At 43.6% G+C, this 72,089-nt stretch overlaps 11 non-coding genes across 11 annotated transcripts; 5 read left to right on the plus strand and 6 right to left on the minus strand.

Moving 5' to 3' along the window:
* Positions 1–6,122: 6,122 nt before the first annotated feature.
* trnap-ugg (transfer RNA proline (anticodon UGG)) lies at positions 6,123–6,212 on the minus strand. Its single transcript is given in 2 exon segments — positions 6,123–6,158; positions 6,177–6,212. It is a non-coding gene; the product is annotated as a tRNA-Pro (tRNA).
* Positions 6,213–11,727: 5,515 nt separating this feature from the next.
* trnak-cuu (transfer RNA lysine (anticodon CUU)) lies at positions 11,728–11,800 on the minus strand. The gene has a single exon. It is a non-coding gene; the product is annotated as a tRNA-Lys (tRNA).
* Positions 11,801–15,431: 3,631 nt separating this feature from the next.
* On the plus strand, positions 15,432–15,504 carry trnat-ugu (transfer RNA threonine (anticodon UGU)). Its single transcript has one exon. It is a non-coding gene; the product is annotated as a tRNA-Thr (tRNA).
* A 12,288-nt stretch (positions 15,505–27,792) lies between these two features.
* On the minus strand, positions 27,793–27,864 carry trnac-gca (transfer RNA cysteine (anticodon GCA)). Its single transcript has one exon. It is a non-coding gene; the product is annotated as a tRNA-Cys (tRNA).
* A 2,761-nt stretch (positions 27,865–30,625) lies between these two features.
* trnak-cuu (transfer RNA lysine (anticodon CUU)) lies at positions 30,626–30,698 on the minus strand. Its single transcript has one exon. It is a non-coding gene; the product is annotated as a tRNA-Lys (tRNA).
* Positions 30,699–34,615: 3,917 nt separating this feature from the next.
* Positions 34,616–34,688, plus strand: trnat-ugu (transfer RNA threonine (anticodon UGU)). The gene has a single exon. It is a non-coding gene; the product is annotated as a tRNA-Thr (tRNA).
* Positions 34,689–41,075: 6,387 nt separating this feature from the next.
* On the plus strand, positions 41,076–41,149 carry trnan-guu (transfer RNA asparagine (anticodon GUU)). Its single transcript has one exon. It is a non-coding gene; the product is annotated as a tRNA-Asn (tRNA).
* Positions 41,150–52,770: 11,621 nt separating this feature from the next.
* trnal-uag (transfer RNA leucine (anticodon UAG)) lies at positions 52,771–52,852 on the plus strand. Its single transcript has one exon. It is a non-coding gene; the product is annotated as a tRNA-Leu (tRNA).
* A 7,952-nt stretch (positions 52,853–60,804) lies between these two features.
* Positions 60,805–60,877, plus strand: trnav-aac (transfer RNA valine (anticodon AAC)). The gene has a single exon. It is a non-coding gene; the product is annotated as a tRNA-Val (tRNA).
* Positions 60,878–68,577: 7,700 nt separating this feature from the next.
* trnar-acg (transfer RNA arginine (anticodon ACG)) lies at positions 68,578–68,650 on the minus strand. The gene has a single exon. It is a non-coding gene; the product is annotated as a tRNA-Arg (tRNA).
* A 3,274-nt stretch (positions 68,651–71,924) lies between these two features.
* trnap-agg (transfer RNA proline (anticodon AGG)) lies at positions 71,925–72,014 on the minus strand. The gene is given in 2 exon segments: positions 71,925–71,960; positions 71,979–72,014. It is a non-coding gene; the product is annotated as a tRNA-Pro (tRNA).
* Positions 72,015–72,089: the final 75 nt, after the last annotated feature.

Below are 72,089 nucleotides of genomic sequence, written 5' to 3' on the forward strand. Positions count from 1 at the left end.
AGGAAATGGCAGATGGAGTTCAATCCTGATAAATGCGAAGTGATGCATTTTGGTGGGAATAATGTAGGGAGGAGCTACACGATAAATGGAAGAACCATAAAGGGTGTAGAGACGCAGAGGGACCTGGGTGTGCAAGTCCACAGATCTTTGAAGGTGACGTCACAGGTGGAGAAGGTGGTGAAGAAGGCATATGGCATGCTTGCCTTTATAGGACGGGGCATAGAGTATAAAAGTTGGGGTCTGATGTTGCAGATGTATAGAACGTTGGTTCGGCCGCATTTGGAATACTGCGTCCAGTTCTGGTCGCCACACTACCAGAAGGACGTGGAGGCTTTGGAGAGAGTACAGAGGAGGTTTACCAGGATGTTGCCTGGTATGGAGGGGCTTGGTTATGAGGAGAGATTGGGGAAACTGGGGTTGTTCTCCTTGGAAAGACGGAGGATGAGGGGAGACTTAATAGAGGTGTATAAAATTATGAAAGGCATAGATAGGGTGAACGGTGGGAAGCTTTTCCCCGGGTCGGTGGTGACGTTCACGAGGGGTCATAGGTTCAAGGTGAAGGGGGGGAGGTTTAACACAGATATCAGAAGGACATATTTCACACAGAGGGTCGTGGGGGCCTGGAATGTGTTGCCGGGCAAGGTGGTGGAGGCGGACACACTGGGAACGTTTAAGACTTATCTAGACAGCTATATGAACGGAGTGGGAATGGAGGGATACAAAAGAGTGATCTAGTTTGGACCAGGGAGCGGCGCGGGCTAATTGTTCCTGGTTTCTCGTTTCAAGGCTTCATTCTACGATCATCTTGCTGGTGCCAGTACAGAGTGAGACTGCGGATAGTTGGGAACCTGTCTCGGGGGCAGGGGATTCATATGGTGTTCATGGAAGTGGAAATGACTAGGGTTGGGAAGCATTTTCCGATCGGGGCCATTGTGATCTCCTGGACTCGTTTCGATCGCCTCAGGGGGTCGGAGAGGAATTTCCCAGATTTTTTTTTCCCCATATTGGCCCTGGGGTTTTTCACTCTGGGTTTTCGCCTCTCCCTGGAGATCACATGGTCTGGAATGGGGGGGTGGGGGTAAGTTAATAGGTTGTAATGAACAAAGCATCGTAGCTGTGAGGGACAGCTCGGTGGATAGGATATTGGTATGTAGATAGGCTGGAAAATTGGGTGGGGATCCTGGATTCAGGATTCAATCCTGGACCGGGGAGCGGCGCGGGCTTGGAGGGCCGAAGGGCCTGTTCCTGTGCTGTATTGTTCTTTGTTCTTTGTTGTTCTTTGTTAGCTGGTTACTGCGAAGTCAGTGCTTCTTGATACCATGTTTGTTGACCCCTTCTATCACATTCCTGATGACCGAGAGCAGACTGGTGGTAATTGTCTTGATTTGATTTGCAGTTTGCCAGGTAGATAACAGTGATGCAGTTGTACTGAAACTGCTTGACTCGGAGCGCGGCAAGTTCAGGAGCACAACGCTTTAGTAAAATTGCTGGAAGATTGCCAGTGCCGGGAGCTCTCGTTGTTTCCAATGTATCCACAAACATCTTTGTCTTGCAATCAACGCTGCAGTGGAAGTGATTGTCGCATAGTGGGCGCCGCGGTGGCTTCGCAGCGCCAGGGACCCGGCTTCAATTCCAACCTTTGGTAATTGTGAGGCGTTTGCACGTTCTCCCCGTGTGTGCCTGAGTTTCCTGCCGGTGTTCCAGTTTCCTCCCACAGTGTCCAGGTGTGCATGTTAGGTGGATTGGCCACGTATTTGCTGTAATTGCTTATAAATGATAAATTGACTGTGTGAATATCTGGCAAAGTTTAGACAATGACATGAAATGAGACAATGGGAAAATAGATGTTTATGGTCTAATTGCAAATCTCTCTTATGAGCTTTTCTAGTGGTCAGGATTAGGCGCCGTGCCCGGGATTGATTCCCAGTCACGGGGTGAACATTTTTTTGTTTAACTCTTCATTAAATCAAATTAGGCCTCACATTGTCTGTGAAGGGAGAAACAAGGGTTAATCTTCAAACTGGATGAATTGTATCAGACGTGGAAAAGTCAGAGGTGTAACAACAAGTATAAGCTCAGAAGAAGAATTTATCGGCAGGCACACGGCAAACATTGATCGTTTGAAGTAACTGGCACATGTCAAATTCTGCCCATTTATCGCCACATATTCTAACTCCCTGCTCTCCCGCTCAAGCATATCTATTTCCATCTGAAAATGCAGTCTGTTCCACTGATTATTATACATTTATTGCAAGCTAATTGCAAAGGATTGGCTCCATAGAGCACTGGTCTCGTAAACCAGAGGTTGCGAGTTCAATCCTCGCTGGAGCCTTATGTTCAACTTTAGTTTATAGCCGCAAGTTACACGTGGTAGTTTAAACACTTGGTCAACTGCGGCCTTGATGTCAAGGCCTATCACTCTCAGCTCACCTCGGGAATTCAGCTCCATTGTCCATGTTTGAACAAAAGGTTAAATGAGGACAGCAGCTGAGTCACCCTGGCCAAACTCAAACTGGGCTTTGCTGAGGAGGTCTGTTGATGACCCTGCCATCGCTTGACAGATGATGGAGAGTCGTCGAATTTGGCGATAATTGGCTAGTTGGATTTCCCGTGCCTTTTTTTGTGCAGGAAATACCTGGGCAATTTTCCACATTGTTGCGAAGATGCCAGTGTTGTAATTGTCCGAGAAGAACTTGGCTGGGGGAGCGGTAAGTTCTACAGCACAAGTACTATTGCCGGAATGTTATCAGGGCCCATTGCCTTTCCAGTGTCCAGTGCCTCCAACCGTTTTTTGGTATCAAATTGAGTGAATCGAATTGGCTGGAGACTAGCATTTGAGATGCTGGGGACCACTGGAGGAGGCCGAGATGGATCATCCAGTCGACACTCCTGGCTGGAGATTGCTTCGAATTCTTCAGGTTTATCTTTTGCAATGAGGTGCTGGGCTGCACCATCAGTGAGGATGAGGATATTTGTGGATTTTCTTCCTCCAGTGAGTTGTTTAATTGTCCACCACTATTCACGACTGGATGTGGAAGGACTGAAGAGGTTAGATCTGATCTGTTGGTTGTGGGATCGCTTACCTCTGTCTATCACTTGTTGTTTTTGCCATTTGGCATGTACAGAGTCCTGTTTGGTAGTTTCTCCAGGTTGACACCTCACATTTTGGTATGCCTGGTGCTACTCCTGCGCGTCCCCCCCCCCCCCCACACACACACACACACATCCCCCCCCCCCCCCCCGCCCCAACACCCTTGCACTCTCCATTGAACCAGAGTTGGTTCCCTGACTTGATGGTAATGGTTAAGTGGGGTATATTCTGGGCCATGAGATTGCAGATAGTGCTGGAGTACAGTTCCCCTGCTGTTGGTGGCCCACAACGCTCCATGCATGCCTAGTCTTGAGTTGCGAGATCGGTACGAAGTCTGTCCCATTAAACACGGTGATAGTGCCACATAACAGAATGGAGGCTATTCTCAATGCAAAGGCGGGACTTCATCTCCACACGGATTATGCAGTGATCACTCTTGCTGATACCGTCGTGGACGGTTGCATCTGCAGCCGGCAGATTGGTAAGGATGAGGTCAAGTATGTTATTTCCTCTTGTTGGTTCCTTCACCAGCTGCTGTAGATCAAGTCTAACAGTGACATATTTTAGGACCCGACCAGCTCGATCAGTATTGCAGCTACTGAGCCATTCTCGGTGGTGGACATTGAAATCCCCCATCCAGAGTACATTCTGCGCCCTTGCCACCCTCAGTGCTTCCTTCAAGTGTATTTCAACATGGAGGATCACTGATTCATGAGCCGAAGGAGGACGGTACCTGGTATCCAGTAAGAGGTTTCCTTCCACATGTTTAACCTGAAGCCATGAGACTACAGAGTCGATGTTAAGAATTCCCAGGGCAACTCACTCCCGATTGTATACCACTGCGCTGCCATCTCTGCTAGGTGGCGGCACAGTGGTATACAGTCGCTGGGAGTTCGCTGGGGCATGAAATTGACACTGAGGCGAAATCGTCCCACAATATGCTGAAGTGATCGAATTATATAAAATTTTAAGAGGGATTGATAGAGTAAACGTAGACAAAATGTTTCTTCTTATTGGGCAGTCGAGATCAAGAGGTCACAATTACACAAAAAAACAAAATACGATGAATGCTGGAATCTGTGCAAAAAACAGAAAATGCTTGGAAATCTCAACTGATCTGACAGCATCTGTGGGGAAAGAATAGAACCAACCTACTGTCACATGAATAGGTTGAGAGGCGGTAGATCTAAAACGGAGCTGTTGGGGAACTACTTATTGCTAATGGTCGTCGATTTGTGGAACTCGCTGCTCCATAGAAGGGTGGAGTCTGAATCATTAAAAAGGTTTAAAGAAGGAGACAGATATATTTCCAACACAAAATGAATTAACAGATAAGGGGCAGTGGATTTGAGACCAGGGAAAGATCAGCCATGAACTGATTGAATGCTGGAGCAGGCTCGAAGCGCTGAATTTGCCTTCTGCTGATCTTAATTCCTATGTTCCTAAGTGTAACTTTCAATCTTCAGAACCCACCAACCACATCAATGAGGCAGATGTGCAACCTATCTGCCAAAATACCTGTTTTGGCAGATAAGGCAAAGGAGAATCCAAAGAGCATCGACAAAGACAGAAAGGGCAAAAGGGTAGGAAGGGAGAGAGTAGGGCCTCTTAAGGATCAACAAGATCATCTATGTGCGGATCCACAAGAGATGGGTGGGATCCTAAATGAATATTTCTCATCAGTATTTGCTGTAGAGAAAAGCATGGATGTTCGGGAACTTCAGGAAATAAATTGTGATGTCTTGAGGAGTGTACATATTACAGATAAGGAGGTGCTGGAAGTCTTAACTCGCATCGAGGCGGATAAATCCCAGGACCTGATGAAGTATATTCCAGGACATTGTGGGAGGCTGAGGAGGAAATTGAGGGTCCCCTAGCAGAGATATTCGAATCGTTGATAGTCGCAGGTGAGGTGCCTGAAGAATGGAGGGTGGTAAATGTTGTGCTTGTTTAAAAAGGGCTGCAGGGAAAAGCCTGGGAACTACAGGCTAGTGAGCCTCACATCTGTGATGGGTAAGTTGTTGGAAGGTATTTTAAGAGACAGGATCTACAGGCATTTTGAGACGGAATGACTTATTAGAGATAGTCAACGACTTGCCTGGGCTTGCAAAATCTCACTAACTGTCCTGGCTGGAGACAATACACATCTCTTTAACCTGTGCTTAACCCTCTCTCCACTCACATTGTCTGTACCTTTAAGACCTGATTACCTGTAAAGACTCGCATTCCAACCATTGTTTTGTAAATTGAGTTTGTGTCTATATATGCCTTGTTTGTGAACACAACTCCCACTCACCTGATCAAGGGGCAGTGCTCCGAAAGCTTGTGGCTTGTGCTACCAAATAAACCTGTTGGACTTTAACCTGGTGTTGTGAGACTTCGTACTGTGCTTACCCCAGCGGGCGGTGGTGGGGGTGGGGAGGAGGAGAACTGGGGGGAGCGATGGAAACAATCCCTCAGCATGTACACTATCAAACAGTCTCGCCGTTGCAGACTTGTCAATGGGATCACTTTTTATTAGAGAGAAAGGGATAACCACAATGAATCTCTCCTCCAAGGGCAACTGTCTCATCACAGCAATCAATCCATTGAACCTTCGTTACACAGACAGTGCGAGAATAGAGGGAAAGAAGAACACACTATGGAAAGTGGATAGAGAACAGTGAGAGACTGAAAGAGTGAAAAATAATGAGGTCGTTAAACAGAAACAAAGAGAGACAGATATAGACAGTGCGTGGGGGAGTCAGCCACATCGTCTGAATGAATAACAATGTACACAAAGCCAGCGGCCGGAACCCACAAGCATTGGGTCCTCTGAATTGTTGACTAGGGGTAAAGAGAATGTCCAAAAGAATAGACAACTTTTGAAAACATCTTGAATTGCCTGTGAGTGCATTGTGTTGTTAGATTCCTTGTGTTGTCAGTTTCCCAAACCAAACCACGGGAAAACACATCCTGCCGTGTGCACGACAAAGAAATGAACAAGACTTTGCCATTGAACAAGGCTTTGTCATTGCAAACAACAACAATGGGGCTCGTCCGGGATTTGAACCCGGGACCTCTCGCAGTCTTGCATATCATAACACCCAAAGTGAGAATCATACCCCTAGACCAACGAGCCGCTGCTGTGGGAGTTGCTCAAATACGGATATTATATTGTCATACAAATCTGATCAGACAGCTGTACTGAAAGCTGGAAGCGCTGGAAAAACTCAGCAAGTCAGGCAGCAAGTGCGCACAGGGAAAGGACTCTCTTCTCACACCTTCATAACCTTTCATTTTACCCTTTAAGCTGGGAAAGTTTGGAAATGTAGGAAGTTTTAAACAAGTGAAATCCAGGAGCTAGGAAACATAACAACAGGACCGGGTACAATTCAAGAGAGATAAATGAACAACTTGTTGACAGTCCATGGTCTGAGCGTGAGGAAAGCAGAGTATCATAGAATGTTTGCACCGCAGAATGAGACCATGCACAAAATCTTTGAAGAAGTCGCGTGTCCTGTGGATAATATGGAGCCGGTGGGTGTACTGTCCAGCGATTTCACAGGAGCTGCAGTGATGAGGTTGGTGGATTTGGGAAATTGAGAGGAACACATGAGCAGCTTGTCTGACTATTTCATCTCATTGCCGCTTTCATGCTGCAGCGAAAAGTAATCCTTGTTGCCATTGGATGAAGGACTATCTTATGTTCCACCTGAACAGAACATTTTGAAAGCGAGACTTGCCTCTGGTGGAGATAGATCTGAGATGAAAATAATGAAATATAAAACGAAGTAAATTAGATTAAACATCCAACGTATTAGAAATATTGGGTCATCCAAACTATTAGAAATATTGGGTTGACAGTAAGTGGCATGAATTGATGCTGTGATCGCAGATATAGAACTGGAACCCACCATCACACCGAGTGAATCCGCTGTCTGTTTAAATGTTGATCAAAGAAAAATTTTAATCACCTTGCACAATGGAACGTACGGTAACTCAGTCAATAAGCACCCTCCACTCACAAATAACAGAAAGGATCAATTTCACCTCACAACTTTAAACTTCTTGCTATGTTCCGTACATTTACCATGAAGATTTATAAAGTAAGTGAATAGAGTTTGTGATGGTAAAAAAAATGTCCACGCCCATGAGGTACGTAAGCATAGTGACGGACACAGAGGAACAAACATAACCATAGACCACGCGAGACAGAGGACTAAAGAGCGACAAAACGGAGGTTAGACATTAAGGGAATATAGCTTAGGGGTCGGGCATTTGACTGCAAGTCAAGACGCTTCTGCATTCAAATCGGATGCCTCCTTCCGCGCTTAATAGATTTTGTTTTCAATCTAAACTGCCCTTCATTGGCTGGAAAGCGCTTTGTGACGTCCACTGGTCGGGAGAGGTTCTATATCAATGCAAACATTTCATGACCTTCAATCCCAGTCCTCTGTTACTGAGCCCAATCAGTGGGAACAATCTGTCCCTCCCTGCACTATCAAACGGCCCTTTTCCCATGTTTGGAGAAGGGATTGACTATTACACCACAACAACACTGTGGGGTAAAATAGTAAAACATACATGTTTAGATTTGTAAACGATGCCAACATTTGGTCTTTCTGTGTCAGGTTTGGTGAAAATTAAATTGGCATCGAATTTGCAGCCAACACTTTAACACTATGATTTAAGATGCCACGTGGGCTACAGATGTGTCAGTCTCTGTGGCGCAATTGACCAGCGCGTTCAGCTGTTAATTGAAAAGTTGGTGGTTCGAAAACATCCAAGGATGGCGCTTCCAATTTTTTTTCTCTCCATCTACTTTCATTGTCTCTCGGTTTTTGAGTGTCACTGAGTCCTTGGGCAACACTAAAAATACTTATCGTGTGTTAGCCGACGTTAGTTTATTGAACATTTATCTCTCACATATTATTTGTAACAATTTATATCTTTCAAATGTTATTAAACTCAATAACTGAACTCGAAACTTCAACCCATGTTTGACCTTGAGTTTCCATTTTCCTGCTTTCCAGCCAATGAAAGACAGTTTAGATTGAAAACAAAATCTATTAAGCGCGGAAAGAGGCATCCGATTTGAATGCAGAAACGTCTTGACTTGCAGTCAAATGCCCGACCCCTAAGCTATATTCCCTTAATATCAATGAGCTATACCCCCTCAGGGCATTTTTGCAATCAATGATGAAGTACAAACTAACATTTTGTTTGCTCCAATTCAGCTCATATGCAACAACGATCTAGAATCGGGGAAAATTTAAAAAAATGTTAATTTCAATTGTGTTTCGACCTTATTTTGAATCGGGGAGCCTTTCGTATATGAAATGAACATGTTAACTCCTACAATCCAGAAGCTCTGCTCATGACCAATGTGACCGGCCTAGAATATCAAACAGTGCAGTCTGATTGCAATTTAAATCCTTGCTTTGGAGAATTATAATTCTGTTGTAAACCTTAGCCATGTGGCAGAGTCATTGATCTAACATAAGATTTAGAAAATAGCATTTGTCCCGAATTTTATCTCTTTCTCCATGACTGCAGTTGCAGAATATTATTCAAGCATTGGGGAATTATAAATGCCACATGGCTGTGAGATAATGTGATTCCTTAATATTTAATAACACTTAGAGATGGGACAGCTGCTTTGAAAAGGTATTATCAGTTTTTTTGAAAACAATAATCAGTATACTTCAGGAAGACAGGTGACAAATGGAAGTGTTTCGAATTTGATGCCTGTCCACAGATTCTGCCAAACCTGCTGAGAATTTCCACCATCTTATGCTTGTATTATAAATACAGGTTTTATCAGAATATAAAACACACTGCCAGACGGCAACGATAAATGAAATAGTCCCACAAGCTGTTCACGTGTAAATTTTAATTTCCGAAACCCACCAATCTCATCATTACTGATCCTGTGAAACTTACCTTGTAAAACACGGCAGGCATTCATCTCTCAAAGAACTGAAACGCCTCAAATGTCAACTCTCTGCTCTCAATCTCAGGACTTTGCAATTATAAAAACAGCATTCTGGTGAAAGTTTAACTCAGTCCTCACTCCACTGATCTTTGCCGACTTACTGTGTATTTCCCTCATTGAACACATTTCAGGTTGGGACAGACAAATTCCTGATCTATTGGCAGCGCTTTGCAGCCTATCACTGTCCTTCACTATCTGTGTTTGTTCTTGAACTGTTGCCCATGTGACATTTCCAATTCGGACACAAATATAGATCTAACTCCACTGCTTCTGACAGAGCTGTTTTCGATCAGGAAACAACTCAGGTTTGTTAAATGGATTATCAAAAACTTTAAATCTTAGCATATTGAAGCCGATCAATGACCCTGAAAGCGCCAAATCCTCAGCACTGGACCATGAGGATTTCATTCTCCTGGTTCTCCCATCGACTGAATACAGGGATTCCACAGTGCCAATTATTCACAGTCGCATTCTCCTTCCTGTCTTGTGCACGTTGTTCAGCTTTGAAATTATTCATCTTTTCACATTAGCTTCCAGTGTGATGAAAGCAGAGCAGTGATAAGCTGAAGGATTTCAACAGATTTACCACAATAAGGTTTATAACAAACACTACTCTTTGAATGTGGTGAGCTACAGTGAAATTTTATGCAGTCGAAGGTAACTCACTCATTCTGACAGTTGGTACCAGCAATTGCAATGTAAATATGATGTCGAGATACCGGCGTTGGACTGGGGTGGGCACAATAAGAAGTCTCACAGCATCATGTTAAAATCCAACAGGTTCATTTGCTCCGATAATAAAATCAATTTGCTTTGTTTGATCAGCGCCCCGAAAGCTCCTGACTCCAAATAGACCTGGTGTTGTAAGACTTCCGAATGTAAATATGAATTGTTGTGGGTAATTGACAGGATTGTGGAATGGGGCAGATTTTTCCTTCTTCCTGTTCAACCTGCCACAAGTATCTCTCCCGTTTTCGACCAGGGAGCAATATCCACTCTCCTTAATTCATGTGTTGCACGAGAGCAATGAATCATCATTCCCTAACCGTGAATCGAACCCAAACCATGGCAGTTAAAGCAGCGAATTCTATCGACGAAACCAACACGGAAATTGAGGTGACCTGAGCATTATTGAGCAATTGTGGGCGTGTGTGTGCGTGTGTGATTTGGGAGAAAGGTCACGTGCTCTCGGGTAATCCCTGATGAATGAAGCCTCCGATCTCTTTATCGCTGAGCGTTTTGTGTTCTTGAGAAATCGTCCTCTGGGGCTGATACAATGAGGCCAGGAGAGTAACTCACTGCACCGTCTGCAATGTGATTGCAGTGCGATTTGCTGAAAGCTGTTAATTTTATAAAAATAATCTTTTTGCGAATTGTAAATGAAATGCCCTTCAGTACCCGGTAAGAATTCTCACAACACCAGGTTAAAGTGCAACAGGTTTGTTTGAAATCACGAGCTTTCGGAGCGCAGCTCCTTCATCACTCACGCTGAGGATTCACCACATTTTTCTGTCTTTGAATGAAAGCAATAGATATCTCGTCAGTTCCCCGGTATCCTGAGTGTACGACACTGATTTCAACAGTACACTGCTTTAAATGTTTGTTTTCAATGTGAAATTAAGTAGTTTGATTCCATGTGAAGGATTTAAACTTACACTCTTCCGGGAAGATTGTGACGTAGTGGTAAAATGAGTGGAGTATGAATCCTGTGGCCCAGGCTCAGAGGTCACGATCCCACCGCAGTCTAGAACTGAAACGGAAGTGAAAGCTCGTCTCAGTAATGAAGCTTTGTTTTCCGATTGTCATGAAAACACATCTTGCAGAAGGAAATCTGTCATCCCTCTCCTTTCTGCCCTCCATGGGACTCCAGAGGAAAGGCAATGTGATTGATTTTTAACTGACCTCTGAAATGGCCCAGCAAAATACGCAGTTCAGTGGGAAATAGGGGTGGACAACAAATGCTGGCATTGACAATGAAATATATATTGCATTCGCAGCATTTTAAGAAATGATTAATTCTCATTTTGTTTCATTTCATGTCAAATAGGGTGACATATTCTGCTGTCTCATTATTTAAAACCTCAGCCTTTCAACTGTTCAAACAGGTAAGATTCAGTCAGAGAAAAGTGAACCACTGTGATCCAAAACTAGGTTTTGTAGTTGCTGCGAATCCCACCTCAAAACAGAAAATGTTGGAAGGACGCATCAGCTTTAACAGCTTCTGTGGAGAGGGAAAGAGAGTGAATGATTCAGGTTGCTGACCTTTGACCCTAACTGGAAAAAAGTAGTGATTTAATGGTTTACAAACAAGTACAGAGTCAAGGAAAATAGAGAGGGAGAGGAGGAAAGAACAAACGGTCTTTTGATCGGATGGAAGACTGGAGTGATTGAATTACAATGGAGATGATTATTGTTCCCACTGACACAATCTCGCCGAGCTGGGTTTAAATCTCATAATTAATAAGAACAAAACCTCTCGCTGAGTTCAGCGCTAAACTCCCCGCCTTCCAGTGAGCTGGAGGCAGTTTTCAGTCAGAAACCCACAACTGTGAGATAAACAACGCAGAAAGGAGAAAGACTCAGTTTGAGCGGTGACACTTCTGGAGGAACGGAGATCTGGAATTCACCCAGGAATGAGGCAAAGTTTAAAAATCAATGTCGCCCAACGTGGGGCTAGAACCCACGACCCTGAGATTAAGAGTCTCATGCTCTACCGACTGAGCTAGCCGGGCACATGGAGTAACCGGCTTTCCATAACAAATATGGTTTTTCCATCTGGTGTCTCAGCTTGTTCTGATTTCAAAGTTTACAATGAATCTACTGACATAATCCCCAAAGTTCCTTTCCATTCCTCTCAGTCATTAATAACATTACTCACATGTTGAAATTCTTAGCTTCGCCTCTCCCAAATATTCCAACCTCCTCTAACATCATTCACCTTATTTTTCTTTGTTCTTAATAATTTAGTCAGGAGTGGAGGGAACTCAACATTTGCACTGTCAAACGGTTTCCCCGTTTCAGACTTTTCAGTAAGATCACCTCAGATAATTCTAAACTCCAGAGCGAACAGACTCATCCCACTGATTCTCTCCTTGCAGGAGAAACGCAGAAATCAATCCAGTGAACCTCGGATACACACAGACAGCGAAATAATGGACAGAGCAAGGAGCAAAATATGTCAACGTAATAAAAACATAGTCAGAGAGTCTGAGGGAGATATATAGAGACATGAAAAACAGAAATAGCGAGTGTGGTACACTTCCACAACCCACGAATGAATAACAATAATTACACAGCCAGCTGTCTCAACCAACAAACATGGGGTCCTCGAAACTGGTGAACAGCGATAAAGTGAATGGCCACAAGCATATTAACAATGAAAATATTTCCATTGACATCCAAAGCTGCTCAGACTTCTGCAGTGACAGGTGAAAATGCTGGAAAAACTCAGAAAGCCAGACAGCTTGTGTGCACAGGAGAACAAATCTTATATTTTAGCTCCATAACCTTTCATTGGGAATAACTGGGAATTTTTAGAAATGTAGGAAGTTTTAAACAAGTGTTATCCAGCCGCATAGCAAGAGGGTTTGAGGCCTCTTGCCGGGTGTAAATCAGGAGAGATTAAATGAGGGAAACAATGAATTTTAAAGAAATTACACCACAGAATGGGGCCATTCCTAAGCCCCTTACAGGACTCAGTTGTGGTGTGGATGAAGGGGAACCTGTGGATGTAATGTACGTAGATTACATTGGAGCCACAGTGATGAGTTGGTGGGTTTTGAAAATTGAAATTTGCACTTAGGAACATAGAATTAGGAGCAGAAGTGGGCAAATTCAGCGCTTCGAGCCTGAACCGTCATGCAATCAGTTCATGACTGATCTCTCCCTGGTCTCAAATCCACCTCCCTACCTGTTCCAATATCCCCTCATCCCTTTAATTATCAGGAATATATCTGTCTCTTTCTTGAAATCATTTAATGATTCAGACTCAACCGCGCTATGCGGCAATGCATTCCACAAATTCACGACCCTTAGTGAAAAGCAGTTCCTCCTCATCTCAGTTTTAAATCTACCACCTCTCAACCTATACATTTGACATGGTGTTCCCGATTGCGCATAAGAAAAAAGATTTTACTTTCTTTAATACTATTAAGAATTTTATAAAGCACGATCACTTCAGCATCTTGTGTGAGTATTTCACCTCACTGTCGATTTCATGTCCCAGCAAGCACAATCGGTGTTGTCATTAGCTGAAGCAGTCACTTATGTTCCCTCCAAACTGGACACATTCAGGGATATATGGAAAGTCATTTTGAAACACACAGTTCACCCATGACCCTGGGAGTCCAGTGGGTTGTATTCTGTACTCCCCAGTGTTGTTTGTTTTCAATTCCCGCTCAGGAAATGATTATTTATAGCTCTCGGCAAACTATTAAAAAATAGCCTGATTTACTATCTGATCGAAAGCAGATCTACTAATATCAGCCGAGTGAGTTTTGCAAGTTGACATCACAGCTGGAAATGTCACATGTGCAACAGGTCAAAAACACAGTTGCAAGAAAGACAGTGATCGGCTGGAAAGCGCTGACAACAGAGATGGTGATGTAAGGTAACATTTGGATGGTAAATTGATCAGATTTTGGCGTTCACACTGAATTATTCAACTTGTCCCTCAATCTGCAACGAAAATATTTGGAAAAGGTTCTCTCCAGTTTCGAACAGTCGGAAGTGAAATTAATAACTGTAAGTGGAATGTCTGTTGTATGTTGTCACTGATTGAATGTATCACTAGGCTGGTAACTGAAAGTGCCATTTTGCAACAGAGACTTGCTTGTGGTGAATGTAGTCTGTCCTGGCGCGAAAAATAAAGCAACACATGCAGTGTGTGTAAAGCAAGTTGTAAAACAGGCTACAAGCAGCTGGTCTGGTGGTCAGAGTTTGACACTTTCACTGCTGTTTGGATTGGTGGTCAGGCAATGGAGATTTGTTGCTCTCATCCAAACCGTAAAAACAAATGTCAGTTATTGCCTTGTGGAACAGATAAAACAAAATGTCGCCTCGTGTCCTGAAGTGAAGACTGAGCAAATTCAACAGGAGGTTTTTTTTTGTCATTTCTGGCAGGATATCGGGAACCAGACATGGTTAAGGGCAGTTTAAATGGTGCTGGTCCTTCACTGCAGCTCATTCTGTTTCTGACTGGATGTGATTCCTGTTTGTTACACAGTTCAGGATAAATTGATTCAGTGAAGGAGCAGGCTCAAGCCAACTGATGGACTGTCGCAGCTCCTTTGTTGATAATTTCAATGACGATACCAGTAAAGGACACAGTTGCTGACGTGGTAACGGTGCCGAGTAATCTAAGCCAGTCGCTGAAAATCCAGTTACGATGGAGTTGTTGGTTCGACTGCAGCCACTGCCAGAATGGGCTTGCGTTTTGGTCCCTGCAGCTGAAGTCCAGCATTTCAGATTGAATGCAAAAATTTGTGTTGTGTCGTATTTGCCATGAAGAAAGAGGAGCGACATACCAATGTCAACAGTTGTTGAGGTAAAGGAACGAGTGCGGAAGGAGTGGAGCAAATTATCGTGGATTCTGGAATCGGAAACAAAAAGAGAAAATGCTGGAAAACCTCACCAGCATCTGTAAGGAGTGAAGAAAGCTGGCATTTCGATTCCAGATGACCCTTTGTCAAAGCTGGGAAGAGTGGAGTTGCTCCGATAGAGAATACAAACGGGAACACCGGTTGAATGGTTGTCTGTCGAAATAAACAGCAGGATTGCAAACATTGAGACTGCAGTCCCGGCCCAGGGGATGTATTGGGATTTTCAAACTGAGGTTCAAATCCTGTCATGAGCGCTTCCCGTCATTCCTCATTGTGACTTTTTTTAAATTGAAAGTTATTGGAAATGAAGCAATGGGTGCAGAGATGATCAACTCCTGCAAAATTGTCACTTCAGCGTCACTGAGGGTCCAGTGATCAGCGTCGGCGCCGTGACGCGTTTTGGATTCCCAGTCACGGAGTGAGTACACTTTTGTTCATTTCTTCATTTAATAAAAGCAGCGTCCGTGAAGTGAACAACAAGCTAAATCTTCCAGCTGGATGAACTTGTATCAGAGATGGAAAAATCAGAGATGTAACATTGACGATAAACTCTGAAGAAGAACCACATGACACACACAACATACATGTCAAGTACATACACAATACACATGTCAAATCATGTCACTTTCAACTTCTATCTTTTAACTTCTGGCTCCCCACCTCAGACATTTCCACATTCATCAAAAATCTCCGTCCTCAAACCCGATCCTGGTCCTCGATCCACGGATAATGCTGCACTTTCTGGAAGCTTGGTGCAGCATTTGGTTCCGTAGCACAGTGGTTAGAGCACTGGTCTTGTAAACCAGGGGTCGCGAGTTCAATTCTTGCTGGAGCCTATGGGCGAAGTTCAGCTTATGGAAGCTGTCGGAAAGGGGAAGAAAGTCCCTAAAAATAGAGAGCTTTGATGAGTGGAGGCGCAGATCGGCTGTCGCTTTGGAAAGCGAATAGATATTTCCTTCTTCGTAAAAAAAATAGAAAGAGCAAGACATATTTGAAGAGCTGAAAAAGGTAAGAGTCGATATTGAGCAGAGAAGATATGCGTTTGTACAAGGAATGCAGAAAGCTGGCATGTAGGTGCAGGCAATGATTGGAAGGAAAATTGCATTTTGGTCTTTATTGACGGCAGACTGGAGTCCAAGTATAACGAGGTGTTGCTGAAGTTGCACAGGGTTTTGTTGAGACCACATGTTGAATATTCTGTGCAGATATGATATTCACATTTAATAAAGGATATGTTTACATTGGAAACGGTGCAGATAAGGTTCAGCAGATGATCATCCCTGGGATGAGGGAGTTGTCGTATGATGAGAGGCTGAGTAAATTGGGCTGAAAATCCCTGGAGTTTGGAAGAATGAGAGGCGATTTCATTAAACCTGCACAAGTCTGATTGGGTTTGACAGGGTGGAGACTGAGAGATTTCTTCTGCTTGTCGGGAAATCTAACCCACGGCAGTACAGTCTCAGGAAAATGGGCTGATCATTTCGGCCTAAGATAAGGAGAAATTACTTCACTGAAATGGTTGTGAATCTTTGAAATTCTTTATGCCAGACAGTTATGGAAGCTCCATCATCGAATACATTTAAGGTTGGGATAGACAGGTTTCTGGCCTCTCGGGGAATTCAGGGATATGGGGAGCTGGTGAAAAACTGAGTTGTACCCCAAGATCAGCCATCACGGTACTGAATTTCGGGAACACGCTCGATGGACCGAGTGGTCTACTCCTGCTCCGATTTATTGTGTTCATGTGGATGATCAAGCTAGTAATTCATGTTAAAATAAAAACAGAAAGTGCTGGAAGTTCTCAGCAGGTACTGCAGCAAATGTGAATCGGACAGAGAGTTAAGGTTCTGAGTCTAATATGGCTCTTTTTAAACTAGCAACTGAGTGTGAGTTACAACAATTAGCACAATATCGAGACAGGGAATTGAATTGAATCCAGGCAGTGAAAGCCCTGAATTTAAACTCCTGTATTATTTATGCAGTAAACTTGTTCTGGAAACTTACCTGCCAATTGAAAGTGTGGAGGTTTGAGAGCACCCCGAGCCAAATGGACTCCCGCTATTCCTGTTTCTGCTTATATTCCCGACACAGATTTACTTTGTTCCCTTCTGTAACAGTGAAATATTGTCCAAACTTTGTCAGTCTTGCTGTTATTCAGTAAATTACCATACTGTTATGATACAGAGGCTCATCCCCTTTATCTCACATCGTAATCTGGAAAAAACTATTTGTGACACTGCGAACTGTTTTTTATAAACGTTCAGAGGCTTATTAATGATAAAAATTCCTGTCACTCACTTTGAGTGAATAATCAACAAGCTATTTTATTCAAATAACCAAGAACATTAAGTAAACAAGTAAAACATGTTAATTAAGGTACGGTTCGACTGAAATGCTGTTCAAATAATACCAGGAACATTCATTACCAATACTGTAATAACAGAATTTCAGTCACTCTCAAAGAAATTATACAAACAGCCTCGATGGGATTCAGAAGATTTTGGAGTTCTGCAGTAGTTGTGCGATCTGTAAGGTCTTTCTAACTCCGTATCCTTCGGTTAGATAGTTTTCTTAAGCGAATTTTAATCTGTCAGGGGTGGAGAACTGCTGCAGAAGCAAATGTTTTTTGATTGGCTGCCCTGGCCTCTGGAGATGGTCACCCAAGATATTATCGAGCGATGGCTGTTCCTCTGGCCTTTTTTTACCTGATGTGGAGATGCCGACGTTGGACTGGGGTAAACACACTGAGAGTTTTAACAACACCAGGTTAAAGTCCAACAGGTTTATTTGGTAGCAAATGCCATTAGCTTTCGGAGCGCTGCCCCTTCGTCAGATGGAGTGGATATCTGCTCGCAAACAAGGCACACAGAGACAGAAAATCAAGTTACAGAATACTGATTAGAATGCCAATCCTGACAGCCAACCAGGTCTTAAAGATACAGACAATGTGAGTGGAGGGAGCATTAGGCACAGGTTAAAGAAATGTGTATTGTCTCCAGACAGGAGAGCCAGTGAGATTCTGCAAGTCCAGGAGGCAAGCTGTGGGGGTTACCGAAAGTGTGACATGAATCCAATACCCCGGTTGAGGCCGTCCTCTTGTGTGCGGAATTTGGCTATCCATTTCTGCTCAGCAACTCTGCGCTGTCGTGTGTCGTGAAGGCCGCCTTGGAGAACACTTACCCGGAGATCAGAGGCTGAATGCCCGTGACCGCTGAAGTGCTCCCCCACAGGAAGAGAACAGTCTTGCCTGGTGATTGTCGAGCGGTGTTCATTCATCCGTTGTAGTAGCGTTTGCATGGTTTCCCCAATGTACCATGCCTCGGGACATCCTTTCCTGCAGCTTATCAGGTAGACAACGTTGACCGAGTTGCAAGAGTATGTACCGTGTACCTGGTGGATGGTGTTCTCACGTGCGATGATGGCATCCGTGTCGATGATCCGGCACGTCTTACAGAGGTTGCTGTGGCAGGGTTGTGTGGTGTCATGGTCACTGTTCTCCTGAAGGCTGGGTAGTTTGCTGCGGACAATAGACTGTTTGAGGTTGTGCGGTTATTTGAAGGCAAGAAGTGGGGGTGTGGGGATGGCCGTGGCGAGATGTTCGTCTTCACCAATGACATGTGAAGGCTCCGGAGGAGATGCCGTAGCTTCTCCGCTCCGGGGAAGTACTGGACGACGAACGGTACTCTGTGCACCGTGTCCCATGTTTGTCTTCTGAGGAGGTCGGTGCGGTTTTTCGCTGTGGCGCGTCGGAACTGTCGATCGATGAGTCGAGCGCCATATCCTGTTCTTATGAGGGCATCTTTCAGCGTCTGGAGGTGTCTGTTGCGATCCTCCTCATCAGAGCAGATCCTGTGTGTACGGAGGGCTTGTCCGTATGGGATGGCGGCACGGTAGCACAGTGCTTAGCACTGCTGCTTCACAGCTCCAGCGACCTGGGTTCGATTCCCGGCTTGGGTCACTGTCTGTGTGGAGTTTGCACATTCTCCTCGCGTCTGCGTGGGTTTCCTCCGGGTGCTCCGGTTTCCTCCCACAGTCCAAAGATATGCGGGTTATGTTGATTGGCCATGTTAAAAATTGCCCTTAGTGTCCTGAGATGCATAGGTTAGAGGGATTAGTGGGTAAATATGTAGGGATATGGGGGTAGGGCCTGGGTGGGATTGTGGTCGGTGCAGACTAGATGGGCCGAATGGCCTCTTTCTGTACTGTAGGGTTTCTTTCTATGATTAACGTGTTCAGGGTGGAAGCTGGAGAGTGGAGCATCGTGAGGTTATCCGTGGGCTTGCGGTGCAGTGATTTGCTGAGGTGACCGTCCTTAATGGAGATGCGTGTGTCCAAGAATGCAACCAATTCCGGAGAGTAGTCCATGGTGAGTCTGATGGTCGGATGGAACTTGTTGATGTCATCATATAGTTGTTTCAGTGATTGTTCACCACGAGTCCAAAGGAAGAAAATGTCATCGATGTATCTAGTGTATAGCATCGATTGAAGGCACTGTGCGGTGAAGTCGGCTTGGTCGAACCTGTGCATGAAGAGGTTGGCATATTGAGGTGCGAATTTGGCCCCCACGGCTGTTCGGTGTGTCTGGATGAAGAACTGGTTGTTGAAGGTGAAGACATTGTGGTCCAGGATGAAGCGGATGAGTTGTAAAATTGCATCTGGAAACTGGCAGTTTTCGGCGTTGAGTACTGAGGCCGTTGCAGCAATGCCATCATCGTGGGGGATGCTGGTGTAGAGTGCCGAGACATCCATTGTGACGAGGAGTGCTCCTGGTTCAACTGCTCCATGTGTGTTGAGTTTCTGTAGGAAGACCGCCGTGTCGCGACAAAAGCTGGGGGTTCTTTGTACCATGGGTTTCAGGATGCCCTCGACATAGCCGGAGAGGTTCTCGCACAGGGTCCCATTGCCCGATACGATGGGACGGCCGGGTGTTTTTACCTTGTGTATCTTTGGGAGGCAGTAGTGATCTCCAACGCGGGGAGTACGTGGGATGAGAGCACGGAGGGTGCTCTGAAGGCCCGGATCAAAGGTTTTGATCGGAGTGCTGAGTTGACGGGTGTGTTCTTTAGTCGGATCTGTGGGTAACTGTCTGTAGTGTTCCTCGTTGTTCAGTTGTCGGTACACCTCTTTGCAGTAATCCCTTCTGTTCAGTATGACGATGGCCTCTGAGTGCGGAATTGTCTCCTCAACTCAGTCCTAAATGGTTGACACACCATCCGGATAACGTGAGTCCAGTTCAAGGCACTCCAGATTCCAGCAAAAGGCAGGGGAGGAGTGGGGGTGGGGGGTGGAGGGGGTGTTGCGGGTTTGGGGAGTGGGGGAGAGGGGCGGTGGAAACAATCTCTCAGCATGTACACTGTCAAACAGTCTCGCCTTTCCAGACTTTTCAATGGGATCACTTTTCATTCTTCCATACCCCAGGGAGAACATGGTAACAGCAATGAATCTCTCCTCCAAGGGCAACTGCCTCATCACAACAATCAATCCAGTGAATCTTGGTTACACAAACAGCGCGAGAATAGAGGGAAGTAAGAGCAAAGTATGGAAAGTTGATAGAGGCACAAAGAGAGACTGAGACAGTGAAAGAGACTGACGTCGATACACAGAAACAAAGAGACAGATATAGACAGTGAGTGGGGGAGTCAGCCACATCTAATGCATGAATAACAAGGTAGACAAAGCCAGCGGCCGGAGTCCACAAGCATTGGGTCCTCTGAATCGTTGACTCGGGACAAAGAGAATGTTCAAAAGCATAGTCAACTTTTGAAAACATATCGAATTGCTTGAGAGGCAGTTTCCCAAACCGAACGGTGAGTAAACTCATCCTGCCCTGTCTACGGCAAAGAAATGAGCAAGACTTCGCCATTGCTAACAACAACGGGGCTTGTCTGGGATTTGAACCCAAGGCCTCTCGCAAACTGGCAAATCACAACACCCAAAGCGAGAATCATACCCCTAGACCAACGAGCCACTGCTGCAAGGTGGGCTCAAATACAGATATTATATTGCCATCCGAATCTGATCTGACAACTGCAGTGGAAGTTGGAAGCGCTGGAAAAACTCATGAAGCCAGGCAGCGTGTGCACACAGGGAAAGGAATCTCCTCTTACACCTGCATAACTTTTCTTTTCAACGGGTAAAGGTTGGAAATGTAGGAAGTTTTAAACAAGTGAAATCCAGGAGCTAGAAAGCATAACAACAGGAAAGGGCTCTGATAAGGAACAATTCAGGAGAGATAAATGAACAAGTACTGTGTAGTCCATGGCCTGAGAGTGAGGAAAGCAGAGTATCACAGAATGTTTGCACCGCAGCATGAGACCATTCACAAGATATTTGAAGCAGTCGCGTGTCCTGTGGATAATAGGGAGCCGGTGGGTGTACTGTACAGTGATTACACAGGAGCTGCAGTGATGAGGTTGGTGGATTTTGGAAATTGAGAGGAACACATGAGCAGCTTGTGTGACTACTTCACCTCATTGCCGCTTTTATACGGCAGCGAAAAGTAATCGTTGTTGCCACTGCATGAAGGACTAACTGATGTTCAACCTGAACAGAACACTTTGAAAGAGAGACTTGCCTCTGGTGGAAATAGATCTGAGATGGAAATAATGAAATATAAAATGAAGTAAATTAGATTAAACATCCAACGTATTAGAAATATTGGGACGTCCAAACTATTAGAAATATTGGGTTTACAGTAAGTGACGTGAACTGATGCTGTGATCGCAGACATAGAACTTGGACCACCATCACACCGAGTGAATCCGCTGTCTGTTTAAATGTTGATCAAAGAAAACTTTTAATCATCTTGCACAATGGAACATACGGGAACTCAGTCAAGAAGCACCCTTCACTCACAAATAACAGAAAAGGTCAATTTCATCTCGCAACTTTCAGCCTATGGCCATCTTCTGTACATTTACCAAGAAGATTTATAAAGTAAGTGAATAGAGTTTGTGATGGTTAAAAAAAAACGCGTTCACACCCTTGGTGTACGTAAGCACAGTGACGCACACAGAGGAGCAAACATAAGTATAGACCACGCGAGACAGAGGACTAACGAGCGACAAAACGGGAGCTGAGCAGAAAGGGAATATAGCTTAGGGATAGAGCATTTGACTGCAGGTCACGACGTTTCTGCATTCAAATCGAATGCCTGCTTCCGCGCTTAATTGATTTTTTTTTCAATTAAAACTGCCCTTCATTGACTGGAAAGTGCTTTGTGACGTCCGCAGGTCGGGATAGGTTCTATATAAATGCAATTATTTCATGATCTTCATTCCAAGTCCTCTGTTACTGAGCCCAGTCAGTGGGAACAGTCTGTCCCTCCCTGCTCTTTCAAACGGCCCTTTTCCATGTTAGGAGAAGGGATTAACCATTACACCACAACAACACTGTGGGGTAAAATAATAAAATATACATGTTTAGATTTGTAAACGATGCCATCATTTGGTCCTTCTGTGTCAGGTTTGGTGAAAATTGAATTGGCGTCTAACTTGCAGTCAACACGCTGTCACCCTGATTTAGGATGCCTTGTAGGTTCTAGTTGTGTCAGTCTCTGTGGCGCAATTGTTTGTGCGTTCGAGTGTTAACCGAAAGGTTGATGGTTCGAGACCATCCAGGGGCGGCGTTTTCAGTTTTTTCTCCACTCCATCTGCTTTCATTGTCTCTTGGTTTTTGAGTGTCACTGAGTCCTTGGGCAACATTTAAAAAAAAACTTATCGTGTGTTTCTGCCTCTACTGTTAGCCGACGTTAGTTTATTGAACATTTATCTCTGACATATTATTTGTAACAATTTATATATTTCAAAATTATTAAACTCAATAACTGAACTCGAAACTTTAACCTATGTTTGATCTTGGGTTTCCATTTTCCTGCCCATTCCTCTTCTTTCTCAGATAGATCAGGAATCTGTCTGTCCCAACCTGAAATGTGTTCAATGAGGGAAATCCACAGCAAGTCGGCAAAGATCAGTGGAATGAGGACTGAGTTAAACTTTCACCAGAATGCTGCTTTTATAATTGAAAAGTCCTGAGATTGAGAGCAGAGAGTTCACATTTGAGGCGTTTCAGTTCTTTGAGAGACGAATGCCTGCCGTGTTTTACAAGGTACGTTTTCACAGGATCAGTAATGATGAGGCTGGTGGGTTTTGGAAATTGAAAGTTACACGTGAACAGCTTGTGGGACTATTTCATTTATCATTGCCGTCTTGCCGTTTTATGTTCTGATAAAACCTGTATTTATAATACAAGCATGAGATGGTGGAAATTCTCAGCAGGTTTGGTAGAATCTGTGCACACGCATCAAATTCTAAACACTTCCATGTGTCACCTGTGTTCCTGAAGTATACTGATTATTGTGTTCAAAAAAAGTTGATAAAAACTTTTCAAAGCAGCTGCCCCATCTCTAAGTGTTATTAAATATCAAGGAATCACATTATCTCACAGCCATGTGGCATTTACACTCCCCCAATGCTTGAATAATATTCTGCAACTGCATTCATGGAGAAAGAGATAAAATTCGGGACAAATGTTATTTTCTGAATCTTATGTTAGATCAATGACTCTGCCACATGGCTAAGGTTTGCAACCGAATTATATTTCAATAAAACAAGGATTTAAATTGCAATCAGACTGCACGGTTTGATATTCTCGGCCGGTCACATTGGTCATGAGCAGAGTTTCTGGATTGTCGGAGTTAACATGTTCATTTCATATACGATGAGTTCCCCGATTCAAAATACGGTCGAAACATTATCGAAATTAATATTTTTTTGAATTTTCCCCGATTCTTGATCGCTGTTGCATATGAACTGGATTGGAGCAGACAAAATGTAAATTTGTTCTTTACCATTTATTGAAAAAGAATACCCTCAGCAAAGTCGCCGCTGGCATACTGTTGCTTTTCTGCTTCCACTGTCACACTCACGATGCAGCTGATGCAGGCTAGATGGCTTAGCCATGGCAAATGAGTGATGTTCCGGTTCGACAATGGCAAAAGTGCCGCAGCAAGGTACTCTGGGCTTACATTTTCTGGTTAATGTTTCAGCCATTCATGACTGAGATATGGAGATATTTCTTCACTCCAAGGCTTGTGAATCTTTGGAATTATTTGACTTATTATTGTCACATGTAATAGCATACAATAAAAAGCATTGTTTCTTGCGCGCTGTACAGACAAAGCATACCGTTCATAGAGAAGGAAACGAGAGAGTGCAGAGTGTAGTGTTACAGTCATAGCCGGGATGCTAGAAATTGAATTGAAGCATTGTGAGAGAGTTTAAAAGAGTTAGAATGAAGTTTTAGAAGCATAGAACGAGAGTAAAAGATAGAGTTAGAAGGTATGCTGGGCACAGCTTCCAAGAGTTCGCCTCGCTCGGACGCCATCTTGCATCAATTCTGTAGCGGCACAGAGGTCTGTGAATCTTCAGTTGATGAAGACTTTGAAGGTTGAGGTGGAGAGTTGTTGGAATCTAAGTGAATGAAGGGCTGTTGGTATAAGCTGGGAAATTGGGATTGAGGCTGTGGATCTGCCTTGATTCAGTCATGGAGGAGGCTCAATGGTTCATGTGACCCAATTCTACTCCATTGATGCTGTTCATTGGCAATACCAGATACGGCATCAATAGGTTCTGCTGGTACAATTGATGAGCTCAGGGCAGTAATGATGTGGAGTTTCCGGCGCTGGACTGGGGTAGGCACAGTAAATAATCTCACAGCACCAGGTTAAAGTCCAACAGGTTTATTTGGGTAGCACAAGCTTTCGGAGCACGCCCCTTCATCACGTGAGTCACCTGATTCGGACAGTGCTCCGAAAGTTCGTGCTACCAAATAAACCTGTTGGACTTTAACCTGGTGCTGTGAGAGAACTGACTGGGCAGTGATAGTAGTTGAAGCGTGTGATCGAATCTCATCACCGCTATATGTCCAGTTCCTTAACTTTATGAAATACCTTTGTTATCACACAAATTCCAATGGAACGCAAATGTAAATTATTGTTTGCAATTGATGGGTTTGTGGAACCAGTTTCCTTGAATCATTGCATCGCAATGTTTCTGTGGTGCAGTGGTTGTCACATTCGCCTTACACACGAAAGATCCCTAGTTTGATCGCGGCAGAAATACTTTCATCATAAACAGAAAAGGTTGGAAGGTCGAAAGAGACATGACAGCATCTGTGGAGAGAGGAAAGAGCCAAACTTTCAAGTCTGGATGACCCTTCGTCAGAGCTCCGGACTCGAAACGATGGCTCTATTCTCTCTCGACAGCTGCTGTCAGACCTGCTAAGATTTTCCAGCATTTTTCTATTTTTGTTTCAGGTTCCATCATCCGCAGTATTTTGCCTGCACAAAAAAAAACAAAAGCTTTTAATTTCAGAGGGATTCGACTACTGGAATTATTTGCGCGTTTGTCACTAAACATGAACTGACCGACTGAGTATTCCCAGTATTTTCTGATTGTAAAGTCAGGAATCACTCAGCGAAAGGGGAAAAAAAAGGATTTTTGTGATAGGGCACAAAGCAGGATGGATTACATGACACCATGAATGGTGGAAAAGACAACATCGAGGAAGTGATGGTGGAGCCTGGGTGGTCTAGTGGTTCAGAGTCAATGTTTCCATAGCTCTGGCCCGGAAGTGATGATAAACTGTTAACTAAACAGAGCGCTTTGCTCAGCACGGACTGAATTTCTGGAGATGAAAGTATCTGAACATAAAAGGAAGAAGGCATAATTTGCTTCAGTTGGTCATAAGATGTTAGAATGACTGTGTGACAATGTCAGTAGCGAAAGTGACTTGAAATGAAGCGGTGGAGACAGAGATGGTTATCAAAGAATTTCAAATCTCTGATATTAGCTTCCCTGGCATGCCGTGGTCAGGTTTCATCGCCATGTTCCACGTTGGAGTACCAGGCAAGTAGCGAATAACTTCTTATTTAACTCTTCATTAAACGAAAGCACGCCTCACAGTGTCTGTTAAGGGAGAAACAAGATTAATCTTCAGCTGTATGAATTGTATCAGAGCCGGAAAAATCAGAGATGTAACAATAACAAACTCTGAAGAAGAATGACACGGCAGACATTTATCACAAAAACAACTGACACACATGTCAAATTCTTCCTCTTTCAAGTCTCATCGATTGACGCCTTGTTCTCCACCTCGGATATTTCCACATCCATCAAATATCACCCACCTGAAAATTCAATCTCTTCTTCGCTCCACTGATGATGATACACCAACTCCACGCTGGGCGCAGGAATTGGCTCCATAGCTCAGTGGTTGCATCAGTTGGACAGTTTAAAGTTTATTCATTAGTGCCACAATTAAGCTTACTTTAACACCGCAATGAAGTTTCTGTGACAATTACGTCATCGGCAGAACCGCCACCTTCTCGGGTAAATTGACAGCTAATTTAGCATGGCCAATGTACCTAACCAGCACATCTTTCACTCTGTGGGAATAAGAAGGGGCACCCGCAGGAAACCCACGCAACACGGAGAAAGCATGCAGATTCTGCACAGACGGTAACCAATGCCGGGAATTGAAACCGGGCCCCTGGCGCTGTGAGGCATCAGTGCCACCATGTTGCCCAGAAAGATCTTATCTTGTTCATAAACGGAGAAAGAGCAGACAATGTTTGTGAAGGTGACCTAGTTCATTTTTAATTGATTAGAAATGGGTGTCGCTGCCGGCCAGCATTTATTGCCCATCCTGGTTGCCCTGGGACAGTTAGGATCAAACACTTTGCTGCAGCTCTGGAGTCAGTGTAGGCCAGGCCGGATAAGGGACGGCAGGTTTCCTTCCGTAAAGCACATTACCGAACTCAATGTTTGTTTTTCCGACAATCGACAATGGTTTCATGGTCATCAGTAGATTCTTAATTCCAGATAGTTTTTATTGAAAAACAATTCTACAACGTGCCGTGGCAGGATTCAAAAGCGGGGCCCCATAAAATTGGATGAGTTTCTGGATAAATAATCTCGCGATAATATCACCAGGCCATCGTCTTTCCTAATATAAGCGTTTGTCTTGAGAGATTTGGATGTGTTTGTACAAGGAACGCAGGAAGATAGCATGGTGGTGCAGCAAACAATAGGAAGGGAATAGCATTTTGGTTTTTATTGCCAACAGATTGATGTATAAGAATAAAAACACCAATTTACATTTATACAGGGTTTTGTTGGGAGCAAGTGTGAAATATTCGGTGCAGTTCTGATATCCACAATGCTTGTTATTTTCGAAAAAGGCTACCCTTCCATCGGAGACGGTCCACTGGGTAGGTTCCTGTGATGAGAGAGTTCTCCTGGGATGAGAGGCTGGGTAAATTGGGTTGAAATTCCCTGGAGTTCAGAAGACTGAGAGACAATTTTATTGAACCTACAGAATACTGAGACATTGTTTCCCAGTCTCAGATGAGGACTCATCGGAGAACTGATACACAAACACATCCAGCCAAGACTCTAATTCTTAACTTTAATTGCATATTTGAAATGAATATATATTATACCATGTGATTTGGATGATATGAATATTCATTAAATAAATAATGGTGACAACACTTGACAACAGTCGAGCGGCAACACTTGAGAAATATTTTTATTCTTGCCTCTGTTCACAAGCCGGAACTGCGCGACAATGAATGCTTATGGGGAAAATAAAAGTACAACCACCGCCTCTGGATGGTACTGAGCCACCAACCATTTGCTTAAAGTCGAACGCAATAACGAATTCCGCAATTAAGACGAAGACACACTATATTAGGGTGTCAACGAGTGCTGTTATATATCCAACCCCAATTCTCTTTTTTAAAAACATAGTCGAGAACTACAACATGACCACATCGTTTACAATACTATGCAAACCCCTTTGACTACTTTACCCCCCCCCACAGTGTTGCAGCAATTTAGGGGTTTCCCGCTTCTCCCAACATGGGAAAGGGCCGTTTGATAGAGCAGAAAGGGACAAACTGTTTCTATTGACGATTGTCAGTAACCAAAAATTGGGACTGAAGGTACTTTCTGAAAGACAGAATTGTATTTCTGTGACGCCTTTCCCGGTTGGTGGACGTCACAATGCGCTTTGCAGCCAAAGAAAGACAGTCACAATTGAAACTAAGACAAAGATAAGGAAGGGGGCACTCGGATTTGAACCGAGGGCCGTTTGATCTGCAGTTAAACGCTCTACCACTGAGCTACACCCCCTCAGCTGTGAACTTATGCTCGGGATCCAGCATAGTCTTATTAAGTGGTGGAGGGGGTTCCAGTGGTCAGACTGCATCACGCTTTGTCTCAGAGTTACTGGTTTCTGAGTGAAGTCGGAGAGCTCAGCGTTTAAGTGAGCGAGATGTTTTCTTGTGATTTGGCTGAGATTTGGATCCAGGTCTGGGAGATGTTTGTGTCAATCTAACCGATAAAATCAACTCCATTGTCATGCAGATTTGAACTTGTATCCCCATCTCTATTGGCAGCGCTTTGCAGCCTATCACTGTCCTTCACTATCTGTGTTTGTTCTTGAACTGTTGCCCATGTGACATTTCCAATTCGGACACAAATATAGATCTAACTCCACTGCTTCTGACAGAGCTGTTTTCGACCAGGAAACGACTCAGGTTTGTTAAATGGATTGTAAAAAACTTTAAATCCTGGCATATCGAAGCCGATATATGACCCTGAAAGCGCCAAATCCTAAGCACTGGACCACCAGGATTTCATTCTCCTGGTTCTCCCATAGACTGGATACAGGAATATGCACAGTGCCAATTATTCACAGTCGCATTCTCCTTCCTGTCTTGTGCACGTTGTTCAGCTTTGAAATTATTCATTTTTTTCACATTAGCTTCCAGTGTGATGAAAGCAGAGCAGTGATAAGCGGAAGTTTTTCAACAGATTTACCACAATAAGTTTTATAACAAACATTACTCTTTGAATGTGGTGAGCTACAATGAAATTTAATGCAGTAGAAGGTAAGTCACTCATTCTGACAGTAGGTACCAGCAATTGCAATGTAAATATGATGTCGGGATACCGGCGTTGGACTGGGGTGGGCACAATAAGAAGTCTGACAGCATCATGTTAAAGTCCAACAGGTTCATTTGCTCCGATAATAAAATCAATTTGCTTTGTTTGATCAGCGCCCCAAAAGGTCCTGACTCCAAATAGACCTGGTGTTGTCAGACTTCCCAATGTAAATATGAATTGTTGTGGGTCATTGACAGGATTGTGGAATGGGGCAGATTTTTCCTTCTTCCTGTTCAACCTGCCACAAGTATCTCTCCCGTTTTCGACCAGGAAGCAATATCCACTCTCCTTAATTCATGTGTTGCACGAAAGCAATGAATCATCATTCCCTAACCGCGAATCGAACCCAGACCATGGCAGTTAAAGAAGCGAATTCTATCGACGAAACCAACACGGAAATTGAAGTGACCTGAGCATTATTGAGCAATTCTGGGCGTGTGTGTACGTGTGTGATTTCGGAGAAAGGTCACGTGCTCTCGGGTAATCCCTGATGAATGAAGCCTCCGACCTCTTTATCGCTGAACGTTTTGTGTTCTTGAGAAATCGTCCTCTGGGGCTGATGCAATGAGGCCAGGAGAGTAACTCACTGCACCGACTGCAATGTGATTGCGGTGCGATTTGCTGAAAGCTGTTAATTTTATAAAAATAATCTTTTTGCGAATTGTAAATGAAATGCCCTTCAGGACCCGGTAAGAATTCTCACAACACCAGGTTAAAGTGCAACAGGTTTGTTTGAAATCACGAGCTTTCGGAGCGCAGCTCCTTCATCACTCAGGCTGAGGATTCACCACATTTTTCTGTCTTTGAATGAAAGCAATAGATATCTCGTCAATTCCCCTGTATCCTGAGTGGACAACACTGATTTCCACAGTACACTGCTTTAAATGTTTGTTTTCAATGTGAAATTAGGTGGTTTGATTCCATGTGAAGGATTTAAACTTACACTCTTCCGGGACGATGGTGACATAGTGCTAAAATCAGTGGAGTATGAATCCTGTGGCCCAGTCTCACAGGTCACGATTCCACCGCAGTCTAGAACTGAAACGGAAGTGAAAGCTCGTCTCAGTAATGAAGCTTTGTTTTCTGATTGTCATGAAAACACATCTTGCAGAAGGAAATCTGCCATCCTTCTCCTTTCTGGCCTCCATGGGACTCCAGAGGAAAGGCAATGTGATTGACTCTTAACTGCCCTCTGAAATGGCCCAGCAAAATACTCAGTTCAGAGGGAAATAGGGATTTACAACAAATGCTGGCATTGACAACAAAATATATATTGCATTAGCAGCATTTTAAGAAATGATTAATTCTCATTTTGTTTCATTTCATGTGAAAGGGTGATATATTCCAGTGTCCTATTATTTAAAACCTCAGCCTTTCAGCTGTTCAAACAGGTAAGATTCAGTCAGAGAAAAGTGATCCACTGTGATCCAAAACTAGGAATTGTAGTTGCTGCGAATCCCACCTCAAAACAGAAAATGTTGGAAGGACTCATCGGCTTCAACAGCTTCTGTGGAGAGGGAAAGAGAGTGAATGATTCAGGTTGCTGACCTTTGACCCTAACTGGAAACAAGTAGTGATTGAATGGTTTACAAACAAGTACAGAGTCAAGGAAAATAGAGAGGGAGAGGAGGAAAGAACAAACGGTCTTCTGATAGGATGGAAGGCTGGAGTGATTGAATTACAATGGAGATGATTATTGTTCCCACTGACACAATCTCGCCGATCTGGGTTTAAATCTCATAATAAATAAGAACAAAACCTCTCGCTGAGTTCAGCGCTAAACTCCCCGCCTTCCAGTGAACTGGAGGTAGTTTTCAGTCAGAAACCCACAACTGTGAGAGAAACAACGCAGAAAGGAGAAAGACTCAGTTTGAGCGGTGACACTTCTGGAGGAATGGAGATCTGGAATTCACCCAGGAATGAGGCAAACTTTTAAAGGCAATGTCGCCCAACGTGGGGCTCGAACCCACGACCCTGAGATTAAGAGTCTCATGCTCTACCGACTGAGCTAGCCGGGCACATGGAGTAAGCTGCTTTCCATAACCTAAAATGCATGGAGACAAATACGGTTTTTCCATCTGGTGTCTCAGCTTGTTCTGATTTCAAAGTTTACAATGAATCGACCGACAGAATCCCCAAAGTTCCTATCCATTCCTCTCAATTATTAATTACGTTATTCACATCTTCCAATTCTTAGCCTCACCTCTCCCAAATATTCCAAACTCCTCTTACATCATTCACCTTATTTTTCTTTGTTCTTAATAATTTAGCTCGGGGTGGAGGGAACTCAACATTTACACTGTCAAACTGTTTCCCAGTTTCAGACTTTTCAGTAAGATCACCTCTGATTATTCTAAACTCCAGAGCGAACAGACTCATCCCACTGATTCTCTCCTTGCAGGAGAAACGCAGAAATCAATCCAGTGAACCTCGGTTACACACAGACAGCGAAATAATGGACAGAGCAAGGAACAAAATATGTCAACGTAATAAAAACATAGTCAGTGAGTCTGAGGGAGATATATAGAGACAATGAAAAACAGAAACAGCGAGTCCGGTACACATCCACAACCCACGAATGAATAACAATAATTACACAGCCAGCTGTCTCAACCAACAAACATGGGGTCCTCTAAACTGGTGAACAGAGATAAAGTGAATGGCCACAAGCATATTCACCTTTTAATGTCTTGATTTTCTTGTGTGAGTGTTGTGTTGATAGATTGCCTGCACTGTGTGCTCAGGTTCCCCAACCAAATCCCACGTAAACCAATCCCAACGTTTGCGCTGAAAATACATTCATAAAACCTATAACTTGTCCAATACGAAACAACAGCTGATTGAGGATCGAGCCCGGCATGTGAACCCGAAATTGTTCACACGCCCAGGCCTGAGTCATACCTCTCGCCCAACGAGCCGCTGCTGAATATGTTGTTCAATGAAAATATTTCCATTGACATCCGAAGCTGCTCAGACTTGTGCAGTGAAAGGTGAAAATGCTGGAAAAACTCAGAAAGCCAGACAGCTTGTGTGCACAGGAAAACAAATCTTATATTTTAGCTCCATAACCTTTCATTGGGAATAACTGGGATTTTTTAGAAATGTAGGAAGTTTTAAACAAGTGTTATCCAGCAGCATAACAAGAGGGTTTGAGGCCTCTTGCCGGGTGTAAATCAGAAGAGATTAAATGAGGGAAACAAAGAAATTTAAAGTAATTAAACCACAGAATTGGGCCATTCCTCAGTCCCTTACAGGACTCAGTTGTGTTGTGGATGAAGGGGCACCTGTGGATGTAATCTACGTAGATTACATTGGAGCCACAGTGATGAGTTGCTGGGTTTTGAAAATTGAAAGTTGCACTTAGGAAATAGAATTAGGAGCAGAAGTGGGCAAATTCAGCGCTTTGTGCCTGAACCGTCATGCAATCAGTTCATGACTGATCTCTCCCTGTTCTCAAATCCACCTCCCTCCCCGTTCCAATATCGCCTCATCCCTTTAATTATCAGGAATATATCTGTCTCTTTCTTGAAATCATTTAATGATTCAGACTCAACCGCGCTGTACGGCAATGCATTCCACAAATTCACGACCCTCAGTGAGAAGCAGTTCCTCCTCATCTCAGTTTTAAATCTAACACCTCTCAACCTATACATTTGACATGGTGTTCCCGATTGCGCATAAGAAAAAAGATTTCACTTTCTTCAATCCTATTTAGAATTTTATATACCACGATCACTTCAGCATCTTGTGGGACTATTTGACCTCACTGTCGATTTCATGTCCCAGCAAACACAATCAGTGTTGTCATTAGCTGAAGCAGCCACTTATGTTCCATCCAAACTGGACACATTAAGGGATATATGGTAAGTCATTTTGAAAAACACAGTTCACCTGTGGCCCTGGGAGTCCAGTGGGTTGTATTCAGTACTCCCCAGTGTTGTTTGTTTTCAATTCCCGCTCAGAGAACGATTATTTATAGCTCTCAGCAAACTATTGAAAAATAACCTGATTTACTATCTGATCGAAAGCAGTTCTACTAATAGCAGCCGAGTGAGTTTTGCAAGTCTACATCACAGCTGCAAATGTCACATGTGCAACAGGTCAAGAACAAACACAGTAGCAGAAAGATAGTGATAGGCTGCAAAGCGCTGACAATTGAGATGGTGATGGAAGGTAACATTTGGATGGTAAAAAGGTCAGATTTTGGCGTTCACACTGAATTATTGAACTTTTCCCTCACTCTGCAACGGAAATATTTGGAAAAGGTTCTCTCTCGTTTCAAACAGTCGGAAGTGAAATTAATAACTGTCAGTGGAATGTCTGTTGTATGCTGTCACTGATTCAATGTATCACTGGGGTGGAAACAGAAGGTGCCATATTGCAACAGAGACTTGCTTGTGGTGAATGTAGTCTGGCCTGGCGCGAAAAATAAAGCAACACATGCAGTGTGTGTAAAGCAAGTTGTAAAACAGGCTACAAGCATCTGGTCTGGTGGTCAGAGTTTGACACTTTCACTGCTGTTTCGATTGGTGGTCAGGTACTGGAGATTTGTTGCTTCATTCAAACCGTAAAAACAAATGTCAGTTATTGCCTGGTGGAACATATAAAACACAATCTCGCCTCATGTCCTGAAGTGAAGACTGAGCAAATTCAACAGGATGTTTTTTTTTTGTCATTTCTGGCAGGATATTGGGAACCAGACAAGGTTAAGGGCAGTTTAAATGGTGCTGGTCCTTCACTGCAGCTCATTCTGTTTCTGACTGGATGTGATTCCTGCTTGTTACACAGTTCAGGATCAATTAATTCTGTGAAGGAGCAGGCTCAAGCGAACTGATGGACTGTCGCAGCTCCTTTGCTGCTAATTTCAATAACATACCAGCAAAGGACACAGCTGCTTATGTGGTAGCGTAGCCGAGTAATCTAAGCCAGTGGCTAAAGGTCCAGTCTTTACGGAGCTGTTGGTTCGACTGCAGCCACTGCCAGAATGGGTTTGAGTTTTGGTCCCTGCAGTTGAAGTCCAGCATTTCAGATTGAATGCAAGAGTTTGTGCCGTGTCGTTGTTGACATGAAGAAAGAGGAGCGACAGAGCAATGTAAACAGTTGTTGAGGTAAAGGAACGAGTGTGGAAGGAGTGGAGCAAATTATCGTGGATTCTGGAATCGGAAACAAAAAGAGAAAATGCTGGAAAATCTCACCAGGTCTGGCAGCATCTGTAAGGCGTGAAGAAAGCTGACATTTCGAGTCCAGATGACCCTTTGTCAAAGCTGGGAGGAGTGGAGTTGCTCCGACAGAGAATACAAACGGGAACACCGGTTGAATGGCTGTCTGTCGAAATAAGCAGCAGGATTGCAAACATTGAGACTGCAGTCCCGGCCCAGGGGATGTATTGTGATTTTCTAACTGAGGTTCAAATCCTGTCATGTGCGCTTCCCGTCATTCCTCATTGTGACTTTTTTTTACTGAACGTTATTAGAAATGAAGAAATGGGTGCCGAGATGATCAACTCACTGCAAATTTGTCACATCAGCGTCACTGAGGGTCTCGTGATCAGCGTCGGCGCCGTGACGCGGTTTCGATTCCCAGACACGGAGTGAATACATTTTTGTTCATTTATTCATTTAACAAAAAAAGCGTCCGTGAAGTGAACAACAAGCTAAATCTTCCAGCTGGATGAACTTGTATCAGAGCTGGAAAAATCAGAGATGTAACATTGACGATAAACTCTGAAGAAGAACCACATGACACACACAACATACATGTCAAGTACATACACAATACACATGTCAAATCATGTCACTTTCAACTTCTGTCTTTTAACTTCCGGCTCTCCACCTCAGACATTTCCACATTCATCAAAAATCTCCGTCCTCAAATCCCATCCTGGTCTTCAATCCACGGATAACCCTGCACTTACTGGAAGCTCCTTGCAGCATTTGGCTCCATAGCTCAGTGGTTAGAGCACTGGTCTTGTAAACCAGGGGTCGCGACTTCAATTCTCGCTGGAGCCTATGAGCAAGGTTTAGCTAATAGAAGCTCTCGGAAAGGGGAATAGAGTCTGGGAGACGAAATAGGGAGCTTTGATGAGTGGAGGCGCAGATCGAGTGCAATTTTGGAAAGCGAATAGGTATTTCCTTCTTCGTCAAAAAATAGAAAGAGCAGGGCATATTTGAAGAGCTGAAAAAGGTAAGTGTCGATATTCAGCATGGAATAGATGCGTTTGTACAAGGAATGCATAAAGCTAGCATGAAGGTGCAGGCAATGATTGGAAGGAAAATTGCATTTTGGTCTTTATTGACGGCAGACTGGAGTCCAAGTATAATGAGGTGTTGCTGAAGTTGCACAGGGTTTTGTTGAGACCACATGTTGAATATTCTGTGCAGATATGATATTCACATTTAATAAAAGATGTGTTTGCATTTGAAACGGTGCAGATAAGGTTCAGCAGATGATCCCTGGGACGAGGGAGTTGTCGTATGATGAGAGGCTGAGTAAATTGGGCTGAAAGTCTCTGGAGTTTGGAAGAATGAGAGGCGATTTCATTAAACCTACACAAGACTGATTGGGTTTGACAGGGTGGATGCTGAGAGATTTCTTCTGCTTGTCGGGAAATCTAACCCACGGCAGTACAGTCTCAGGAAAATGGGCTGGTCATTTCGGCCGAAGAAAAGGCGAAATTACTTCACTGAAATGGTTGTGAATCTTTGAAATTCTCTATGCCAGACAGTTATGGAAGCTCCATCATCGAATACATTTAAGGTTGGGATAGACAGGTTTCTGGCCTCTCCGGGAATTCAGGGATATGGGGAGCTGGTGAAAAACTGAGTTGTACCCCAAGATCAGCCATAACGGTACTGAATTTCGGGAACACGCTCGATGGACCGAGTGGCCTACTCCTGCTCCTATTTATTGTGTCCCTGTGTATGATCAAGTCAGTAATTCATGTTAAAATAAAAACAGAAAGTGCTGGATGTTCTCAGCAGGTGTTGCAGCAAATGTGAAGCGGACAGAGAGTTAAGGATCTGAGTCTAATATGGCTCTTTTTGAACTAGTAACTGAGTGTGAGTTACAACAATTAGCACAATATCGAGACAGGGAATTGAATTGAATCCAGGCAGTGAAAGCCCTGAATTTAAACTCCTGTATTATTTCGGCCGTAAACTTGTTTAGGAAACTTACCTGCCAATTGAAAGTGTGGAGGTTTGAGAGCACCCCGAGCCAAATGGACTCCCGCTATTCCTGTTTCTGCTTATATTCCCGACATAGATTTACTTTGTGCCCTTCTGTAACAGTGAAATATTGTCCAAACTTTGCCAGTCTTGCTGTTATTCAGTAAATTACCATACTGTTATGATACAGAGGCTCATCCCCTTTATCTCACATCGTAATCTGGAAAAACTATTTGTGAAACTGCTAACTGTTTTTAATTAACGTTCAGAGGCTTATTAATGATAAAAATGCCTGTCATTCACTTTGAGTGAATAATTAACAAGCTATTTTATTCAAATAACCAATAACTTTATGTAAACAAGTAAAACATGTTAATTAAGGTACGGTTCGACTGAAATGCTGTTCGAATAATACTGGGAACATTCATTACCAAAACTGTAATAACAGAATTTCAGTCACTCTCAAAGAAATTATACAAACAGCCTCGATGGATTCAGAAGATTTTGGAGTTCTTCAGTAATTGTGCGGTGTCTGTAAGATCTTTCTAACTCCGTATCCTTCTGTTAGATAGTTTTCTTAAGCGAATTTTAATCTGTATGGGGTGGAGAACTGCTGTAGAGGCAAATGTTCTTTTGACTGGCTGCCCTGGCCTCTGGAGATGGTCACCCAAGATATTATCGAGCGATGGCTGTTCCTCTGGCCTTTTTTGACCTGATGTGGAGATGCCGGCGTTGGACTGGGGTAAACACACTAAGAGTTTTAACAACACCAGGTTAAAGTCCAACAGGTTTATTTGGTAGCAAATGCCATTAGCTTTCAGAGCGCTGCCCCTTCGTCAGATGGAGTGGATATCTGCTCGCAAACAAGGCACACAGATACAGAAAATCAAGTTACAGGATACTGATTAGAATGCCAATCCTTGCAGCCAGCCAAGTCTCAAAGATACAGACAATGTGAGTGGAGGGAGCATTAGGCACAGGTTAAACAAATGTGTATTGTCTCCAGGCAGGAGAGCCAGTGAGTTTCTGCAAGTCCAGGAGGCAAGCTGTGGGGGTTATCGAAAGTGTGAATCCAATATCCCTGTTGAGGCCGTCCTCATGTGTGCGGAACTTGGCTATCCATTTCTGCTCAGTGACTCTGCGCTGTCGTGTGTCGTGTTGGCCGCCTTGGAGAACGCTTACCCGGAGATCAGAGGCTGAATGCCCGTGACTGCTGAAGTGCTCCCCCACAGGAAGAGAACAGGATTGCCTGGTGATTGTCGAGCGGTGTTCATTCATCCATTGTCGCAGTATCTGCATGGTTTCCCCAATGTACCATGCCTCGGGACAGCCTTTCCTGCAGCGTATCAGGTAGACAACATTGGCCGAGTTGCAAGAGTAGGTACCGTGTAGCTGGTAGATGGTGTTCTCACGTGAGATGATGGCATCCGTGTCGATGATCCGGCACGTCTTGCAGAGGTTGCTGTGGCAGGGTTGTGTGGTGTCATGGTCCCTGTTCTCCAGAAGGCTGGGTAGTTTGCTGCGGACAATAGTCTGTTTTAGGTTGTGTGGTTGTTTGAACGCAAGAAGCGGGGGTGTGGGGATGGCCGTGGCGAGATGTTCGTCTTCATCAATGACATGTTGAAGGCTCCGGAGGAGATGCCGTAGCTTCTCCGCTCCGGGGAAGTACTGGGCGACGAAGGGTACTCTGTCCACCGTATCCCATGTTTGTCTTCTGAGGAGGTCGGTGCGGTTTTTCGCTGTGCCAATTCGGAACTGTCGATCGACGAGCCGAGCGCCATATCCTGTTCTTATGAGGGCATCTTTCAGCGTCTGGAGGTATCTGCTGCGATCCTCCTCATCAGAGCAGATCCTGTGTGTGTGGAGGGCTTGTCCGTATGGGATGGCTTCTTTACCGTGTTTAGCGTGGAAGCTGGAGAAGTGGAGCATTGTGAGGTTATCCGTGGGCTTGCGGTACAGTGAGGTGCTGAGGCGAGCGTCCTTAATGGAGATGCGTGTGTCCAAGAATGCAACCAATTCCGGAGAGTAGTCCATGGTGAGTCTGATGGTGGGATGGAACTTGTTGATGTCATCATATAGTTGTTTCAGTGATTGCTCACCACGAGTCCAAAGGAAGAAAATGTCATCGATGTATCTAGTGTATAACATCGATCGAAGGGCTGTGCGGTGAGGTCGTCTTGGTCGAACCTGTGCATGAAGATGTTGGCATATTGAGGTGCGAATTTGGTCCCCATCGCTGTTCCGTGTGTCTGGATGAAGAACTGGTTGTTAAAGGTGAAGATATTGTGGTCCAGGATGAAGCGGATGAGTTGTAAAATTGCATCTGGAAACTGGCAGTTGTCGGCGTTGAGTACTGAGGCCGTTGCAGCAATGCCATCGTCGTGGGAGATGCTGGTGGTAGAGCGCCGAGACATCCATTGTGACGAGGAGTGCTCCTGGTTCAACTGCTCCATGTGTGTTGAGTTTCTGTAGGAAGTCCGTCGTGTCGCGACAAAAGCTGGGGGTTCTTTGTACAATGGGTTTCAGGGTGCCCTCGACATAGCCGGAGAGGTTCTCGCACAGGGTCCCATTGCCCGATACGATGGGACGGCCGGGTGTGTTTGCCTTGTGTATCTTTGGGAGGCAGTAGTGATCTCCAACGCGGGGAGTACGTGGGGTGAGAGCACGGAGGGTGCTCTGAAGGTCCGGATCAAGGGTTTTGATCGGAGTGCTGAATTGACGGGTGTGTTCTTTGGTCTGATCTGTGGGTAACTGTCTGTAGTGTTCCTCGTTGTTCAGTTGTCGGTACACTTCTTTGCAGTAATCCGTTCTGTTCAGTATGACAATGGCCTCTGAGTGCGGAATTGTCTCCTCAACTCAGTCCTAAATGGTTGACACACCATCCGGATAATGTGAGCCCAGTTCAAAGCACTCCAGACTCCAGCAAGAGGCGGGGGAGGAGTGGGGGTGGGGGTTGGACGGGGTGTTGCGGGGGCCGAGTGGGGGTGGGGCGGCGGGGGGGGGGGTCGGTGGAAACAAGCTCTCAGCATGTACACTGTCAAACAGTCTCGCCGTTCCAGACTTTTCAATGGGATCACATTTCATTATTCCAAACCCCAGGGAGAACAAGGCAACGAATCTCTCCTCCAATGGCAACTGCCTCATCACAACAGTCAATCCAGTGAATCTTGGTTACACAAACAGCGCGAGAATAGAGGGAATTAAGAGCAAAGTATGGAAAGTTGACAGAGGCACAAAGAGAGACTCAGACAGTGAAAGAGACTGATGTCGATACACAGAAACAAAGAGATAGATATAGACAGTGAGTGGGGAAGTCAGCCACATCCAATGAATGAATAACAAAGTAGACAAAGCCAGCGGCCGGAAGCATTGGGTCGTGGAATCGTTGACGAGGGACAAAGAGAATGTTCAACAGCACAGTCAACTTTTGAAAACATCTCGAATTACTTGAGAGGCAGTTTCTCAAACCGAACCGTGAGTAAACTCATCCTGCCTTGTCCACGGCAAAGAAATGAGCAAGACTTCGCCATTGCAAAGAACAAGGGGGCTTGCCTGGGATTTGAACGCAGGGCCTCTCGCAAACTTGCAAATCACAACGCACAAAGCGAGAATCATGCCCCTAGACCAACGAGCCACTGCTGCAAGACCGGCTACAATACAGATATTATATTTCTATATCAATCTGATGTGACAACTGCAGTGCAAGTGGGGAGCGCTGGAAAAACTCAGGAAGCCAGGCAGCATGTGCACACAGGGAAAGGAATCTCCTGTTACACCTGCATAACTTTTCTTTTCAACTGGTAAAGGTTGGAAATGTAGGAAGTTTTAAACAAGTGAAATCCAGGAGCTAGAAAGCATAACAACAGGAAAGGGCTCTGATAAGGTACAATTCAGGAGAGATAAATGAACAAGTACTGTGTAGTCCATGGCCTGAGAGTGAGGAAAGCAGAATATCACAGAATGTTTGCACCGCAGCATGAGACCATTCACAAGATCTTTGAAGCAGTCACGTGTCTTGTGGATAACAGGGAGCTGGTGGGTGTACTGTACAGTGATTACACAGGAGCTGCAGTGATGAGGTTGGTGGATTTTGGAAATTGAGAGGAACACATGAGCAGCTTGTGTGACTATTTCACCTCATTGCCGCTTTTATACGGCAGCGAAAAGTAATCGTTGTTGCCACTGCATGAAGGACGAACTTATGTTCAACCTGAACAGAACACTTTGAAAGAGAGACTTGCCTCTGGTGGAAATAGATCAGAGATGAAAATAATGAAATATAAAATGAAGTAAATTAGATTCAGCATCCAACGTATTAGAAATATTGGGACGTCCAACCTATTAGAAATGTTGGGTTTACAGTAAGTGACATGAACTGATGCTGTGATCGCAGATATAGAACTGGGACCACCATCACACCGAGTGAATCCGCTGTCCGTTTAAATGTTGATCAAAGAAAACTTTTAATCATCTTGCACAATGGAACATACGGGAACTCAGTCAATAAGCACCCTTCACTCACAAATAACAGAAAAGGTCACTTTCATCTCGCAACTTTCAGCCTTTTGCCATCTTCTGTATATTTACCATGAAGATTTATAAAGTAAGTGAATAGAGTTTGTGATGGTTAAAAAAAAAACGCGTTCACACCCTTGGGATACGTAAGCACAGTGACGCACACAGAGGAGCAAACATAAGTTTAGACCACGCGAGACAGAGGACTAACGAGCGACAAAACGGAAGCTTGGCATTAAGGGAATATAGCTCAGGGAATATAGCTGAGGGATAGAGCATTTGACTGCAGGTCACGATGTTTCTGCATTCAAATCGAATGCCTGCTTCCGCGCTTAATACATTTTTTTTCAATTAAAACTGTCCTTCATTGACTGGAAAGTGCTTTGTGACGTCCGCTGGTCGGGATAGGTTCTATATAAATGCAAATATTTCATGATCTTCAATCCTAGTCCTCTGTTACTGAGCCCAGTCAGTGGGAACAGTCTGTCCCTCCCTGCTCTATCAAACGGCCCTTTTCCATGTTAGAAGGGATTAACCATTACACCGCAACAACACTGTGGGGTAAAATAATAAAATATACATGTTTAGATTTGTAAACGATGCCATCATTTGGCCTTTCTGTGTCAGGTTTGGTGAAAATTGAATTGGCGTCTTACTTGCAGCCAACACGCTGTCACCCTGATTTAGGATGCCATGTGAGCTTCAGTTGTGTCAGTCTCTGTGGCGCAATTGGTTAGCGCGTTCGGCTGTTAACCGAAAGGTTGATGGTTCGAGACCATCCAGGGACGTGGCTTTCACTTTTTTTTCCACTCCATCTGCTTTCATTGTCTCTCGGTTTTTGAGTGTCACTGAGTCCTTGGGCAACACAAAAAAAACGTATCGTGTGTTTCTGCCTCTACTGTTAGCCGACGTTAGTTTATTGAACATTTATCTCCAACATATTATTTGTAACAATTTATATATTTCAAATATTATTAAACTCAATCACTGAACTCGAAACTTTAACCCATGTTTGATCTTGGGTTTCCATTTTCCTGCCTATTCCTCTTCTTTCTCAGATAGATCAGGAATTTATCTGTCCAAACCTGAAATGTGTTTAATAAGGGAAATACACAGCAAGTCGGCAAAGATCAGTGGAATGAGGACTGAGTTAAACTTTCACCAGAATGCTGTTTTTATAATTGCAAAGTCCTGAGATTTGAGAGCAGATAGTTCACATGGGAAACGGCTGTTTGATAGAGCAGATAGGGACACACTGTTTCCACTGACGAGGGTCAGTAAGCAAAGGATTGGGATTAAAGATAATTCATGAAAGACCGACTTGTATTTATGTAACGCCTTTCCCAGTTGCTGGACGTCACAAAGCGCTGTGCAGCCAATGAAAAACAGTTCCAATTGAAACAAAAAGCATCAGCTGGACAACGAAGGCGGCATTCGGATTTGAACCAAGGACTTCTATGATCTACAGTCAAATGCTCTACCGCTGAGCTACACCCCCTCAGCTGCCGACTAATTCAAGGGATCCAGCATATTCTTATTAAGTGTGGAGGGGGATCGAGTGGTCAGACTGCATCCCGCTTTGTCTCAGAGTTACTGGTTTCTGAGTGAAGTCGGAGAGCTTAGTGTTTAAGTTAGCGAGATGTTTTCTTGTGATTTGGCTGAGATTTGGATCCAGGTCGAGGAGATATTTGTGTCAACCTAATCGATAAAATCTACCCCATTGTCATACAGATTTGTATCCCCATCTCTATTGGCAGCGCTTTGCAGCCTATCACGGCCTTTCACTATCTGTGTTTATTCTTAAACTGTTGCCCATGTGACATTTCCAATTCAGACACAGAATTATAGATCTAACTGCACTGCTTCTGACAGAGCTGTTTTCGATCAGGAAGCAATTCAGGTTTGTTGAACGGATTATGAAAAACTTTAAATCTTAGCATATCGAAGCCGATCTATGACTCTGAAAGCGCCGAATCCTTACCACTGGAACACCAGAATTTCATCTTCCTGATTCTCCCAGAAACTGAGTACAGGAATATGCACAGTGCCAATTACTCACGGTTGCACTCACCTTCCAATCTTGTGCACGTTGTTCAGCTTTGAAATTGTTCATATTTTCACATTAGCTTCCAGTGTGATGAAAGCGGAGCTGTGATAAGCTGAATCTTTTCAATAGATTTACTGCAATAAGGTTTATAACGAACATTACTCTTTGAATGTGGTGAGCTACAGTGAAATTTAATGCAGCAGAAGATAGCTCACTCATTTTGACAGGGGGTGCCAGCAATTGCAATGTAAATATGATGTCGAGATACGGGCGTTGGACTGGGATGGGCAGAATAAGAAGACTCACAGCATCATGTTAAAGTCCAACTGGTTCAATTGCTCCGATAATAAAATCAATTTGCTTTATTTTATCAGCGCCCCAAAAGCTCTTGATTCCAAATCGATCCGGTGTTGTGAGACTTCTTAATGTAAATATTAATTGTTGTGGGTAATTGACAGGTTTGTGGATTGGGGCAGATTTTTCCTCCCTGCTGTTCAACCTGCCACAAGTATCGCTCCCGTTTTGAATCAGGAAGTAATTCCCACTCTCCTTAATTCATGTGTTGCACGAGAGCAATGAATCATCATTCCCTGACCGGGAATCGGACCCAGACGATGGCATTGAAGGCGGCGAATTCTAACGGCTAGACCAACAAGGAAATTGAGGTGTCCGGAGCATTATTGAGCAAGTGTGCGTGCGTGGGTGGGTGCGTGCATGTGTGCGTGTGGTTGAGGAGAAAGGTCTCGTGCTCTAGGTTAATCGCTGATGAATGAAGCCGTCGACCTCTTTATCGCTGAGCTTTTTGTGTTCTTGAGCAATCGTCCTCTGGAGCTGATGCAATGAGGCCAGGAGAGTAACTCACTGCACCGTCTGCAATGTGATTGCGGTGCGATTTGCTGAAAGCTGTTAATTTTATAAAAATCATCTTTTTGCGAATTGTAAATCAAATGCCCTTCAGTGCCCGGTAAGAATTCTCACCAGCTAAAAGTGCAGCTGGTTTATTTGGAATCTCTAGCTTTCGGAGCGCAGCTCCTTCATCACTCACACTGAGCATTCACCACATTTTTCTGTCTTTGAATGAACGCAATCGATATCTCATCAATTCCCCGGTATCCTGAGTCTCTGACACTGATTTCCACAGTACACTGCTTTAAATCTTTGTTTTCAATGTGAAATTAAGCGGTTTGTTCCATGTGAAGGATTTACACTTATACCCTTCGGGGATGATGGTGACGTAGTGGTAAAATCAGTGGAGTATGAATCCCGTGGCTTAGGCTCACAGGTCTCGATCCCACCACGATCTAGAACTGAAACGGAAGTGAAAGCTAGTCTCAGTAATGAAGCTTGTTTTCTGATTGTCGTGAAAACTCATCTGGACCTTTTGCAGAAGGAAATCTGCCATTCTTCCCCTTTCTGGTATCCATTGGACTCCAAACCCAAGGCAATGTGATTGACTCTTAACTGCCCTCTGAAATGGCCCAGCAAAATACTCAGTTCAGTGGGAAATAGGGATGGACAACAAATGCTGGCATTGACAATGAAATATACATTGCATTAACAGCATTTTATGAAATGATTAATTCTCATTTTGTTTCATTTCATGTCAAATAGGGTGACATATTCTGGTGTCTCATTGTTTAAAACCTCAGCCCTTTAACTGTTCAAACAGGTAAGGTTCAGTCAGAGAAAAGTGATCCACTGTGATCCCAAACAAGTTATTGTAGTTGCTGCAAATCCCACCTCAAAACAGAAAATGTTAGAAGCACACAGCTTCTGTGGAGAGGGAAAGAGAGTGAATGATTCAGGTTGCTGATCTTTGACCCTCACTGGAAGAAATTGGTGATTTAATGGTTTACAAACACGCACAGAATCAAGGAAAATAGAGAGGGAGAGGAGGAAAGAACAGACGGTCTTCTGATAGGATGGAAGGCTGGAGTGATTGAATTACGATGGAGATGATTATTGTTCCCACTGACACAATCTCGCAGATCTGGGTTTGAATCTCACAATAAATGAGAACAAAACCTCTCGCTGAGTTCAGCGCTGAACTCCCGCCTTCCAGTGAACAGGAGGCAGTTTTCGGTCACAAACCCACAACTGTGAGATAAACAACGTAGAAAGGAGAAAGACTCAGTTTGAGCGGTGACACTTCTGGAGGAACGAAGATCGGGAATTCACCCAAGAATGGGGAAAAGTTTAAAACGATGACGCCCAACGTGGGGCTCGAACCCACGGTCCTGTCATTAAGAGTCTTATGCTCTAAGGACTGAGCTCGCCAAGCACATGGATCAGGTTGGTTTCCATTACCTAAAATGTATGGAGACAAAAATTGTTTTTCCAACTGGTGTCGATGCTTTCTCTGATTTCAAAGTTTACAATGAATAGACCTACAGAATCCCCAAGGTTCCTATCCCTTCCTCTCAATCATCAATTACATCATTCACATCTTCCAATGCTCAGCTTCACCTCTCCCAAACATTCCAAAATCCTCTTAAACAATTCACCTTTTTTTTGTTCATAATATACTAGCCAGGGGTGGGGGAACAGCCTCTCAGCATGTACACTGTCAAACTGTTTCCCAGTTTCAGACTTTTCAATAAGATCACCTCTGATTATTCTAAACTCCAGAGCGAACAGACTCATCCCGCTGAATCTCTCCTCCCAGGAGAAACGCAGAAATCAATTCAGTGAACCTCGGATGCACAGAGACAGCGAACGAATGAAGACAGCAAGGATCAAAATCGGTCAACGTAATAAAAACACAGTCAGAGACACTGACAGATTCTGAGGGAGATATATCGAGACAATGAAAAACAGAAATAGCGAGTGAGGTACACATCCACAACCCATGAATGAATAACAATATACACACAGCCAGCTGCCTGAACCAACAAACATGGGGTCCTCTAAACTGGTGACCAGAGATCAAGTGAGTGGCCACAAGTATATTCACCTTTTAATGTCTTGATTTTCTTGTGTGAGTGTTGTGTTGATAGATTGCCTGCACTGTGTGCTCAGGTTCTCCAACCATATCCCACGTAAACCAATCCCACCGCTTGCTCTGCAAATACATTTACAAAACCTTTGAATTGTCCAATACGAAACGACAGCTGAATGAGAGCTCTCGCTTGGCCTTGGAACCCGGGATATCTCGCAAGTTGATGATGTTAACATCCTCAGCCCGAATCATACCCTTCGTCCAACGAGCCGCTGCTGGGGAAGTTGTTCAATGAAAATATTTCCATTGCCATTCAAAGCTGCACCGATTTCTGCAGTGAAAGGTGAAAATGCTGGAAAAACTCAGGAAGTCAGACAGCTTGTGTACATAGGAAAACAAATCTCATATTTTAGCTCCATAATCTTTGATTCCTACGGGGCATGGTAAGAAATGTAGGAAGTTTTAAACAAGTGTTATCCAGCAGCATAACAAGAGGGGAGACCTCTGGCCGGGTGTAAATCAGGAGAGCTTAACTGAGGGAAACAAAGAATTTTAAAGTAATTACACCACAGAATGGGGCCATTCCCAAGTCCTTTACAGGACGCAGTTGTGTTGTGGATGAAGGGGAACCTGTGGATGTAATGTACGAAGATTACATTGGAGCCACAGTGATGAGTTGGTGGGTTTTGAAAATTGAAAGTTACACTTAGGAAATAGAATTAGGAGCAGAACTGGGCAAATTCAGTGCTTCGAGCCTGAACCATCATGCAATCAGTTCATGACTGGTCTCAAATCCACCTCCCTATCTGTTCCAATATCCCCTCATCCCTTTTATTATTAGGAATATATCTGTCTCCTCCTTGAAAACATTTAATGATTCAGACTCCACCGCGCTATGGGGAAATGCATTCCACAAATTCACGACCGTCTGCGAGAAGTAGTTCCTCCTCATCTCAGTTTTAAATCTACCGCCTCTCAACCTATATATTTGACCTGTTGTTCTCCATTGCCCCATTAGAAGAAACATTTCGTCAACGTTCAATCTATCAATTCTTTTTAGAATTTTATATACAACGATCACTTCAGCATGTTGTGGGACTATTTTACCTCACTTTCGATTTCATGTCCCAGCGAACTCATTCGATGTTATCATTAGCTGAAGCAGTCCATGGTCCATCCAAACTGGACATATTAAGAGGTGTATGGTAAGTCAATTTGAAAAACACATTTCACCCGTGACCCTGGATGTCCAGTGGGTTGTGTTCAGCACCACCCCAGTGTTGTTTGGTTTCAATTTCCGCTCAGGAAACGACTATATTTTGCTCTCGGCAAACTATTAAAAATAAAAGCAGATCTCCTAAAATCAACCGAGTGAGGTTTGCATGTCTACATCACAGCTGGAAAGGTCACATTTGCAACAGGTCAAGAACAAATATAGTAGCAGAAAGACAGTGATAGGCCGCAAAGCGCTGACGATAGAGATGGTGATGTAAGCTAACATCTGGATGGTAAATCGGTCAGATTTTAGCGTTCACACTGAATTATTAACTTTTCCCTCCCTCTGCAACGATAATATTTGAAAAGGTTTCTGTCCAGTTTTGAACCGTCGGAAGCGAAGGTAATAACTGTGCGTGGAATGTCTGTTGTCTGTTGTATGGACTGAATATATCACTGTGGTGCAAACAGAAGGTGCCATTTTGCGGTCGAGACTTGCTTGTGGTGAATGTGATCTGGCGCGAAAATTAAAATAACAAAAGCAGCGTGGATAAGGAAAAACTGTAAAACAGGTTGGTCTGATGGTTAGAGTTTGACACTTTCACTGCTGTTCAGATTACAGGTCAGGAAATGAAGATTTGTTGCTCTCATCCAAACCACAAAAACAAATGTCAGGTATTGCCTGGTGGAACATATAAAACACAATCTTTCCTCTTGTCCTGAGGTGAAGACTGAGCCAATTCAACAGGAAGTTTTCATGTCATATCTGGCAGGATATGGGGAACTAGACAAGGCTGAGAGCAGTTGAAATGGTGCCGGTCCTTCACTGCAGCTGATTCTGTTTCTGACTGGATGTGATTTCTGTTTGTTCCACAGTTCAGGATGAATTGATTCAGTGAAGGAGCAGGTTCAAACCGACTGATGGCCTTTCTCAGCCCCTTTGCTGCTACTGAATTTCAGTAACGTTTTCAGTAAAGAGCAGAACGGTTACGGGATAGCGTGGCGGAGCAATTTAAACCGATAGTTTAGGTCCAGTTTCTGTATAAGCTGTGGGTTCAAATCCCGCCATTGGTAGAGTGGGCTTGAGTTTTGGTCTCTGCAGCTGAAATCCAGCAGTTCAGATTGAATGCAGGAGTTTCTGCCGTGTCGTTTTTGGCAGGAAGAAAGCGGAGACACAGACCAATGTAAACAGTTGTTGAGGTAAAGAAGCGCATGTGGAAGGAGTGGAGCAAATTATTATCGATGCTGGAATCGGAAACAAAAAGGGAAAATGCTGGAAAATGTCAGTAAGTCTGGCAGCATCAGTTATGAGAGAAGAGAGCTGATGTTTCGAGTCCAGATCACCGTTTGTCAAAACTGGAAGGAATTGAGTTGCTCCGACAGAGAATACAAACGGGAACACAGGCTGAATGGCTGTCTGCCGATATAACCACAGGATTGCAAACATTGAGACTGCAGTCGCGGCCCAGGGGTAGATTGGGATTTTCTAACTGAGGCTCAAATCCTGTCATGTACACTTCCCGTCATTCCTTATTTTTATTGAAAGTTATTGGAAATGAAGCAATGGGTACAGAGATGATCAACTCATTGCAAATCTCTCACATCAGCGTCTCTGAGGGTCTAGTGACCAGAATCGGCGCCGTGACGTGGTTTCAATTTCCAGTCACGGAGTGAATAACGTTTTGTTCAATTCTTCATTTGACGAAAACACATTCGTTTGTGAAGGGAGTAATATCTAAATCTTCCAGCTGGATGAACTTGCATCGGAGTTGGAAAAGTCAGAGATGCAAGTCTTGGATGCTACCGGGGCATGATGGATTGAGTTCTAAGGAGAGGCTGGATAGACTGCGACTTTTTTCTCTGGAGTGTAGGAGGTTGAGGGGTGATCTTATAGAGGTCTATAAAATAATGAGGGGCACAGATCAACTAGATAGTCAATATATTTTCCCAAAGGTAGGGGAGTCTAAAACTAGGTTTAAGGTGAAAGGGGAGAGATACAAAAGCGTCCAGAGGGGCAATATTTTCACACAGAGGGTGGTGAGTGTTTGGAACAAGCTGCCAGATGTAGTAGGAGCGGCGGGTACAATTTTGTCTTTTAAAAGGCATTTAGATAGTCACATGGGTACAATGGGTATAGAGGGATATGGGCCAAATACGGGCAATTGGGATTAGGTTGGGGGTTTAAAAAAAACGCGGCATGGACAAGTTGGGCCGAAGGGCCTGTTTCCATGCTGTAAACCTCTATGACTCTCTGACTCTGTGACTCCATGTAACACGAACGATAAACTCTGAAGAAGAATCACATAAAAAGCACAACATACATGTCAGATACACACACAGCGCACATGTCAAATAATGTCATTTTCAAGTTGCATCTTTTAATTTCCTGCTCCCCACCAAATCAAAATCTCCACCAGATCAAAAATCTCCGACCTCCAACCCTGTGCTGTTTCTCAATCCACTGATAATGCTGCACATAATGTAAACGACGTGCAGCGCTTGGCTCCGTAGCTCAGTGGTTAGAGCACTGGTCTTGTAAATCAGGGGTCGTGAGTTCAATTGTTGCTGGGGAGCCTATTGACTAAGCTTAGTTGATAGAAGCTGTAGGGTGGAGTCCAACAGACTGGAGGACGCAACAGAGAGCTTCTATGAGTTAAGGGGTAGATCAGGTGCAAACTTGGAAAGCGAAAAGATGTTCTTCGCCAAAAAAATAGGAAGAGCAGGATGTATTTGACAAGCTGAAAAATATAAATGTTGATATGTAGAATAGATTCGTTTGTGCAAGGAATGTATGTCGGTGCAGCAGGTAAGTGGAAGGGCAATTGCGTTTTGGTTTTTAGTTGCCGGCAGACTGGAGTCCAAGAATAACGACGTGTTTCTGCTGTTGCACAGGGTTAGTTGAGACGACATGTTGAATGATCTGTGCAGATGTGATAGTCGAATTTAAAAAGGGATGTGCTTGCATTGGAAACGGTAAAGAGAAGATTCACCAGATTGCTCCCTGGGGTGAGGGAGTTGTCCTATGATGGAATTCTCTGGAGTTTAGAAGAATAAGAGGCGATCTCATTGAACCGACACAGCTCTGATTAGGTTTGATAGGATGGAGGCTGAGAGATTGTTTTTTTTTCTGCTGGTCGGGGAATCTAACCCACTGTGGCACAGATAAGGCGCTGATCATTTTGGGCTAAGACAAGGAGAAATTACTTTACTCAAAGGGCTGAGAATCCTTGGCATTCTCTGTACCTGACAGTTATGTATGCCTCATTATCGAGCCCATTTAAGGTTGGGATAAACAGGTTTCTGGTCTCTTGGGGAATTCAGGGATATGGGAAGATGGTGGAAAAACTGAGTTGTAGCCCAAGATCAATCAAGATGGTATTGAATGGTGGAACAGTCCCGATGGACTGAGTGGTCTGCTTCTTCTCCTATTATTCATGATATAATAAAAGCAGAAAGTGCTGAAAGTTCTCAACAGAACTTGCAACAAATGTGGAGCAAGGTATAGAAATAAGTTTCCGAGTCCAATATGACTCTTTGCAAACCAGTAACTGATTGCGAGTTACAGCAATTAGCACAGCATCGAGAATGGGAATTGAATTGGATCCAGGCAGTGAAAGCCCTGAATTTAAACTGCCGCAGGATTTCTGTTGGAAAATTGTTCAGGAAAGTTGCTGCAACTGAAAGGGAGGAGGTTTGAGAGCATTCTGCGCCAAATCGACCTCCTCTATTACTGTTTCAACTTATGTTCCCAATATTGATATACTTTGTGTCCTTCTGCATCAGGGAAATACTGTCCAAATTTTGCCAGTCTTGCTGATATTCACTAAGTTGTCATACAAATCGATCGATGAATATTCATTTCAATTAAAACGAGGTATATTAGATCATGCTGCTGTATATTTCCAACCTATTAGAAATCTGGGACTCACAGTAACTGATAGAAATTGATGCTGTAGTTGTAGATATAGAACTGGAACGCACCATCACACCGAGTGAATCCACTGTCTGTTTAAATGTTGATCAGTGAAAATTTCAATCATCCACTGCTGTGTAACACACGGCCACTGAGTCAATAAGCAATAGCCAGTCAAAAAAAGCCTGTATCAGTCAATCTTTCTCGCAACTTTCAAACATGTTGTTATTCTCTGTACCATTTGCCGTTGAGGTATATGAATAAGTGAACGCAGTTTGTGATGGTAAAAAATGTGTTCACCCCTTCTGGGAACTGAATCACATTGGTGCACAGAGGAACACATACAGACACAGAGAGTGACAGAGGGCTGACGAGCCAAAAACATCCTTAGATCAAGGATGTCACCAACTGGGTTCAGTTTTCTTCCATTTCTGGCTGGGTTTCTGATGAATTCTAGCTGATGAACAGAAATGAAGGAATGCGAAGTGAAGTAGGAAAAACAGATGGGAATATTTGAAAGATTTTGATTCCATTGAAAGAATAATTAATTCTGCAGTCATCGAACGGAATGAATGCGGAGCAGCGCATTGGGTGAGGTTCAAATCTCCGTGAGAAAACAATAATTACAAATCCACCGCCTGAGCCGCTTGGCCACCACTGCAACCGGTGTCAATGTGTTCGTGTTACTCATATTAAATCATTGAATAGTTACAGCAACAAAAGTTGATGTCTCGAACCTTCTGTTCTAGAAGGTCACGCTGCACCTTTCATCCCTCCTTTTTCTTCCTTACAAAATGCCATTCGCTGAAAAGACAAACGAGCTGCACTTTTTGGCAGTGTTGGGATTTGAATCCACAGCAATTCAGATATTGAAACTTAAATTTAGTAATTAAGACCATGCGGCTCCACTAACAGTCGAAGGTAACTATTGCTCGGAATAATACCGGCAACAGGTTAGAATATTATTGAGATTTTGGATAGAACATTTCGCCCCTCAAGCCCCTCACAATATTTTGGAATCATAGCCAAGCAGTTGTTTTCCATCTGTTACATTTCCGACTTTTCCAGCTTTGATGAAAGATCCAGCTGGAAGATTAACTTTGCTTCTCACTCCACAGACGCTGCCAGATCTGGTTTCATTCAATGCGGAATTCCTTTTCATGGTGTCAGTTCACACAGCAATACAAACGAGTTACCCTCTGGCTGGGGATTGAATCCAGTCCACAGTGATGAACGTGCCGAATCCAAACCACTGGTCCAGCAGGGAAGCTGACAGTGACTTTCCCAATCAGCGGATCATCGTCATTTTAGCCATTCTCTTCCTCCTCTTCCGTCACACAATCGACGGGTTTCTCATTTTTTTAAAATACTCAACTTATTTCCACATTTGTCACCTGCCATCGAGACCATGGCCGTGAAGACGATGACTTTGCACCATTGGAACACCCGAGTTCCGCCATCACCAGCTCAATGTTGCCTTGTCTATCATTCCTTGTGTCAAATTATACATCCTCCCTCGTTTTCTGTGCCGAACCTTACCTTCTGCCCTTTTCAAGGAGTGACCCCTGACTTCACAACTAGAAAATGCAGGGGAAACCCATCAGACTAATTAAAATTTGCAAATACATGAATAATAGAACTGTTCCCTCAGTCTGCAATGAAAATGATTTGGGAAAAAATTCTACCAGTTTCACGCCGTGGGAGGTGGACGCGATAACTGTCGTGGAATTATTCCTGTCATTGGCTGAACACTTCTCTGGTGTTGAAACAGAAGGTGCCATTTTGCAGGAGAAGTTCGTGGTGCAAGTGGTCTGGCGTGGAAATTAAAATAACAAAAGGATCGTGGACAAAGCAAATTGTGAAACACGCTGTAATCTGTTGGTCTGGCGGTTAGAGTTTGAAACTTTCACTGCTGTTTTGATTGCAGGTCAGGAAATGAAGATTTATTGCTCTCCTCCAATGCGTGAGAACAAATATCAGTTATTTCCGGGCAGAACGCATAAATCTCAGTCTCGCCTTGTGTCCTGTCCTTTCTCAAGTGAAGACCCTGAGCAAATTCAACAGGAAGCCATATTGTCCGTTCTGGGAGCCAGACGAGGTTAACGACAGTGTAAATGGAGCCGGCCCTTCGCTGTAGCTCATTGTGTTTCTGACTGGAGATGATTTTTGTTTGCTCCGCATTTCAGGATCATCTGATTCGGCTAAGATTTAGTCAGGGCCCATCCCAACTCCACGGATTTTGATATATTTCAGTATTAATGCAATGAAATGACATGATTATCAAGACTTCCCGTGTGGTAGCGTGGCCGAGCGGTCTAAGGCGCTGGATTTAGGCTCCCGTCTCTCTCGAGGCGTGGGTTCGAGTCCCATCGCTGCCAGAGTTGATGCAAATTTTTGTCCTTGGAGCTGAAGTCCAACAGCTCAGGTTGAACGCAGGAATCTGTGCGGTGTCGTTTTTGACAGACGGCCTTGTAAGAACAGGATACTGCGCTTAACTCATGGATGGACAGTTCCGACACGCCACAGCAAAAAAGCGCACCGACCTCCTCAGAAGACAAGTACGGGACACAGCAGTCAGAGTGCCCTTCCTCCTCCAGTACGTCCCCAGAGTGCAGAAGCCAAGACATCTTCTTCGGAGTGGAGAAACTATGACATCTTCTTCCGAGCCTTCAGCGTACAATCGATGAAGACGAATATCACGCGAAGGCCATCTCCACGCCCCCACTACTTGCCTTAAAAAAGAGCAACCTCAAACAGACCATTGTTCGCAGAAAACTACGCAGCATTCAAGAGAACAGCTACCACGACACCACGCAACCCTGCCACAGCAACCTCTGCAAGATGTGTTGGATCATCGACCCGGATGCCACCATCACACGTGAGAACAGAATCCACCAGCTAGACGATACATACACGTGCAACTCGGCCAACGTTGTCTACCTCATACGCTGCAGGAAAGGATATCCCGAAGCATGGTACATCGCCGAGACTATGCAGACGCTACGATAACAGAAGAATGGACACCGCTCGACAATCACCCGGCAAGAGTATTCCCTTCCTGTCGGGGAACGCTGAAGCAGTCAAGGGCATTCAACCACCGATCTTCGGGTAAGCGTTCTTCAAGGCGGCCTTCAAGACGCACGACAACGCAGAATCGCTGAGCAGAAACTGATAACCAAATGCCATACACGAGAACGGCCTCGACCGGGACCTTGGGTTCATGTCACACGACTTGTCACCCTCATCATTTGGCCTGGGCTTGCAAAATCCTACTAACTGGCCTGGCTTGAGCCAATTCACACTGCTTTAACCTGTCATTGTCCCCCTCTCCACTCGCATTTTCTGTACCTGTAAAGACTTGATTCGCTGTTAAGACGCGCATTCCAACCATTATCGTGCAATTGAGTCTGTGTCTTTCTATGCCCTGTTTCTAAACCCAACTCTCCACTCACCTGATGAAGGAGCAGTACTCCGAAAGCTCGTGCGACCAAGTGAACTGATTGGACTTTAACCTGGTGTTGCGAGAATTCTTACTGTGAGGGAGATCAACAATGATTTTACTGAATGGCGGAACAGGCCCTAATGAAGGAGCAAATGGTCCATTGCAACACCTCTTCCCTATTCTCTTATGTTCTTCTGTGCAGCTCGTTATTCTGAGAACAGATTCAAATTGGTCCTGCTCCTCTCTCTGACATCATGAATTGGGGAATGAAGACACTCGGAGCTGATTGAATGAAATGTAGGAAAAAGGAGCTGTGAGCTGATTGGGTGTTTCCTGCTGGAAAGGAATGAACCTATCACCATTTCGGCCGGATATTACTCAACATTTTCTGAACTCTGAACTGAAACAATTGCGCTTCAACTCATTGAGTTCCCTCAGACATTTGCTGGAGGAACGCTTTTTAATTTGGAATTACAAGATAAGTTGATGCAACAGGTTGAAAGTAACGAGTGTGTTCTTGTATTAAGTGGCATGGGTTCTCAATCTAACCATGCGAACCTGCAGCAACACAGTGGAGTTGAGCATTGTAGTCAGGCCGATTCAGGGCGATATGCTGTCATTTGTTTCTGTAGTGCAGTGCTTGTAAAGGACCCCGGTCCGAAACCGGGCAGAAGAATACATTAAGATTTTTCATGTCGGGTGAGAGAAATCTGAATGATTTCAGTTTGTTGCTGAACATTATCCGAATCTCGATTCATGTTATCTTTGCTTGACGTCGGCTTCAAATGCTTCCTGTAAAATAAATGCTGAATATTTTGGCGCATTGACAGGAAAGAAATGTTTCTGTTTTGACAACATGCGCACATTAGCATTTCGTTCAGTCCACAACAGAATTTAATGGGTTAATAGGTGCAGACTAACATAGTTAATCACCATCTGAAACATGTCTAATGGTAGTGTGTGCTCAAAAAGACAGACACAAGTGAAACTGCACGTGGGCATCGTCAGCTGAAGTGTAGTTATTCTCACATTCGCCTTACACGCGAAAAGTCCCCGGTTCGAAACCAGGCAGAAACACTGTTGGATCGTTGTCATTAAGCATGAGCGAAGTCTGCATGATGTAAGTTCATAGCTCAACCTCATGCGAATCCCATGTCACGGTCATGTTATATTTCCTTTGATCTCGGCCTCAAAAGCATTTCGGAAAGTCAGAAATGCTGTCTTTGAGGACGCAGGGAATAAAGAACTCCATCGTTCGTACACATATTCGCAACTCGTGCAGTCCACAAATTAATTTAATGGGTTTAGAGGTGCAGACTGACCTAGTTAATCACCATCTGAAATATATCGAATTGTATTATGTGCTCATAACGACAGACACAATTGAAAGCCAAACTGAACTGGAGGAAATAGGCGCATTTCACAGAAGCACCTTTTTTAAAATTGCTCTTCACATTAAAGAAATAGTTAAAACCACTCAGACAAATGTGGAAATCGAGATTCAGTGCGGACCTCCTGGACTTCCGATAGATGGACGAGATTTAGGCGCCAGAATACTTCACACACAGAATAAAGAGGATTCAAGTACATTTTATTTTCTTTAAAGGATGAATGTGGTCAATCTCAAATAAACATCATGGCATTGGCATTACCCAGTGACTCTATTTCTTTTATTGGTCAGACATGTTTGCAAGACAATGTTGTATATTACAGAGATATTCAATTCAGAATGAGGACATCTGTGTTAAATAAACGTATTGAAATTAAATGTTGAATTACAAATATTTGATATAACTGTTTGAAATTATTTGACGGAAGATGAGAATGATGTATGAATGATTGAACAGAAATCATTGCCGCCTGAGACATTTGCCAGACGAACGCTTTTTAATTTTGAAGTTCAAGACAAGTTGAGATATCAGGTTGAAACTAACGGATTTGTTCTTCTATTAAGTGACATGGACCCTCAATGTGACCATGAGAACCTGCAGCAACACAATGTAGTTCAACATTGTAGTCAGGCCAATTGGCGGCGTGGCGCATTCTCTTGTTTCTGTCGTGTTGTGGTTATCACATTGGCCCAACACGTGAAAGATCACCGCTTCAGAACCGGGCAGAACATTCATCAGCTTTCCCATGTAGGGTGAGGGAAATCTGTATGATTTCAGATCGTTGCTGAACATCAACCAAATCTCGATGTTACAGCCATCTTATCTTTGCTCTGAACTCTGCCTCAAATGATTTCTGTAAAATAAGAAATGCTGATTCCTTTGACGCACTGACAGGAAATTTTCGATTTTGACAGTGTGCACACATTAGCATCTCTTTCAGCCGACAACAGAATTTAATGGGTTTACATGTGCAGACGAACATAGTTAATCACCATCTGTGCGCTCAAAAAGACAGACACAAGTGAGGAAAAGGCGCACATTTCCTACAACATTTTTTTTTTTTTGGAAATCGTTCTTCATAACAAGGAAATAGGAAACAGCACTCAGCCAGATGAGGAAATCGAGACTCAGTGCGGATCTATTGGACTTTCCTAAAGATGGCCAACATTTATGCGCATGAATGTTTTACGCCCACAATTAAAAGGCTTAAGTGCAACTAACAGATGTCTTTTCAATCTCTTCCATTAAAATGAAGTTGATTTTGTTTAACAGCAGACTATGATCAATGTCAAAATTGCGATCTCCATTACCCAGTGACTCGCTTCCAACTGTTGGGCAGTTATGTTTGCAATTCAGTGAAAGTTAATTTCAGAGATATTCAATTCATAATGAGGACATATGTATTAAATAATACATTGATACTAAATATTAAAATAAATACTGAGTAAAATTGTAAAATGAGTTTCACGAATGCTATCTGAAACCGAAACGTCAGCCCTTTTCACTCCTTACAGATGCTGCCAGACATTTTGAGATTTTCCAGCACTTTCTCTGTTGGTTTCAGATTCCAGCATCCACGGTAAATTGTTTTTATTACTGAGTACAATTGGTTGAGATTATTCGAAGGAAGATGAGAGCGATGCATTAATGAATGAGCAGAAATCATTGCTCCCTCAGGTATTTGCCAGACGAACGCTTCTAAGTTTTGAAGTTCAAGATAAGTTGAGCAATCAGATTGAAAGCAGCGGTTATCTTCCTGAAACAAGACGCATTGTTGGGGGGTGGGTGGGGGAGGGAGGTTGCGAGGGTGAATGCGGAGGGGGTGGGGGAGGAGACGAGGCTCTCAGTCTAACCATTTGAACGTGCAGCACAACAGCGCAGTTCAACATTGCAGACAGGCAGATTTGCTCAACCGCGTTTCAAGCGGTTTCTGTAGCGTAGTGATGATCACGTTGACCTAACACGCGAAAGGTCCCCGATTCGAAGCCAAGCGGAAACATGCATTGCGCTTTCTCGTGTCAGGAAGGTTGCTTGATTTCGGTTTGTTGCGCAACATTATCCGGACCTCCATGTTAAAGGCATGTTATCATTGCTGTGACAGCACCCTCAAATGCTTTCTGTGAAATAAGAAACGGTTTTTCTTTGACGCACTGACAGGAAAGTTCGGTTTTGACACCGAGCACATATTCGCATCTCGTTCAGTCGACACCCGAATTTAATGGGTTTATAGGTGCAGACTAATATGGTTAATCACCATCTGAAATATCAGACAGTCGTGTGTGCTCAAAAAGACAGATACAAGTGATACTGTAAGTGAATGAGAGGAAATGCGCACATTTGACAGAAGAATCTTTTTTTACAAATCGTTTTTCATCACTACGAAACAGGAAAACCCACTCAGACAGGTGAGGGAATCGAGACTCAGTGCGAATCTAAAGGACTTTCTTGTAAAGGGCCGGAATTTATGCGCATGAATGTTTCACACCCATAATTAAAAAGGCTCAAGTGTCACGAACAGATAATTCTTGATTCTTCTCCATTTAAATGCAGTTGACTTTGTTCAAAAGCTGACGATAGTCAATTTCAAAATTGCGATGTGTATTACCCGGTGATTCGATTCGTTCTGTTGGTCAGTTATGTTTGCAATTCAGTCTTGTTCGATTTCAGAGATATTCAATTCATAATGAAGACATACGTGTTATATAATGCCTTGATACTAAATATTGAAACAAATACTGAGTACAATTGTACAATGAGCTTTGATGAAGTGTCATCTGGACTCGAAACGTCCGCCCTTTTCGCTCCTTACAGGTGCTGACAGACATTGTGAGATTTTGCAGCATTTTCTCTTTTCTCATCCGCAGTAATTTGCTTTTATTACTGAGTACAATTGATTGAGATTATTCGAAAAATTTGAAAATGATGCATCAATGAATGGGTAGAAATCATTGCTCCCTTAGATATTTGCGAAACGAACGATTTCAAATGTTGATGTTCGGCATAAGTCGTACAATCAGATTGAAAGCAACGGTTACCTTCCTGAATTAAGTGACATGGGGTCTCAGTCTAACCATCGAAACCTGGAACAACACAGCGTAGTTGAACATTGCAGACAGGCAGATTTGCTCTATCGTGCTTCAAGCTGGTCCTGTAGTGTAGTTGTTGTCGCGTTCGCCTAACACGCGGAAAGTTCCCCCATTCGAGACCGGACAAAAACATTCATTAAGCTTTCTCATGTCGGGTAAGGGAAGACTGCTTGATTTCAGTTTCATGCTGAACGTTATCCGAACCTCGATGTGAAATGAATGTTATCATTGCTCTGGCATCACCCTCAAATGCTTTCTGTGAAATAAGAAACGATTTTTTTTGACGCACTGACAGGAATGTTCGATTTTGACACTGAGCACATATTCGCATCTCGTTCAGTCTACAACAGAATTTAATGGGTTTAGAGGTGCAGACTAATATGGTTAATCACCATCTGAAATATCTGATCGTAGTGTGTGCTCATAAAGACAGATACAAGTGAGACTCAGTGCGGATCTACTGGACTTTCCTGTAAAGGGCCGGAATTTATGCGCCTGAATGTTTCACGCCCATAATAGAAAAGGCTCAAGGGTCACTGGCAGATAATTCTTAAATCTCTTCCATTTCGATCTAGTTGACTTCTTAAAGTAAACTGACTATGTTCAATCTTAAAATTTCAATCTGTACTACCCGGTGACTAGATTCATTTTGTTGGTCAGTTATGTTTGCAATTCAGTGATGTTCAATTTCAGAGATATTCAATTCATAATGAAGGCATATGTGTTAAATAATGCATTGATACCAAATATTGAAACAAATATTGAGTACAATTGCACAATGAGCTTTTACAAAATGTCATCTCAACACGAAACGCCAGGTCGTTTCACACCTTACAGATGCTGCCAGTCTTTGTGAGACTTGCCAGAATTTTCCCTTTTCGTTTCCGATTCCAGCATCCGCAGTAATTTGCTCTTATTACTGAGTACAATTGATTGAGATTATTGGAAGGAAGATGAGAATGATGAAATGATGAATGGGTAGAAATCATTGCTCCCTTAAATATTTTCCAGACGAACGCTTTTAACTTTTGATGTTCGGGATACGTCCTGCAATCAGATTGAAAGGAAAGGTTATCTTCCGAAATTAAGTGCCCTGGGTTCTCAGTCCAACCATCCGAACCTGCAGCAACACAGCGTAGTTGGACATTGCAGACAGACAGATTTACTCCAAGTCCATCAAGCTATTTCTGTAGTGTAGTGGTTATCACGTTCGCCTAACACGCGAAAAGTAGCCGGTTCGAAACCGGGCGGAAACATTCGTTAAGCTTTGCCATGTTGGGTCAGGTAAAATTGCTTGATGTCAGTTTGTTGCTTACCATTTGCCGAGCCTCGATATGAAAGGCATGTTATCATTGCTCTGACATCACCCTCAAATGCGTTTTGTTAATTATGAAACGTTTTTCTTTGACGCACTGACAGGAAAGTTCGATTTCGACACCGAGCACTTATTCGCATCTCGCTCAGTCTGCAACAGAATTTAATGGGTTTATCCGTGCAGACTAATATGGTTAATCACCATCTGAAATATCTGACAGTAGTGTGTGCTCAAAAAGAAAGATACAAGTGATACTGTAAGTGAACGAGAGGAAATGGCGCACATTTCACAGAAGAATCTTTTTAAAAAATCGTTTTTCATCACTGAGAAACGGGAAAAGCCACTCAGACAGATGAGGGAATCGAGTGTCAGTGCGGATCGACTGGACGTTGCTTAATGGGCCGGAATTTATGCGCCTGAATGTTTCACGCCCCTAAAAGAAAAGGCTCAAATGTCACGAACAGATAATTCTCAATTTTTCTCCATTTAATTGTAGTTGACTTTGTTTAAAAGCTGACGATAGTCAATCTCAACATTGCGATCTGTATTACCCGGTGATTCGCTTCGTTCTGTTGAACAGTTATGTTTGCAATTCAGTGATATTCAATATCAGAGATATTCAATTAATGATGAATAATGATGAATAAGTGTTAAATAATTCATTGATACTAAATAGTGCAACAAATACTGAGTACAATTGGACAATGAGCTTGGATAAAGTGTCATCTGGACTCGAAACGTCCGCCCTTTTCACTCCTTACAGGTGCTGTCAGACATTGGGAGATTTTGCAGCATTTTCTCTTTTCTCATCCGCAGTAATTTGCTTTTATTACTGAGTACAATTGATTGAGACTATTCGAAGAATGATGAAAATTATGCATTAATGAATGGGCAGAAATCATTGCTCCCTTAGATATTTGCGAGACGAACGCTTTTAACTTCTGATGTTCGGGATAGTCGTGCAATCAGATTGAAAGTAACGGTTACCTTCCTGAATTAAGTGCCATGGGCTCTCAGTCGAACCAAAGGAACCTGCAGCAACACAGTGTAGTTGAACATTGCAGAGAGGCAGATTTGCTAAAATGCCCTTCAAGCTGTTTCTGTAGTGTAGTGGTTATCACGTTCGCTTAACATGCGAAACGTACCCGGTTCGAAACCGGGCAGAAGCATCCATTAAGCTTTCCCATGTCGTGGAAGGGAAAATTGCTTGATTTCAGTTCATTGCTCACCATTATCCGAGCCTCGATGATAAAGGCATGTTTTGATTGCGCTGACTTCACCCTCAAATACTTTCTATGAATTAAGAAATGTCATTTTTGACGCACTGACAGGAAAGTTCGATTTTGCAACCGAGCACTTATTCCCATCTCGTTCAGTCTACAACAGAACTTTATGAATTTATAGTGCAGACTAATATGGTTAATCACCATCTGAAATATCTGACAGTAGTGTGTGCTCAAAAAGAAAGTTACAACTGATACTGTAAGTGAACAAGAGGAAATGGCGCACATTTCACAGAAGATTCTTTTAAAAAAATGTTTATACGCCTGAATGTTTCACGCCCCTCAGACCGATGAGGGAATCGAGACTCAGTGCGGATCTTCTGGACTTCCCTGTAAAGGGCCGGAATTTATGCGCCTGAATGTTTCACGTCCATAATAAAAAGGCTCAAGTGTCGCGAGCAGATAATTCTGGACTCTTCTCCGTTTAAATGTCGTTGACTTTATTTAAATGCTGACGATAATCAATCCCAGAATTGCGATCTGTATTACCCGGTGATTCGATTCGTTCTGTTGGTCAGTTATGTTTGCAATTCAGTGATGTTCAATGTCAGAGATATTCAAATAAGAATGAAGACATATGTGTTAAATAATGCATTGATATTAAATCGTGAAACAAATACTGAGTACAATTGTACAATGAGCTTTGATAAAGTGTCATCTGGACTCGAAACGTCCGCCCTTTTCACTCCTGACAGGTGCTGTCAGACATGGGGAGATTTTGGAGCATTTTCTCTTTTCTCATCCGCAGTAATTTGCTTTTATTACTGAGCACAATTGATTGAGATTATTCGATGAAAGATGAAAATGATGCATTAATAAAGGGGCAGAAATTATTGCTCCCTTAGATATTTGCGAGACGAACTCTTATTTTATGATGTTCTGGATAAGTCGTGCAATCAGATTGAAAGTAACGGTAATCTTCCTCAATTAAGTGATACGGGCTCTCAGTCGAACCATCGGAACCTGCAGCAAAACAGCGTAGTTGAACACTGCAGACAGGCAGATTTGGTCCAGTGCCCTTTAAGCTGTTGCGTTCGTGCAGTGGTTATCACGTTCGCCTAACACGCCAAAATTCCCCGGATCGAAACCAGGCAGAAACGTTCATTAACCTTTCTCATAAGAACATAAGAAGCAGGAGTAGGCCATCTCGCCCCTCGAGCCTGCCCCGCCATTCAATAAGATCATGGCTGATCTGAAGTGGATCAGTTCCACTTAACCGCCTGATCCCTACAACCCCTAATTCCCTTACCGATCAGGAATCCATCTATCCGTGATTTAAACATATTCAACGAGGTAGCCTCCACCACTTCAGTGGGCAGAGAATTCCAGAGATTCACCACCCTCTGAGAGAAGAAGTTCCTCCTCAACTCTGTCCTAAACTGACCCCCCATTATTTTGAGGCTGTGCCCTCCAGTTCTCGCTTCCTTTCTAAGTGGAAAGAACCTCTCCACCGTACCCTATCCAGCCCCTTCATTATCTTATAGACCTTTGTAAGATCCCCCCTCAGCCTTCTAAATTCCAACGAGTGCAAACCCAATCTGCTCAATCTCTCCTCATAATCAACACCCCTCATCTGGTAGAAACCTGGTGAACCCCCCTGCACTCCCTCCAAGGCCAATATATCCTTCCACAAATAAGGGGACCAATACTGCACACAGCTGCGACCCCACCAATGCCCTGCACAGATGCAGCCAGACATCTCTGCTTTTAGATTCTATCCCCCTTGCGATATAGGCCAACATCCCATTTACTATCTTGATCACCTGTTGCACCTGCAGACTGGGTTTTTGTGTCTCATGCACAAGGACCCCCAGGTCCCTTTGCACAGGAGCATGTTGTAATATTTTCCATTTAGATAATAATCCAATTTGCTATTATTTCCTCCAAAGTGAATAACCTTGCATTTGTCAACATTATACTCCATCTGCCAGATCCTCGCCCACTCACTCAGCCTGTCCAAATCTCTCTGCAGACCTTCTACGCCCTCCACACGATTCACTTTTCCACTTATCATTGTGTCGTCTGCAAACTTTGTTACCCTACACTCAGTCCCCTCCTCCAGATCGTCTATATAAATGGTAAATACTTGAGGCCCCAGTACCGATCCCTGCGGCACGCCACTAGTTACCATCCGCCAACCAGAAAAGCACCCATTTATACCGACTCCCTGCATCCTGTCAGATAGCCAATCCCCGATCCACGCTAACACCCTACCCCCAACTCCGTGTGACCCAATCTTCTTCAGCAACCTTTTGTGAGGCACCTTATCAAACGCCGTTTGGAAATCCACCGGTTCCCCTCCGTCAACCGCACTAGTCACATCTTCATAAAAATCCAACAAGCTCGTCAAGCACGACTTTCCCCTCATGAATCCATGCTGCGTCTGCTTAATCGAACCATTCTTATCCAGATGGCCTGCTATTTCTTCTTTAATGATGGATTCATATCGGGTAAGGGAAAATTGTTTAATTTCAGTTGGTTGTTCAACGTTTTTCGAACCCCGATGTTAAAGGCATGTTATCATTGATCTGGCATCACTCTCAAGTCCTTTGTGTGAAATAAGAATCCATTTGTTTTTGACGCACTGACAGGACAGTTCGATTTTTACACCGAGCACATATTCGCATCTCGTTCAGCCTACAACAGAATTTAATGGGTTTATAGGTGCAGATTAATATGGTTAATCACCATCTGAAATATCTGATAGTAGTGTGTGCTCAAAAAGACAGATACAAGTGATACTGTAAGTGAACTAGAGGAAATGACGCAAATTTCACAGAAGAATATTTTTTAAAATAGTTTTTCGTCACTAAGAAACAGGAAAAGCCACTCAGACAGATGAGGGAATGGAGACTCAATGCGGATCTACTGGACTTTCCTGTAAAGGGCCGGAATTTATGCGCCTGAATGTTTCACGCCCATAATTAAAAAAGACTCAAGTGTCACGAACAGATAATACTTGATTCCCCTCCATTTAAATGTAGTTGACTTTGTTGAAAAGCTGATGAGAGTCAATCTCAAATTTGCGATCTGTATTACCCGGTGATTCGCTTCGTTCTGTTGGTCAGTTATGTTTGCAATTCAGTGATGTTCAATTTCAGAGATATTAAATTCATAATGAGTCATATGTGTTAAATAATGCATTGATACCAAATAGTGAAACAAATACTGAGTACAATTGTACAATGAGCTTTGATAAAGTGTCTCCTGGATTCGAAACGTCCGCCCTTTTCACTCCTTACAGGTGCTGTCAGACATTGTGAGATTTTGCAGCATTTGACCTTTTCTCATCCGCAGTAATTTGCTTTTATTACTGAGTACAATTGATTGAGATCATTCGAAGAAAGATGAAAATGATGCATTAATGAATGGGCAGAAATCATTGCTCCCTTAGATATTTGCGAGACGAACGCTGTTAAATTTTGATGTACGGGATAAGTCGTACAATCAGATTGAAAGCAACGGTTATCTTCCTGAATTCAGTGCCATGGGCTCTCAGTCTAACCATCGAAACCTGCAGCAACACAGCGTAGTTGAAAATTGCAGACAGGAAGATTTGTTCTAGCGTGTTTCCAGCTGTTCCTGTAGTGTAGTGGTTTTCATGTTCGCCTAACACGCGAAAAGTTCCCGGTTCGAAATCGGGCAGAAACATTCATTTAACCTACCCATGTCGGGTTACGGAAAATTGTTTTATTTCAGTTTATTGCTCATCATTATCCGTGCCTCGGTGTTAAAAGCATGTTATCATTGCTCTGACAGGATCCTCAAATGCTTTCTGTGAAATCAGAAACGTTTTTTCTTTTGACGCACTGACAAGAAAGTTCGATTTTGACACCGAGCACTTATTCGCATCTAGTTCAGTCTACAACAGAATTTAATGGGTTTATCGGTGCAGACTAATATGGTTAATCACCATCTGAAATATCTGACAGTAGTGTGTGCTCTAAAATATAGATAAAAGTGATACTGTAAGTGAACTAGAGGAAATGCACACATTTCACAGAAGAAACTTTTTTAAAATCGTTTTTCGCCACTAAGAAACAGGAAAAACCACTCAGACAGATGAGGAAATCGAGCCTCAGTGCGGATCGACTGGACTTTTCTGTAAAGGGCCGAAATGTATGCGTCTGAATACATCACGACAATAATAAAAAACGGCTCAAGAGCCACTCACAGATAATTCTTAACTCTCTCCCATTTAGATGTGGTTGACTTTTAAAAAGCTGACTATGTCCAATCTTACAATTGTGATCTGTATTACCAGGTGACTCGATCCCTTCTGTTGCTCAGTTATAATTGCAAATCAGTGATGTTCAATTCCTGAGATATTCAATTCATAATGAAGACATATGTGTTAAATAATGCATTGATACTAAATATTGAAACAAATACTGAGTACAATTGTACAATGAGCTTTGCCGAAGTGCCATCTGGACTCGAAACCTCAGCCATTTTGACTCCTTACAGCTGTTGTCAGACATTGTGAGATTTGCCAGAATTTTCCCTTTTGGTTTCCGAATCTAGCCGCCGCAGTAATTTGCTTTTATCACTGAGTACAATTGGTTGAGATTATTCGACGGAAGATGAGAATGATGCATGAATGAATGGGCAGAAATCATTGCTCCCTCAGATATTTGCGAGACGAACGCTTTTAATTGTTGAAGTTTAAGATAAGGTGAGCAATCAGATTGAGAGTAACGGTTATCTTCCCGCATTAAGTGACACGAGCTCTCAGTCCTATCATTGGAACCTGCAGCAACACAGCGCAGTTTAACATTGCCGACAGGCCGATTTGTTGTAACGTAGTGTCACCTGGTTCTGTAGAGTAGTGGTTATCACTTTTGCTTCATACGTGAAAAGTTCTTGGTTCCAAACCGGCTCGAAACATTCCTCAAACCTTTTTATGGAAAGTTCACCCTGTCACTCTGGCAGTGTTTTTTTTTCCTACCAGGCTCCCTCTGGTTTCTGTCACTGCGTTTCTCAGTCCACAGTAATACACCGCGCTGTCCGACAGCCACAGCTCACACATACTAAAATTCCCCTTGCTTTTCGACCTCTCGATATATGCAGAAAATCGAATGCCCACACACTCTGCACCGGAAATATCTCCATAATAAGAGATATAGATCAAGAAGATGGGGGCTTTCTCCGTTCTTTTTGCTGGGAGTCTTCTCCCGGTCCTGGCGATACAATTGAATTTAATATGCACCAGCTGCTGAGCAGTTAACCTATTGGTCACCGGGCCATTGAGTTTAAAAATTGGCGAGTCATATTGCAGCTTTATAGGACCTTAGTGAGGCCGCACTTGGAATATAGTTTTCAATTTTGGTCGCCACACTACCAGAAGGATGTTGAGGCTTTGGAGAGGGTACAGCAAAGATTTACCAGGATGTTGCCTGGCATGGAGCGCATTAGCTACGAGGAAAGGTTGGAGAAACTTGGTTTGTTCTCACTGGATCGACGGAGGTTGAGGGGCGACCTGATAGAAGTCTGCAAGATTATGAGGGGCATGGACAGAGTGGATAGTCAGAAGCATTTTCCCAGGGTGGAAGAGTCAATTACGAGAGGGAATAGGTTTATCGTGCGAGGGGCAAGGTTTAAAGGAGATGTACGAGGCAAGTGTTTTACACAGAAGGTGGTGGGTGCCTAGCGGGGGAGGGAGTGGAAGCAGATACGAGAGTGAGTTTTAAGGGGAGTCCGGACAAATACATGAATAGGATGGGAATAGAGGGATATGGTCCCCGGAAGGGTAGCGGATTTTAGTTCAGTCGGGCAGCGTGATCGGTGCAGGCTTGGAGGGCCGAAGAGCCTGTTCATGTGCTGTAATTTTCTTTGTTCTTTGTTCTTTGAGTCCCATTCAAAATTCATCGCTGTAACCGGCTCCTTTGATATTGAGTCTCCAGTCGTGACACCGGCAGAAATTTAGAAATATTGAAAGATAAGATATTATTATCATTCTATTCTAACTCATAACATCAGAACATGGATCACATTATCATCAGCATGAAAGGGGAATTAAATTACTGTCGACATCGTTTGCAAGAAGAAATTTATGTCTCTTGCAGACTTACCAGGCAAAAGAGCTGAAACAATGAGAAATGAATACAAAATGAGACCCGACATGTTTACAGCGTGTTTATTGCGGAATTAAACAGAATGGGTTTAATGTGTAATTGTTTGGGTGAAGATATTTACATATATATCCGGTCTCTCCAGCGATTGGTTAATTCCCAAAAGAGTCAACTGGTAACGTCCAATCATGTCCCTGATTCTCCAATTCATCCAATTAGCTCACAGACCCTTTGTTCTCCAGTTTATTACGTCAGAGCAGGAACAGCGAAGCAATTAAGTTGTTTTCCCCACAGCGGGACCGAAACGAGGATTCACCGCAATGTTGGCTCTTTCGCCGAGACAGCTTCTGAGATGGTGGTAATGAGGGGAAATAGTTAATGTTGTCCTTGTAACAATGTCGGGAGTTCCCATTCAAAATGTCGGGGGTTCCCATTCCACAGACTGAATATTTTGCATATTCTTTTTCACATTATATGAAATTGAAAATTTTGCATATCCTTTTTCACATTATATGAAATTGAAAATATATACAACTAAGAACCAATGTTCCAAAATCCCCTTTTTGATTTTGATGTCCGCGCATTTAATATCAGCGGAGTTCTTATCAAACATCTCAACAGTAGGTGGGGGCGGGGCCGGGGAGGGATGTCCTGCTACAGGTTGATCTTCAGATTCAATGTTACCGAGGAGATCCATCTCTCTGACTTAGAATGTTCCTGGAGACGCATCTTCTTTCTCAGGAGGTCCATGTCCACCTCAGAATTTCTATTACCTAAATTGACCGCATCCAACACTCTCGGAGGCAATGAGTTCCAGGTCCTGAGCACTCGCTGTGGAAAAAATGTTGCTTCCAAATCTTCTTCGCCCCCGCCTTGCCCAATATCTTAAAACTTGCCCCCCCCCCCTCTAAACTTGCCCTAATCTAGTCCACCTCGATTAAGTCGCTACTCAATCTCCTTCGCTCCATTAGACAACAATTCCAGCATCACAAACCAGAAACTTCTGGCTAATTTGAACTTTTAAAAACTAAACTTACTCCAAAGAAATTCCTCCATCTGATTTAACTGAAATTTGTCAACTTTTAAAAAACATTTCTGTGTATTTTGCTTCTTAAAATTAAACTTGTTTAAAAGGAATTATTCCGCAGAGTTCATCAACCTTTTAGAAAATGTTTTCACCATTTTGAAAAATGTAATGTTTCCACGTAGTTTTCGAGAAATTTCCAACTTTTTAAAAGGTAGCTTAAACTTGCTAACATATTTTTCCCAAATACTTTAACGAGAATTCGTCATTTAAAGAATATATATATATATTTAAACTTAATTGAAGTTTATCAGTAATTTCTTTCTTAAAATTGTCAACATTGTTTTGAAAAATAATTAGCTAAGATCAATTTCTTCAGAGAAGCTGACTGCATTTGGTCAACATTTCTCTGAATTGGTCCAAAATTTGCGGAAACACATTTTTCATCCACACGAATATGGAGTTTACAAACTATTGTTCAACTATCACAGAGAGCCAGCTAGGAGTCGAACCTGGAATCTTCTGATCCGTAGTCAGACGCGTTATCCATTGCGCCACTGGCCCACAACCGAACACCGTGCAGCAATGTTTTACATATCGGTTCGAGGCTTCAAAATCGGCAGAGCCATGGTCAAAACATATTCGTTTTAGTGAGGAAATGTTGCATCATTAAATTTTTCTCGACTCACTTACAGTAATTGTACTTTGCCTTGAATTGAGTTAACTTGCTGTGCTGGAATTCGAACCCTGGTTCCCAAAGCGTCAAAACCAGCGTCAACAACATGACTCGAAACCGTACCCCTCCCGCCAGTGAATCCACTATTGAATATTACCTGAATATAGTATCTTACAATCATATGACATTGGCTCTTACTTGAGCCTCGAAATACATTCAGGAAAAGACTAAAGTGCTGAAAATTCACGACAAACTGAGAAGGAAAGAAGACACACCTATTTTGACTCAGCACACATGTTATCAGTTTATTCAGTGGCTAAAAGAGCAGGGCAGAGGATGGGAATCCTGCGGGAGTAACTCACCTCCTGACTCCTAAAAAACAGTCCACGATCGGCATAACTATAGGCATCATGGTGGGAGATATAGGAAGGATATCAGAGGTAGGTTCTTTATGCAGAGAGTGGTTGGGGTGTGGAATGGACTGCCTGCTGTGATAGTGGAGTTAGACACTTTAGGAACATTTAAGCGGTTATTGGATGGGCACATGGAGCACACCAGAATGATAGGGAGTGGGATAGTTGATCTTGGTTTCACTTAAAGCTCGGCACAACATCGCGGGCCGAAGGGCCTGTTCTGTGCTGTACTGTTCTATGTTCTATGTTCCATGATCGACGTGGCACAAGTCAGGAATGCGATAGAATATTCACCACTTGTCTGCATGATGCAGGAATCCACCAAAGGCACTTTAGACAGCATCTTCCAAACCCATGACCGCTTCCACCTGGCAGCTCCCCCGCTCCCCCCCCCCCTCCCCCCCCCCCCCCGCCCCCCTCCAACGCCACACAGCCAACACCACCCTCAAGTCCCTCAGCATTCTGATTTGGAAATTCCTTCACTGTCATTGGGACAAATTCGTGGAATTCCCTCCCTAACAGCACTGTAAGTGTACCTGTACAAATGGATGCAACGTTTCAAGAAGGCAGCTCACCACTACTTTCTCAAGGCTAAATACTGATGGGCAGTGCATGCTGATCTAGCCAGCGACACCCACATGAACAAAAAGAAACATCCAGGCAGCTCTCTGAACCCATAATCATGCGGCCAACTGAAGAGGTGAATGGAGATAAAATGAATGTCAAGTTACATAGCCAACCCTGTTGATCATATCTGTATTTTCGAGCGAATGTGTTGTGCTGATAGACTCCTCACAGTTTATGCTCAGGTTCTCAAACGAAACCCCATGTGAACCAATCACAAAGTCTGCAATGCAAAGAAAAAAACAAAATCTGCAGCTCATAAAATCTGATAAAATCTTCGTGGGAGAGGGCGGCACAGTGGTTAGTTCTGCTGGCTCACAATGCCAGGGACCTGGTTCCGATTCTGGGGTTAGTCACTGTCTATGTGAATGGAGATATAAAGCTTTTTAAAGCTGCAGCAGTAGCTCACCTATAGTTCCAGTGACCTAATGCGTAAGGCACCGGCTTCCTCAACCAGGAAGCGTGTGTTCGAGTCACCTGTAAACCTTGGTGACAGTCGTAGCTGACATGCCAAATTTCCTATGTCTTCTGAGAAAGTAGAGGCGTTGATGTGCATTCTTCACTATAGTGTCGGCATGGGAGGCCAGGACAGGTTGTTGGTGATCTGGAGACCTAAAAACATGAAGCTCTCGACACTTTCGACTTCGTCCCCTTTGATGGAGACAGGGGCATGTTCTCCTCTACGCTTTCTGAAGTCAATGACAATCTCCGTTTTGTTGACATTGAGGGAGAGATGACAGAAATGAGAAATGAGAAAATACTTTGCAGTTCACGGCCTCAGGATGAGGTACGCACTAAATCAGAAAATGAGTACACCACAGAATGAGGCCATGCTAAGGAGTGGCAATATAATTCCAAGTCAGGATGGTGAGTGACTTGGAGGAGAACTTACAGATGGTGGTGTTCCCATGTGTCTACTACCCTTGTCCTTCTGGATGGAAGTGGTCGTGGGTTTCGAAGGTGCTGTCTAAGGATCGTTGGTACATTGCTGCTCTGTATCTTTTAGATAATACACATCGCTGCTCCTGAACGTCGGTTGTGGCGGGATTGAATGCTTGTGGATGTGGTACCAATCAAGCGGGCTGCTTTGTCCCGGATGATAGAAACATAGAAACCCTACAGTGCAGAAGGAGGCCATTTGGCCCATCGAGTCTGCACCGACCACAATCCCACCCAGGCCCCACACCCACACCCACATATTTACCCGCTAATCCCTCTAACCTATGCATCCCAGGACTCTAAGGGGCAATTTTTAACCTGGCCAATCAACCTAACCCGCACATCTTTGGACTGTGGGAGGAAACCGGAGCACCCGGAGGAAACCCACGCAGACACGAGGAGAATGTGCAAACTCCACACAGACAGTGACCCGAGCCGGGAATCGAACCCGGGACCCTGGAGCTGTGAAGCAGCAGTGCTTACCACTGTGCTACCGTGCCGCCCCTGATGATGTCAATCTTCTTGAGTGTTGTTGGAGCTGCACCCATCCAGGCGAGGTGGGAATATTCCATCACGCTCCTGACTTGTGCCTTGTAGATGGTGGACAGGCTCTGGGGAGTCAGGCGGTGAATTATTCGCCGCAGTATTCCTGCCTCTGACCTGCTCTTGTAGCCATTGTGTTTATGTGCCGAGTCCAATTGAGTATCTGGTCAATGGTAACCGTAAGGATGTTAACAATGGGGGATTCAGTGATGGAAATGCTATTGACTGTCAAGAGGCGATGGTTAGATTTTCTCTTATTGGTGATGGACATTGTCTTGCATTTGTGTGGCGCGAATGTTACTTGCCACTTGTCAGCCCAAAGTCTAATATAATACAGCACACTGCGGACTTTCAAAATCGGAAATAAAAACAGAAAATACTGGGTTATGTCAGTATTTCTGGAAGTATCTGTGGAGCGAGAATCAGAACGAACGCTTCCCGCCCAGCTGTCACGTGGCAGGCGCAGACATGATGGGTGTCCGCGCCTGCCATGTGGGTGTCCGAGTGGGCACTATCCGTGCTGTAAAATTCTGTGCCTTTATGACTCTTTTTCGGAGCCAGTCAGCAGAAAGCTATCCCGCCGTTTGCACCTGAAACAAGTCACAATATCTCCTTTCGAACACAATATTTTGGTCAAAACGCAGGGCTCGTCCGGGATTTGAACCCGGGACCTCTCGCATGCTAATGGGGCGAGATACCCTAAGCGAGAATCATACCCCTAGACCAACGAGCCTGCATGTTAGTACTAAACAAAATAAAAATTGTTTAACTTTCTACAAAGCAGTTCTGACACCTCGAGTGAAAGCCG

Source organism: Mustelus asterias, unplaced genomic scaffold (assembly GCF_964213995.1).
Source record: "Mustelus asterias unplaced genomic scaffold, sMusAst1.hap1.1 HAP1_SCAFFOLD_114, whole genome shotgun sequence".
NCBI classification, from domain to species: domain Eukaryota; kingdom Metazoa; phylum Chordata; class Chondrichthyes; order Carcharhiniformes; family Triakidae; genus Mustelus; species Mustelus asterias.